This window comes from Barbatula barbatula, assembly GCF_947034865.1.
Source record: "Barbatula barbatula genome assembly, chromosome: 18".
Taxonomy (NCBI): Eukaryota; Metazoa; Chordata; class Actinopteri; order Cypriniformes; family Nemacheilidae; genus Barbatula; species Barbatula barbatula.
Window position 1 is genome coordinate 742,950 of NC_136781.1, and position 72,089 is coordinate 815,038.

Sequence of the window (72,089 nt, forward strand, 5' to 3'; positions counted from 1 at the left end):
CCGCGTCGTGTCGCTAGTTCTTGTTACCCGCGTCGTGTCGCTAGTTCTTGTTACCCGCGTCGTGTCGCTAGTTCTTGTTACCCGCGTCGTGTCGCTAGTTCTTGTTGCTGCGTCGTGTCGCTAGTTCTTGTTACTGCGTCGTGTCGCTAGTTCTTGTTACTGCGTCGTGTCGCTAGTTCTTGTTACTGCGTCGTGTCGCTAGTTCTTGTTACTGCGTCGTGTCGCTAGTTCTTGTTACTGCGTCGTGTCCTCTTTGTAACTATTGTTTATCTTGTCCTGTTTTACTCCCTCGTGGGTTTTTGTTTTGTTTATTCAAATCTTATTGTTACCCAGTCATCCCCGTGTCTGCCTGCACTTGGGTTCTCCCTCTAACACACTTGTGACACTGTTTGATAAAAGTTAATTCTATAGTTGAATACAATACAATAGTTGTTAGTGTTGAATATTATACAGGTTAAACATATAATTACACTTGCTTAAACAAGCTACATTATACAGGCATTGTCCTTTCAAAACAATATTAACGTCTATAGGACGGTTCTGACTTACAGGATTCTGGATGGACTGTTGGGTTTCTAGGAGAACTTTATTCACATAAAAAGATGCAATTCCACAAACATCTGCATGACAAGAGGAACAGAGAATTAAGCTGTAACAGTGCTAACAATATGATTTTTAGCAGTTACACAAATAAAATACAATTCAACTGTTTAAAGGGGTCATATGGTGCGAATACGTGTTTTCTGTGTCTTTGGTGTGTTATAAGTTGCCCATGCATGTATTAGACACGTAAAAACTGCATTTTTTAACCTTAAACCGTGTATACACATTGAATTACATTTAAAACAAATAGATATGCTATATATATGTTTTAGCCGTGTCAAATGACCCCTTTAAAAGCAACAAAATCTCGAGCCTCTGCACAAGAAAATCTACACAGTCTACACATTTAGTGGACTCACTATTGTGAATCGGATTAACAACGGTTCACCATCGAATCTTTTCTCAGAGTAGTTATTATTATTTGTTGGTATTGTTTCTCAGTGGCATTGGACTTTAGGTTATAATATAATGAGGTCTCTGAAGATCAGACGCTGGCGTGAACGTTTTGCACATCATATCAAGGACACGGACAGAAAACAAAGGCCTACATGTATAACAAGACCAAAAGCACTATAATAAAACATCCTAGATGGGTGCCTTGTGTCCTTTCATACACATGGCCTTTGAAAATATAATACAGGATTCAATATATGGTTGACATCAAGTAATTGTACATGCAATTCTTTGTTGTATATTTGCAGAGCTAAGTAAGGATGGCTTTCTGGTTTCTTGTGTAGTGTGGCCCCTTCACCCTTCAGGCTACACCGAGTATTACACCCAACACACTTCAATAACATTACGTGAAACATCCAAACTACACATGTCCTCTAAACAGACCAGAAGCTAATCCAACACTAAAGTGTGTGGTTGTGCACACAAAATCTAACTTTCCACTGTTCATCTTTCCTTAGATACTATTCCTGTACTGTAGCAGTTATAGTAGATATTGTGCAACACTATTTTTAAGCAGTGAGAAACAAAATGGTGTAATAAAAGGCTTTCAAACAATATGCTGTCCTGGAAACATAAATGGCCATTTTTCTAAGCTATAATACAAATGTTATTTCAAGAAGGATGATGATGCTGAATGTGTCTTGAGCCAAAGACTGCAATGAATGACCGAATGCAATGACTGGACAAACATCTAATGGTCTGCACAGAAAACTACAAATAAAAGGCAATTTAAAATATTGATCAAACTAAAATTAAAATATAATAACTCTGAACTGGACCTGTCTTTGTGGATCAGCGGTGGAACTGTATAAATGTTGTATTAAATGTTACGGCACAATTCAATGTATACCCTCATGCATTCAATAAACTTGAAATTCTTGTAGAAAAATGTAGGTTATGTCAGCTTATTTTTGGTAAAAAAACAACATTTGCCTTGAAACACTATAATTACACAACAGGATCTCCAGCACACGCTGGTGTGCTAAAGGTAGTCCGGGAAAAACATGTTGTTTATGTGAGTCTTGAAGAGCCGAGAAACAGAAAATGCACAGAAAGAGTCCCTCCTGTGTTTTCATTTGGCTGTAATGTAAAGCACTCTGACCTGGCATAGTCATAAAAGCTCAGAGCTTTCTAAATAAACACCGGTAGACAGGATGTGAATTTCCTCAAACGTAAAATAAAACTACAGCAGTCAAGATGTGGTTATAACGTACGTTTGCACGAGTTCTGTTCATGCAGCAAATGTCATGCCACAGTACTCAGATAATATAAAGGCATTCTTCACCCATATCAAATGTTTCTGATAGATACATGAATCACATTGTCCCCACACACATGCAGTCTCACGGCTCCCAAACAGCAATCTCCTGGTGTTCTTGTGTTTTACTATGTGACTTGTAAAGCCTCTTGCTTGACTACATTTCTTTAAACGTCCCTATAATTATTTTACTGGTCTACACACACACGCATGTTTAAAGTTGAGTCTGGGAATACTTGCCTTTGCCAATGCATTCATACATTATGAGGAATGGCTAGATTAGAATATTACTCTTGAGAATAATGGAAATTAGAGTTGAAACGATTATTAAATAATCATCTCATCACAATGACTTGATCTGCACTCACCGTTACGTTTAAATGACATTCCTTCCTCATTCCAGTTGTATCTGACACTCTATAGGGAATTTTACTAGTTATTTAAGGAATTTTCACATTTCTTAATGTATCTATATTTAATTCATTGAATAAATCAATTGTAATTAATCGTTACAATTGTCACAGACTTTAAACAGAAAATATGAATCGCCATAATTGGAATTATTTAATAGATAATCATTATCGTGACAGCCCTAATGGATTAAAAATAAGGTAATGTGATTTTTTTAATGCTGCAACCCTCCCAAAACATTACGGGTCGTTTGACTGTTTTGTAGTAGAAAGTGACCTTGACATGTTTCTGAGATTTTGTGAGTCCACCTTTAAAAACAAACCAGAAGACTCAACTGTGCCAGTTTAGCACATTTATTTCATTACTTCATTCTTTCTCGATACATTTCAAATATTAATTATTCAATTGTTAATTATGTATCTTGCATTGTGGTCGTCTATTAGAAATTATGATTACTATATTTTTTTGTTTCCTTTTTAACACCATGACTGTATTCATGGCGAGAGAAAGGTTTAGTTTAGTTAGTAAGTAGCTAAGAGACATGAAATGAATTGTCTGCTGTATAACTGGACCATTTCAATTCTCACAGCTTAACTTGAAACCAGGATGTGATTAACAGATCACAGCCGATATCAACAAGCTCACATGAAGTAAACTGATACTCATACAAAACTGATGCCTTGATGCAAAGCTTCCAGAGAACCCCCGGAGTTACCTGGAACATATCATCCTGTGAGGGACCAGTTTACCCAGTTTTTACAATGAAGTGGCAATGAGGAATGTTAATGGTGGGTCATGAATGAGGTGGGTGAAACTGGTAACAGTATATAAACACAAACATCACAGACTGTGTACAGCTTTGACTCGCCCCGAGCCACATCCGTACAGCTCCACAAGACGACGCAAGGTATTATCACCATCACATCAATCCTCATTTCTGTCTGCTCTTTGCACTTACATGTACATGCTTTTTATTTACAGCTTACAGTCAAGCGGCCATGGCAGGTGGGTCAACTCTCTTTATTCATTATTTATACGTTTATCGTAAAAAAACTAGTACCTCAATATAACGGTCCATTTGAATATACAGCCACGGAAAGAATTAAATGATTGTATTGTCATTCCAGTCCAGTGTTTGTTAAATTTCTATATAATCAAACCTCAGGAGTGACAAAGTTATTCGACAGGAAATGTGAAAGACCGACAGCATGACAAGACATCTAAAAATCATTTGAGAGAAATATTGTTAGTAGTGAAGCACACACCTGTAAATAGTAAATTCAGAAAACCTGTTATGAATGTTGAAATGGTCTCTTATTTTTCCTGGCTGTATATATAACTCTTTGGAGATCACTGTATTGTCTTAAATTATTTATAAGTATGTTTAGGTCAAATGATCATCGTTCTGTGAACCACTGGCAGCATTCCTCCCAAATGACAAATACAAATATGATTTTTATTTGAGCAAAGAAAACAAGTTCATATTTATTTTGAACAATACAATACTTATATCTGACGGAGAAATCTGTTTTATCACTGCTTTCATGCATCTAGCCATGTTCTCAGCGTCACATTGCTGCTTTATGTGACTACATCATTCCTACTTTTGTGATACATCATGCTGGTTTGTGATTCTCGATAGATGAAAGCTTAAAGAAGGAGTTTCTGAAAACCCACAACGAGTACAGAAGAAAACATCAAGCCCCAGATCTGACACTGAGCGATACGCTGTGTGCTTCTGCTCAACTGTGGGCAGATCATATATTCAGTAAGAAGCGCATGGAACACAGTAAAACAGACAATGGAGAAAACATATATTATGCTTTCAGCTCAGGATCAAAGAAGCTGACAGGTAAAATATACATAAATATATAGAATTATAATATATTTATATACACACACATTCTGTAAACTTTTATAACATTTTTAGTGTTGTGTTTTAGGTAAAGAGCCTGTAGACAGCTGGTATAGCGAGATCAAAGATTACGATTTTGAAAAATCTGGAAATCAACCCAAGACAGGTTTGCGTTATCAAGTTCCCTTTCTTTACTTTATTTCCTTGGCTATGAGCAATTCAACCGAAGCCAGAATGTAATGAATTCAGAGATCACACATTGTGCATATAATTGATATCATTTGCAGGACACTTTACCCAAGTTGTGTGGAAATCAACTAAAGAAATCGGAGTAGGATTGGCTACTGATGGACACACAGTTTATGTTGTTGGTCAGTACAGTCCTGCTGGAAACATAACCAACCCCGGATACTATGAGGAAAATGTCCGATGTGCATCTGAATAACACTTGTTCTCTTTTCATTGCATTCACATCTGCTTACATGCAAACATGAAGATATAATACATTGTGAAATCACGCGTTTTACACGCTAATCTTTAAATTAGGATCTGTATCAAGATTACATGTGTATGCGTGTAGTGTGCTAGGCTTTAATGGACTAGTTTGATGCACTTATGTATTTTGTTGTTATAATTGCTTCCAATGTTTCCTCATCTGTAAGTCGCTTTGGATAAAAGCGTCTGCTAAATGACTAAATGTATGTATTTATGCATGTATGATCTAGTTAAAATGATAAACATTAAAACATGACATAAGAATAATCACTCACATTTATTTCTGTTCCGTATTCATCATTGAAATCACGAGCAAGAATGTCCATTGCAGAATGCAGAAAATATATAATAGAAAGAAAAATGCTAAAAGGATATTGTTTAAAAGTACGTCACTGGTGTAGAAGTGAATAACAAAATGTTAAGGGAGTGTTTTCACAAAAAGGAGATAATTTTAGCAATTCTACTCTTACAGCTAGAGCAAAAGAGGGCTAATAGAAATGTAAAGGTCATATATATATATATATATATACATATCGTGTTAACAAAAGGGGTGGAGCCATAACCCTTAACCTATAAGAACATAATTCAGGTCAGCGGTCACTCAATCAGCCCCTCCTAGCGGTTACACGCAGTACTGCACTTTCATAAGAACTCAACTGTTGTACCTTTTGTAGAATTATTCCTCCATTAAACACCACACCAACAAATGTAATGACTTAATAAATAAGTTTAGCACAAACAAAAACATTAAGAGGATGAGTTATTTTTCAGTAAGACTGCAGTATTGAACTGTTTACACGGGCATACTGAGAGAACGACACATACCCGTCTCCATCAATCTTTAAACACATCCTCTCTGCGATTCTTAAATCGCACACTTCAATTCTTCAATCGCACACACTCCCTCTGCTTCAACTGCGACCTGACTGAACTTCGGCTTTTCAACAATTAAATTTTGGCAGCCATCGCGCTTTCGGCAACACGGAGCGCAGCGAGGACCGTTCGGCCTATGATATCGCGAGAGCGATTTGTAATGCGACATTTTCGACTTTCTCTCGCGGTACTTGAGCGTCACAGAGCGTCGGTCTGCGCAGCGTGTGCTATAGCACTGTTCCATGCGTGATCACTAGAGGGAGACAGAGAGCTGTAGTCTGTTTTGTGAACTGCTTAAGCAACAAGTACATTTAATCAGAACTCTGAATAAACCATTAATGAAGAAAAACAGATGCCCAACATATATGTTTACTATCTATATCTATATCTATACTACTACAGTGTGCATATTTTAGCCAGGCCTATAGAATGTTTAAGAAACTGAATTTAAAACATATTGCACCAAGGTAAAGAACCATGAAAGGTATATGTTAGGGTTAAGCCTGCTCATTTTGCCCTGGATAGAAAACAATCTGCTTAATTAATTTCATTATATGTTTATGTTTTCTATAAAACGAGGATAGTACAGTCAATGAATGACTTTCTGTAGGTTAAACTTAAGTGTAATTTGCAGTTGTAATAACACCTGTTACGTAGGTTTTGTTTTGCATATAACAAATGTTAAGTTTCACTTCAAGGGTTTTCCAAATAACACAAATATCTAAATGTGTCTCTATAATGATTTGTCCGGACGAGTACACTGGTATTTAAGCTATTTTGCGTATGACTAGGACTGGTGTAACCGGTGTTTCTGGAGAAACACATCTGCATTGGCATTTGGACGAAACTGTGTTTGTCAGAGTCACAGTACAATCAACAGGTTCAGAATTAAAAACATAGATGTTACGCTCTACTTACAGTCATTGTGTTGACTTCATATATACGGAGGTCACGGAAGTTAAGGGTTCCAGAACATAATGAGATCTCAATGAGACAAGAATCACACAGATTTACAGCAGCTAGACTTAAATACGCTGACCTTAATACATTTCATCAAGTCACTTGCATTTCATATTACTTTGGTTTAATCAATTTCTACTTTGTTTTATAGGTCAGTTTAATATCATTTAAGTTCAAGCGATATGAACCAGTTTGATTTCACTTAAACATTATAGGCTATAGCAGCTCTTGAAGCAACGTTTTGAAGTTGAATGTAAAACAACAGACAGCGTAAATATAGGCACACATTTGAAAGATGCTTTGAGATCAAACACCCGTATTTCTGCTCATCTTGAAATCAGCCAGGAGTGTAATATCTGATCTCAAGTCTGATGGTTTATCTAAACAAAAAGTCATAAGGGCTGTTTGTCATAACAATGTTGAGTCGGTGTTGTGTGATGGAGATACATCAGTACATTTTTGTTCACAGTTTGTTTACTGGTTATTTATTAAAAATACCATGAAATGACTACTCTTCATATTTGTCTAAATATTTGTATATCATAATTTAAATGATGTAAAGAACAATCTTTACCTAAGCTAAGGAATACAATGATTGTAGGAAGGGATGGATGGTGTTAATGTGTCAACAGCGTTAGCTTGCTAGGAATGTGGCTTCTTGCACAATAACTCAGGCAAACAAACCTCTTCTCTACATAAACATGTCTAATAAAGGGGTAACTTTAAAGAATGCACGGGATACAAAATGTTCAAAGAGTTGTGCAAACGTGTGTGCTCGGACCCCATATTTTTGTGCATGAGGTGGGAGGGATCAACAGGGCCCAAAATGACAGACATGGACGGTGTGTCATTATTTTTCAGCAGTAAAGAATCACATTTGTCACGCTACACAGAATATCTTCACAGTCAGGACATAACTCAAATAGTACAACAGAATCCACAAAACTATTAGAGAAATGATGTAAAAATGTCACACTTCTGCTCCTGTGACAAGATGCTTAAACTGGCAAGATCCGGAGCGCTTGAGACGGACACACGTTACAAAAGTACGGAAAGACTCTCTCTGTGAACACGTGCTTGAATGTATAGATGTGAGTGTGAGTGAGAAGATTAAAGAAGGACAATTCTCCGCTGTCCCAGTTCAGCTTGACTCTGATTCGCTGGATTTTCTGTTTGACGGTGAGGGGCGTCAGAAACTCCCCTGAATCTCCCTGACCGTATTTACCGTTGTGATTAGCCAAGCGCCATAAACCGGAACTGGGCGGACGGTGTCTCGTCTTGATGGCAGATTCTGAGATTATTCCTAAGGCCCAGCTCCTGTTGTCCCCAACGTCAACGTCCCAGCAATGTGTCCCAGAGCTGAAGCCTTCAGAACCCAGGACGCTTGTGTACCGGTCATATGTTTCGGGGGAACCCTGCGTCTGCTGACTCCACTGACCAAACATCACATCGGTTAAGCAGTCAGAGAGATGAAGACACGGATGAGCGGTGTTAGGGTCGAGGATAACAGGAGCTGTACATGACAGAGACCAACTTATCGATTAAACATACTTGAGTGGCATTGTTGGACACAAATGAAAAACAAATATTATAAAATAGTTTCTGTCATGCTAGATTCATATTAACATAAGACCTTTGCTTGCTGAATTTACTGATATGTTTTGAGCTTATACACAAGTAAAACTTTACATTTAAGAATGTTTAATAGACTTCAATAGACGATACACAATCTTACAAGCAAATATTATTCAAGCTCGTACCATAAATATACATCCCATATGCATATTTGCTTAATAGCACTATGAACATACAAGTTCGGTTCCAAATCTTTATACAATGATCAAATTGTTCTGTTCTCTGCTTTTTGTCCTGTTGCTTCTTTGCAACGATTAAAACTGTGATAATTAACTGAATTAAACTGAATACGTACTGTATTGAGTGATTTTTGTCATCTTCTGCATTACTCTGAACTTCAGATTTCCCAGATGCTTTGCCACATCAATCACTCCGTCCGGCACCTCCTGGAGACAAGGACTCGAGGACGGAATACTGTAAGAACATCCACAGTGAGACATTTGACATCATCACACCTAAAACGAATCAAACAAACAAGAAGCATCTCACTTACCTTTCACATGGTTGTCTGTAGTTCTTACATCCGCAGATTTTCATGGAAATAAACACAAAGTCATGGTTGAATTGTTATGTGGTTTTATGGATCAGGCATTTCAATATTTGCAAATTCTGTATTGTTAGAATCAAATGACGATTCACAAAATGCCGAGTAAAAACGCTTAAGCTACGGATCATTTGGTGACAGAAAGAAGTCGTACAGTCATTGGCATCTTCTTCAACTGATTCTCAAATTTGCGTGATTTTTTTGGCAAAACACATAAACACAAAATAATTCACTCTGATTTGAAGGCATTCTGCATACAGTAAGTGGTCTCACCAGCAGAAATGAGATGTTTTGGGTCTTCAACTCATCTTTGATGGTTTGGATTCTTTCCAGGAGAGATGTGAGGTCACTGTTAATCTTTCTTATCTGATCGTCTAATATCTTCATCTTCTGTTCTTCCTCCTCCTTTAGAGCATCTCTCCTCATCGCCTCTTCGTCTCTTAAAAACCGGCGAAGTTGCTCGAATTCCTCCTTAATGTGTGCTTCTGTTTTCTCGGCTTGACTCTGTTACAGAGAGCTCAAATTTAAAATCTCCTCATCTCTGTAAAAATATGTTAAAATCCCAACGTATTTAAATGATTGTTTTACCTTTATGTGTTTTGCTTTTTGATTGCAGATGAATTTCTGCGATTTCAAGAGTTTAAACGTCTCTTGCAGAGACTTCAGGTTTGTTTTAAGATCCTCCTGAAGAGACAGGTCAAATGATACGGTTACTGAAGGTTGTGTAATCTAAAAGACGTCACAAAGTGAATTTGAAACCCATGAAAACAAAATCTACCTTGAGAGTCTCTGCGGTCTCCTTCACAGGTCTACACGTGTGTCTGATGTGGAGATCATCAATCAAACACACGGCGCACACAAGACGCCTGTCCTCCTGACAGAAGAGCTCCAGTTTCTCTCCATGGAGACTGCAGAATAACACCTGAGCGTCTTCTGACACCTGCTTCTCTTTCTCCTGTAAGACGACCTCGCACAGGTTCTTCAGAGCTCGATTGCATGGAGGATGCTCCATACAGAAATCCGTCCGGCACAAGGGACATATCGGTGAGCTGCTGTGCCCCCAGTACTGCTCCAGACAGGCCCAACAAAAGCTGTGAGAACACAGAAGAAGAACAGGATCTCTGAAGATCTCACGGCAGACGGGACACTGCAGGTGCTCTTCCAAAGCTCGAGTCTCCATGTGTTCGACAGGAATACGTCTGCTCAAGAGTTGAAGAGAAGTGCCCTTTCTGCTTTCTGACGGAGAGGTTCAAATACAGTTAGGTGGTGATGTCACTTGCCTCAAAACAAGTTATGCCAGTGCAGAGAAATTCTAAAGAAGCGCACGTCTCTGTGTATCTCGTGTGTTATATTTATACTGTATGCTTGGATTTTTGCAAATTTCCTTTGAATGGTCAGATTCCAAAGTATGCTATCTGTTTCCTCTGCCTACTTCAGCTTCTTTGGAAAAAAGAGATTGAATTCCAAAGAGCTGAAAGTGAAACAATGCATCTTTATCGGTGAGCAGGTCAGTGTTATTCAGAACATGAGTATTGCTTTCAGGTTGACTTTGAAAATCTATTAGATTCGTCAATTACAGCCCTTGTGAAAATTTTATTGGTTTTATCTGTAGTAAAATCAAAGTAGCCACAAATTTACAGCTGCTTCACCATGGTATTCGTAGTTTAACTGGGGTATTATACATAGTAACAAATCTGCCATAAAAAAGGTTTAACTAAACTCTTTCTATAATAGAACCATTGTTACTTTTCCTAAAGGAACCTTTCAGACATTTAGAAATGTTTAAAGATTACAGAAGTCACTGAAGCTTATAGTTATTTTCTGTTATTCCCTGAAGGGAAACAGATATTTTATTAAGTAACATCTGAAATGCAATCCATCTACTCCATGACACAAGTGATGAATCAGGCAAAACGTTCATATGGAAATAAATCTCTAGAAGGCAGATCAATTGAGCATAGTCAAATCTACTCCGGCAACTCATATGTGGGATACAAACAGATTCAGTTTTGGTTAAAAATATTTGATAATGCAAAAAAAAGATAAATGTCAAAACTTTATTTTAATGTGTGTACTTACCGGCAGACACTATGTTTTATAATATACACTTGTTTCTGGGATTGAACCCATGTCATTGATGTTGCTAACGCCATTCTTTAACCACTGAGCTTCAGGAAGAAAACATCATTCATGTAGTAAAACGTCATTCACGTAGTAAAATGAAATGATATGTGTTTAAGTCAATATGTGGCAATCTTGATAAATACTGCAATGATATCACAATGTGACAGATTTGATGTAAATGTCTTGTCCACTAGATGGAGCCACGTCACTAAATTCAACTGTGACTTGTGTTTTTATTGTCTTAAGTTCAATATTGTGAACAGTGTGAAATAAGGGGAGGGTCTCTTGATGTGATGACATTGATCTCCAGGGATGATAATGACACCAGAGCAAACAGGAAGCACTGATGAACACGTGTGTCACTCTTATGATGCCGTAGTGCCCAGAGGCTGAGCTCTATACCTGCGTGTTCTTTAAAACCTAGCAACCACATAGAATACCCTAGCAACCACATATTTCATGAAATCTGGTTTCATCAGATCTGGGATACAATTGAAATAATTGATTCAAAAACTAAAGCATTTTCTTGAGAGTTATATAAATAGTTTAACCTCTTCAATTGTTTATGACATTCTTAAGAATTTTTTTTGTGAGCTCACTCATCAGAAGTGATAAACATGCGAGAGAGAGACAGAGAGAGAGAGAGAGAGAGAGAGACAGACAGAGAGAGAGAGAGAGACAGAGAGAGAGAGAGAGAGAGAGAGAGAGAGAGAGAGAGAGAGAGAGAGAGAGAGAGAGAGAGAGAGAGAGAGAGAGAGAGAGAGAGAGAGAGAGAGAGAGAGAGAGCTAAAGGCATAAAACATAGAGCTGAAGTACTAGACTAGAGTAGTAGAATATAATAATGAAAACTGTAAAACAATTATTTCTAACTTAACGTTACTAACACATTCTGTTTAAAGATATACATTTTTTTGTCCAAATTTGTCCTAATAGGTTTTCCGTCTAAACTCAAACTCATCCCACACTTTCTCTCCTTCAAATTCTACCATATTGTCTATGCTAATCCATTCATTTCTTTCCTCCATAATTACTATAATTTTGCTAGGTCATGCTCCAAACATCCCATAATTGCGGTATGAGGGTAAAGTGCCAGCGTCTGGTCCCAGCGAGCGTGCCAGAAATCATATGTGATGGACAACAGAGCTGTGAAGTGAAAATGAAAGAGAGAAACCGACGCTTGTGACTGGTCTGGACGCTTGTGTATATATAATATATTTATATTTATAACATATATATATATATATTTATACAGGATATACTGTATATAATTCCACGTTTGATTTTATGTTGACTTTAACCACAGATTAATCATATCTTTCCTGTATCTCAGTGGTAAGAGCATTGTGTTAACAACACCAAGTTGTGTGTTGCATCTCAGGGTATTGCAGATATCTATGTATAAATGTATAGAATAATGCAATGTAAGTTCCTTTGGATAAAAGCGTCTGCCAAATGCCTAAATGTAAATGTAGGGATAGTCCATGCTAGTATTGTATCTTTCTTTTTGATTGAATGTATCTACAATAATCTTACGGATAACTAGATTTATTTTAATAACTAATGACTGAAACACAATCAAATTATTGATCAATCTTTGAAAACCTGGCAAGAAATGTCATATTGTATCCTAAATTCTAAAGTAAGAAACAGGAATACAATTTAGCATGAAGAAAATGTGGCCAAGATCACTATATTCAGGTCAACAATGTCATCTAAAAATGTAAATTGTGTTTTTGTAAACTGAATTATGCAGTATATTAAAAAAATATGAAATATATAATATTTAAAGAAAAAAAAATATTTTTATTATATAAAATATGTATTGTTTCATTTATCTTGTACTGCCTTTACCTTACACTGAAGTAAATGAGACCTAAAATAAATATAATTTATTTTAATAATTAAATGTATTACAATGTAGAGCTCCACTATCCTCTTGTTTAGACTTCAGGATGCCCTGAACATGAATCATATTTTCATAAAAAATTAAACACACCTAAAGAAATAAAAAGAAGACAAACAACAGCGTTATCTTCTCTCGGGTTATTATTCTAGCAAAAGATGCACTCCATCAATAAAAGACAGGCTAAATATACATGCAAGGGTGATTGTTTTGAATTTACAGCGGTAATAAAGAGCAGAATGAGGTGCATTACATACGCTGAAGGAACAGGGAGTCCGGCCCGTTTCAGGAGGAATTGATGAGATGAAAATCTTGGATTCATTGGTGCTGTTTGAGGAGGTCACACAGGTCTGGAGTTTGAATCTGCAGAAAGCTCGGCCAACCATCCCACTGAGCTGATAACTAAACTGACCGCAGGCCGTCGGATTTCAAACCCACCTGCGAAACAAACACACATGTGAATCTACAGCTGTGTGCTGCAAGACTGAAGGAGATTTATGACACCAACTGGATGAACCGTAAAAAGGCAGCTAATTTCATCCCATATTGCTTTTTAAAATGCCATTTGTCGCATCAAATTTACAGTAAACATAAAACAACCTTTTTAATGACGTTTGTAATGTCACACATATTTTTTTATAAATCAGGATAGTCGATCATTGCATTGAGAAAAGCGAGTGTTTGATGTCTAAATAAACATAGACCCGAATGTCAATCGGCAGTGGACTGTGAAGAACATCTTCTGTTTAGAAAGACTACTTAATAAAAATAGTTTGCGAATAAAATTCATGCTAGAATGCATCAAGCTTTGTGTTTCCTAAAAAAGCTCATAAAAATATAACATGAAGTGATGATATAACAACTGAGGATCTCAGATGCAGTCAAAGCATAAAGACATTCATTTACTCTGCAGATTTGATTCAAAAACTATTTCTAATTCTACGTTTAATGATCTTGAAATGGATGGAAATCAAACTGATTATATTGATAATGTCCTCACAGATGTTACACAAACACATTAAACATTTGTCAGTGAAATCTGGAACTAAAACTCTTGACCACATGAATATATTCTCTGAATTTAAAAAAGTGTCAGCAATGCTAAAACAATCAAAACCTGTATCCAAGTGATTTTGACTACTTTACCTGATCACAGCACGATTCAGAGATTACAGAATAATACAGAATCACACAATTAACTAATTCATTTCAATGTTTCATTAGTTCTCTCTCTCTCTCTCTCTCTCTCTCTCTCTCTCTCTCTCTCTCTCTCTCTCTCTGTGTGTGTGTCAGCAGGTGAACAATTAAACAAATGAAATAAAGTCAGGACTTGTGCACCTGTCGAAACCAGAAGACTTTAGCACACTAACCTGTGACTTCTCTTAGTAAAGAATATGAAAGATTAAATGACAGCATTGTTATAACGAAATATATATTTATACACATGTGTGTGTGTGTGTGTTGCTTGAAAATATTTCATATTTGAATGAAGAAAACACAAATATGAATTGCCACATTTTTATTTGAGATAAATTAGAAATACTTTTTCAAGCATGTTATGGGATGTTGTTTTGATTGTTGAATAATTCTAAAATTTTTCTATCTGTACATTTCAACGTCTTGAAAACGACTTTTGCAAGTCTCTTCTTTAATGACGTCCTTTCATGTGCTTTGTCTCACTCTACAATATTAAATTAAACACATTTAAAGAGTATGAAACGGGACTAACCTTGATACATCTTTGATTTTTAAGACTCTCATGTGGGCTCTCTGTAATTCTCTCACACACACACCGGCTGATCAATGCATGATGGAGTTAATTGTAATCGGTCTGAAATGCCACTATGACCGATAATGATGAGGAAACTGTGGGAAGGTTGAGGTCTGTCCACGACCCTCCATGAGAAACTCTCTGTCCTTCCATGACTTCATTAAAGATTGACAGCCAGGAGTCAGATGAACAGAGAAACATCCCCTAATCTCGATGACTCTAGATACAAACGCTCAGTGCACAGACAAAAATGTGTGTCTGACAGAAACATGCAAGCATTACACATTCACGATGGACTGTATCTATTTGAAATCTCCTCATGCACAGTACTTGTATTTTTGCTTTATATTACACTGTGATGTGTCTCTTGTTTCCTGTGCTAATAGTTCATTCATGCAAGTATAATGGAGGTCACTTCATCTGAAGGGTTTGAAAGGAAACGTTCATCTCTAAATCAGTTTTTTACCCCATGACGTTAAACATGTTTTAAGACCTCCCGGCGTCTTCGGAACACAAATATTATATATTAGACATTTCCTTTTAAGTCTCAAGTCTACTTTATTTATAGAGCCATTTTCACTACAAAGTAGACCAAAGGACTACAACCACAACGACATAAGAATATATCATATGGACGGCTTTAACAACGTACAGCAACACCTTGTACTGAATCCGATATTTAAACGGAAGTCAATACAGCTTTTCCAAGACTGGAGTAATAACCGCAAAGTTACACAAATAATTACAAAGATTAAAACATTGCCATGATATTCCAAGTACTGAAACACATTTAAACCATCAAGAATCAGCAACTAAAAATGATCAAGTAATGGTAAAACTGCTGCGACATAAAATATTTGTGGAGTCAGAAAAGCAGTATATCAAACATGTGGTTGATTTCTGGAAAAGCTGATGATAATAGAACGTCAATCTCTCTTTCTCTTACTACACTTAGTGTTCCAGTTTCTCCTCCATTCCCAAAATAACCACCGGAGAAATCTGTCAAAGCACCCCTACATTTTTCTCCATGGCTTGGACAGACAGGAAAAAGACAAAAGAAAGAGAGAGATAATGGGGTGGAGGTTAGGTTATTAGAATAAGAAGCTATACGCAATACAGTCTCAGTCTGCTGAAAGCAAAACATTTGAGATGAAGAAGAATGGCTTTATCAAATATCAGTTGCTTTCACGTTCACTTTTAGCAAAATCATTTTCGATAAAACCATTTGCAAATTGCTTAAATGTAAATGTAAACGACAGATAACATTGATCCTCCAGATTACAGTTGCAATAAAAGAAAGTAATGTGATGTCATATAGCGGATGTTATGTTGTGCTTTCGGGAGGTGTCTTCCTGTCCTTTGAATGATTAAAGAAGTAGGGAGAACATTTGGAGATACACCCGCCTCCTGTCAGAGGTGCTGTTTATCCAGTGAGCTGAAATGACAAATGAGAAAAGCAAACACAGGAACAGCAGGTCCAGGCCACCATTGTTTTATATCATGACCTGCAGAACTGAACATCTTAATCTTCATTCACTTTTAATGATTTGTAAACGTTGCATTTAAGGTACAGTTCCACAACCATCAAATCATCACTTAATAAGAGTTTCTCAAGAGTTCAACATTGCATTTAGCACAAAGCGTGTATTTTTTTATTTAGCAGAAACCTTTCACAACTCTCGAAATCTAAATCTTTTGAGTTAGCTAAAGCATGTCATACAATTTACAGCATAAAAGAGCGTTAAACCAAACAGGTTTTGCTTTAAGACCCAGATTTAACATTTGGACATCACGCGAAGACCCGGCATTACCCTGAAAGTGTGCAAGTGAAACAAAGTGCGTGAGAATGTCATTATAAAAGGTTTGGTAAACAATGATGTACAATACGTTCTCTCTCTCTCTCATTCGTCATCTTGCTCAAATTCTGTTTATGGCATTTTACCAAACAAACGTCATGAAGCCAGAAGCCATGATGCCACGTCTCTTTCACACCCTGAAATTGGTCGGACACAAATGCACCCTGCAATCAGTCGTCCCCCTCAACTAACCCTGTCGAATAATGACGCGCTGACGTGAACAGATCCACCTCTCTGCTTCATCGCTCCAACCTCTGAAAATCTTTCAAAGCACATTTGTTCTATGAGGCCAGTGAGCACATATTTTCTTAACATTTGATGGATTGGAAGTCACTGAAGCCGTTGATTTAGCAGAGGAATTTGAGGAATTCTCAAAAAACATGGGAAGAAAATATATAAAACATATCATAAACATCGACATCAATACTCAAATAAAATACACATTATTAAAGTAAACTATAAGCTATGAAAGAGTACAGATGAGCATCACTTGACTTAGGAAGTGCACTGGACTTTATTGTTACTTAACACTGCGAACTGCTTTCATCATCAAAAACGGTCTATTGTGCTCACAACCAAGATCGTTTTCTATTTTGGGCGTAAAACATCTAAGCCCAGCAGAACTGTGGCCTGATTTAAGACTATTCGATATTTAGATTTAAAACAACCCAAAACATAGAAGAATTCATTTGGGATTCTAAAATCACAGCTGGGTCATAAAAAACATTTCTTCATAAAGTGTTTCAACAAAAGTGTGGAAATATGCATTCAAACACTTACAAGATGTGATGTTTAGTAGCCCCAAAAACACGAAAGATTTACTTGAAATCATCTGTCTAATGTGTGTGTTTGTGTGTGTGTCTGGATAGGGGCTGGACTCCAGCATGAGGTCACGTGATTAGTTCGAGCTCAAGCGCGCACGTCGCATTATTCAGTTCAGTGTGGAGCGCGTACGCGGAGAGCCGCGAGTGCTTCTCTAAAGTGCGTCTAACAAAACACAGAGATCTACACTGGATTACAACTTTTTCTGAAGACGTCAGTATATAAAGAATCAAAACTGTCTGTAATAAAAACATCCTTGTGGCAACGATGGACAGCTCTTATCTTGCAAACATGAGTGCGCATCACCAAAACACATTGGCAGCTCAAGGGTTCCTTGCATCCTCGTTTGAGTGCATTTGTGAATCTAGCTAAAGTAACGTGTGCATTTCTTACCAGGACGATGGGGAGTCGGTGTTCATTCTTGAAACGTTAAATTGGCTGACAGGAGGCATGGACCCAGCATGGATGTAACTCGGACCAATGCAACGGAGCAACATGCCAACATCACCAGTAGCCCCAAACCGTGGCCACACACGCAGACGGCCGCTGCGCTCATCATACTCGTGGTGTCCGTAATTATATTGGTCACCATTGTTGGAAATGTTCTGGTCATCGTGGCGGTCCTGACCAGCCGTGCGCTCCGTGCGCCACAGAACCTGTTCCTCGTGTCGCTCGCGTGCGCGGACATCCTCGTGGCAACGCTAGTGATCCCGTTTTCCCTCGCCAACGAGATCATGGGATTTTGGTACTTTGGCAGCACCTGGTGCGCGTTTTACCTGGCTCTGGACGTCCTGTTCTGCACGTCGTCTATCGTTCACCTGTGCGCCATTAGTTTGGATAGGTACTGGTCCGTCACCAAGGCGGTGAGTTACAACTTGAAGAGAACCCCAAAGCGCATCAAATCTATGATCGCGGTGGTGTGGGTGATATCAGCCGTCATCTCCTTCCCGCCTCTCATCATGACCAAACACGACGAGACGGAATGTTTGCTTAACGACGAGACCTGGTACATCCTCTCCTCGTGCCTGGTGTCGTTTTTCGCGCCTGGCTTCATCATGATCATTGTGTACTGTAAAATCTACCGGGTCGCCAAACAGCGCTCGTCCACCGTATTCGTAGCTAAAAACGGCTTGGAGAGACAGGCTTCCCAGTCCGAGACGTGCTTCGTACGAAAGGATAAGTTCGAGAAGGAAAGTCCGAGTAGTGACAGCTCCGAAAGCAACCAGAGGCAGGAGGAACTGGATGATATTGATTTAGAGGAGAGCGCGTGCGACAACAAGCCCAAAAGCTCGCGTTTCTCCAAGCGCAGGAGAGTGGACGGCGCGCACTGCTGCCCTAAGCGGCCCTGCCGGGTCTCGTGGGTTTCCCAGGAGCAGAGCGACAGACAGCTTACGGGGGTCTCGAAAACCAAAGTAGCCCAGATGCGAGAGAAACGATTCACGTTCGTGCTGGCTGTGGTGATGGGGATCTTTGTCCTCTGCTGGTTTCCCTTTTTCTTTACATATAGTCTCCAGGCCATCTGCGGGGAGAGCTGCGTGACACCCGACGGCCTTTTTAAGCTCTTCTTTTGGATTGGTTATTGTAACAGTTCAGTGAATCCCATCATTTACACCATATTTAACAGAGACTTCCGAAAAGCTTTTAAGAAAATCATCTGCTCGACTGGGAAACGCACATGAGAGAGAGAGCACATCAAAGCCTCAACAAGTATTTGGACACTTTAGATTGCATTATATATCAAAGTTCTTTATTTCTTTTTAAGCAATAAATGTAATTAGAAAGTTTCATTTATGTTTTTAATTACTTTTGCTTCTCAAATACGTTAAGATTTAGCTTGTCCCAGTGACAAACTTCATCATTTTAAACTAGGAAAATCAATCATAAAGAAAACTATTTTAAAAGTTACTGTACTTGGTTACTGAGTATGGAATTTCCCTTCTATTTCACTCCAGAATTTTAAAAATACAAATTCATCTCCATCATTTCTGACACGTAATACTGATAAATACAAACACAGTCCGTGGTGAAGTGAAAGGTGAAGAACAAAGAGTGATGCGTTTGACTACTATTGGTTATTTCAAACACCTTTGTTTCGTTCATTTCTTTGCTATATTTCTTAAAAATGTGTTGCTAAAGTGTACACATACTTTAGGGCCGTTGTATTTCTGATGTAGATATTGTTTGTAAATATTCAATGAGGATTATTTGTATATGTACATGTTATTTCAGTATTGTCACTCTCTGTGAATATTACATGTATAAAATATATAAATGTTGCCTTAATCTCTCATTCTGGGGATGTAATGCTGATGGTGTTTACTCAATGAAAGTATATGTTTTTTGACTCATTGGTAAAAGATTGGAAAGTGTGAACTTCTGCTCAGGATGAAAGAAGATTGTTGTGTTTGAATGCTGATGTTGTATGAAAACACACAGGCCTATAATAAATCTGTGGGCTGACGAATGTTTTTAAGGGCTTTTCGTGGCCTGTTCATGGCACTGAAGGGTGTCCTGACCTCCCCAAAATCCTATTTTCCATTAGTCAAATGAAAATCCATGATTTGAGAAACCTAAGTGAGCTGAACTCTGAATGTAAGTGATATTCGTGTATCTGAAACGAATTAAGCAATCATTAGTTCAGTCTGTGTCTAAAGGAAGGAAACGATGTTATCTCTGGTCTACAAGTGAGAAACCGTATCATTCGGAAACACTAAACTTACATCAAGATATCACAGAAGTTTCCTGGTGTGATCCGTCATGTTTTTATCCTAAATCTAAAAGTTGCCAGGAGGTTCTGGCCGATCCAATGTCCACTCCATACACTATCACCATTTAGCATTTAACAATGCATTGTGTCTAGACAAATTGTAAACTGACTGCACGAAACAAAAAGATATACTTCCTTCACATTATTCATTCTTCTGGATGACAAATGTAAAATTGATAATGATTAACCAACATGTGTGAGCGCGTGTCAGGCATCCTCTCAACGGCACATATTACTACAGCTTTGTTGTTGTAAGTCTACATTGCAATGAATTAAAGTTCACTCTTAAAATTCTGACTTCTACAATATTTCACATTTGTTATTCCATGTCTTAAAAGTGTGGCACGATTTGTTAAATGCGTTCCAGACCGACATCAGTCGAATATTTCCAGTGACAAAATATACAGTTGATATTGAAGTTGAATTGACCAATTCATGTGCTTCATTTGAGGCTCAACTTCAAGAATCAAATGGAGGTGTGAAATTGTTAACAAATTTGGATTTTTGAGTACATTCGATGAGAAATGTTTGAGTTGATATTGAGATCTTGAATAATATTGAAGTTTGATTGCAAGCGAGACAAATCTGAGCTCAGTTTCACACATTGACGTCTAAAAGAGAGATATTAAAGGGATCTGTGTTTTTTATTTCTTTTGGGATGAATTCATTTTAAAAGAAAGAGATGGAAGTAAGTTCTGAGGTATGCATCACGATTTGCATCTGAACTGAATTTCTCTGGGACATGTGTGCGGTATAAACCCACCTGTATTCCGTATGTGTGTGACAGATCCAGCAGCCCCATGATGCTATTCTAAAACAAACAAGAAAAGTTTCCTGTAGGTGGACGAGATGGCAAATCTTCATCTCCAGTGCAAGCAGACGCGAGCACAGTCACTTCTGTCACAGCTCCCAGGAGCTTCATAAATTACATTTGCTCAGAATAAGTGAATTTCAATAAATCTGTCCACAACGTGACACCTTTCACTCCAACATCAAATAACACAATGAATCTGAATGAAAAAAAATAGGATGAAAATGTTCTCAATGCTGGAGACATGTTGTTGAGAGATTCCTCACGGCATTACTGGGTTAAAGAAAGTCACACAGAATATTATGATTTCACTGGATTCCCATGATCAGTAAATCCCAAACAGAAAGCCCAGCACGGTGTGCGACAGGCCCTGATGGAGAACGGAGGTCAGAGGTCGGGAGAGAGGCTATGATGAGAGTCTATTGTCTGAGACCTGGCACTGGGGACAGAATATACGCTCTATTTTTATCTGGTGTGGAATTTGTTCATACTGTGGACGGGTTTGGCTGACATCCAGATGCATTGGGCTGCAAATCCCACACTGCATGAGAAAAACAGGACCTCAGGATGCCTTTAGTTTCCTAAGGATTCTGTGATCTGATGGTCACTTTAAAAGAGTCTGACATCATTTCCTGTTCCAGCACACCTCCGCCTCGGTGACAATGCTGTTGAGATGATAATATTTACAGATTATAAGAAATTAAAAGAGAAGTTCACCCAAAAATTAATTACTTTCATTCTCAATGTTGTTCCACAGCTTGATACAAAAACAAAAAATGTTTTTCTGATCTGTTGAACTCCAATAACAAAAAAATCCAAGACAAAACCTAAACAAGAGATTTCTATTTGTAAACATTGATTGACGCATTAGCTGTGAAATCTTACAGCATTTATTCATCTTTGTTAATGTAAGTCCTTGCACAGCGTTCAAAGTAAATCTCAATCTCAAAACGAGAGCAAATGGAAACGTTTCATGTGTCTCAGATGTTTCTTCAGAGAAAAAGAGTCTCTGTCATTGGCGTTTCAGAAGAGATGTCAAACTGAGCTCAGATTTGTCAAGTCTGCGATCAAAAGTCAATATTGTTGAAGGTCTCAATATGAACTTAAACATTTCTTTACACAAATCCAGATGATTTGCCTATTTACTCGCATATGATTCTCTTATAAGTAGTTTCCGGAGAAACACCTGAGACTAAGTTGAGACTGAAACACAACTGAGAACTCTTTCAAATCTCCTGAGAAATGTAAGAGCAACTAAACAGCATTATTATTTTTGGGTTAAGACAAATGATCAATTGTTATTTGATCTAAGCGCAAAAAGTAAGAACGTATTATGCTCCAAATCACACCATGAAGACAAATTGATGCACAACAGTTTCATCTTTATCAGGCACATTATCGCTGGATGTAAGAACACATACACATGACAGAAGAACATGCGAGAGTCAGGAGAGATATATTCAAACACACACACACCAGACGTCATTCCCCCTAATGAAGTCCTCTCATGCAATCTGTTTTCGCGTCATGCTAGCGCTTCGCTTTCGCTATTACCAGACCGACACTAGCGTTAAGCTCCCCGGCCAGATCTTCATTCCCATCCCAATCATCTTTCTCATCAGCTGCTTCATTGCTTTGAGAAGAGACACAACGCTTTCAATTAGCTTTCGTGATTTGGCTTTGTTCTCTTATACGGGCAGCGCTCATCCGCCGCATGTTCGCATTGTTAGAGTCTCATGGGCTTCTTCTCAATCTCCCCCAAAACATTGAGTTCTTGGCCTCTTCCATCTTGATTTATTTCACTTTCTCAAGAGCCTGGGTCTAATGAGTCGTTCTCAAATTGGCTGTAAACAAAGAGGGAAAATGCTGAGGAAATGAGAAGCGGTTACGTTGACCCCTGACCTCACTGGCTGAGTAATAATGAGAGATCCAGACGCAGGAGGAATACAACGAAACAATTCAAGACAGGAATAGGTGGGAGGAAACACTGTTACAAAAATGAAGGAAAGGGAGTGTGTGTGCTTCTGCTCGGACAAAACAACAACAATAAAAATGCTGAAGAGGAATGCTTTTAGAATTTAGACGACAAATATAACAACAGGACATGTGGAGTATAGACGGTTTCAAAGTGACAACATTAACAGACTTGACTGCGCACGCGCGTGTCTGATGAAACAGTCTATAAAATGACAAACCCATGAGTCTGTGCGCTCACTAAATGTGTCAAAAACTGATTTTCAAAAAATATACATAATCCAGACATTGTGTGTGAACTGAAAACCTCAAGAGTTCCAACATTTCTCAAAAATTATTGAGAAATTCATAACACACCCCCACGTTTATGACAAACAGAAAGGTTTTGTTGACAGATGGATCACGACAACTCGTCGTTCACTGTTGTCTGGTTAGTTTTTCCAGCCACACAAGAATTCGTAACTACTTTATTTAAATTTGTATAAGGAGAGTTGTAGAAAAACATACGATGAGTTCTGATGACGCACAGAGCCGAACTTGTACAGCACGAGAGATACGTACAGATCTCCAGCGAAAATATGATGTTCAGAACAGCACAAAACCATCCTGACATATAACACAACATTCAAAACAAAGATCAAATGAAACGTAAAGAGTATTCTAAAATCCTACAGACAACCATTTTTACAAATACAATTTTCAAAAATATTCAATTTTATTTATATAGCGCTTTTCAAAATGTGCATTGTTCCGAAGCAGATTTACAGGAGAAAATAAGAAACCGAAAAACACAAAAAAGGTCAAACGCAGTACCTGGTGTTTATATAACAAGTTAAATTATTCTAGTAAATAATATCTACTGTCAGGAGTCTCCCGCTGGTTTATTTAGCATATTTTGCATTAAGTGAATGCTCTGCTGAAAACATGTGTCTTTAATCTAGATTTAAATTGGCCGAGTCAGGAATATCATGCACTCGTTTGATAAATGTCATGTTTTATAGGCTATCATTTTCTTTTTTCTGTACTGTTTTTGTCGTGAACGTGGAGGGTGGGCGTGGTGGAAGAACCCAAGCGCAGGCAGACACGGATGAAGGGGTTAACAGATATACTTTAATTATAAATAACAAGAACAAACACCCACGATGGGGGGAAAACTCTAACTAGACAAAATACAAAAACAGAAAATAAATCCTTCCCACAATCTTTCCTGTCAAGTTATTAAAAGCATTGTAGAAATAAACTTGAATTGAATGTTATTGACATTAACTGGAGATGATGAGGTGATTTAATCACACCAATATCCGGCGAGAGATATGATTGCATAACCCTGGCAGATAAAACATTAAACAGACATAAAAAGTCAAAGCAAAGGTTGTGTTTGATTCTCAGATGAACACACATACAGATCTCTTGAATGAAGTCACTTTGGATATAAGAGCATGTGTAACGCTATGTGTTTTACCTTCATGTCTCTGAATATACTGCAAGTCCATCACTGACATATCCAAGTCTGTCAACTGGAGGCTCCGTTCACGGCCCGGTTCTCATATTCTACAATATACACAATAAAAACCCAAGTATAAATACAATAATAATAATAATACTTAATTCTTCTAATTCACATTTCCAGTTTCTGGATATTTAAATGATTCTTAAAATATGAAGTCAAGATATAAAACATAGACCACTTTGGTTCTCAGTCCTTCTCAGTTTCTAAAATTCAATGGTGTTGGGATCTCACTGTGCTCTTTTCACTGTGAAATAGAATGAAGAATCACTGTCTCATCTATTATTTCATACTTGGAGACAAGGCTGAACCTGTGTTTGTATTTGTTATGTGTTTGTCTATGCACGTGTACAGTAAATCTCTGCTTTATGAGTGAGGAGAGCAGAAATGTCCACAGTGAAGCAAAGCGATGAGTGAGCAGGACAAAAATAAACAAACAAACAGAATAAAAATGCATCTTGCGTACGTCTTGGCATGTGTGCGAGAGAATGCTGCTACGTTTAATACTTTTGAATAAAGTTATAACACCGTAAACTTTCTGTGAGATGCCCAAAACAGAGGGAGATATGCCAGCACTACAAAAATAAAGACACAGGCACACACAAAGTTAAATGCACATTCATCAAGTGTTTTGTGTATTTATAAAGACCGCAGGAATTGTTTTTATCATTACCAATCTCTCTGATCGTGTGCTTTTCTGTCTTCAAAGGAAAACACGTGGCTAGCATTAAAAATATGTCTCTTCAATGAACGGTTTCCATATAATACTGGAGTTTCAGTAAGAAAGCATTTATGTAAATAAAAACACTGTAAAAAGTTTGTCTGTATTTAAAAGGAGTGGACATCAACAGTATTTCAGAAGTGAATGATCAAATTTTTATTCCAGAACATTTGATAAATGATTTGTAAGACTATAAATGATCAAAAGTTTCCTGAATTGAAGAACCACCTTCAGACGTGGCACTGCTTATCTTAAAAACGTATGCTCAAACTTAACAAATGAAGAAAATAAACATTAAGGGACGGTTTGCCAGACAGGGATTAGGTTAAACCAGGACTAGGCTTTAGTTCAAATAAACTGATGCAAACACACCGATGTGCATCTTGAGACAAAACAAGGGCCCTGGTTTATTTTCAGATGCGAGTCTTACATTTATTTTAGTCTAGGACTAGCTTAGACCCCGTACGGGAAACCAACCCTTCGAGTTGGACATGCGACATCTGTTTAGCATCATGAGCAAAAGAGATATGTTGTCATTGTCTCTCAGGAGTGTATGAATGAAGAGAACGGGCCTGTATTTGATCATGGTTTATTGCTGCTGGTCCACCGGTGGAGCCGGACAGCTGTTTTAAAACAAGAGCGCAAGTGAAGCGTTAACATAGTTATTATTCTCACTACTCATCTGGGGTTCAACTTGAATTCTGATGTGAACAGAAGATTCCCGCTGTTACGTCAGATTGCTTACTCCAGGAAACAAAGTCTTTTTTAAGGATTATGTTACAGTAAACACGACTCTCCCTGCAGACGACAAACAGAAGCTGATGGACAAATAATTGCTCAACGTGAGACGATAGAAAGTTGTTATGAACTGTTTTCTAAACCAACACACCTGTGTATCATTGCTGTCGTCGAGGATACACATAGATACAGAAAATTATCTCTTTGATATCTCCATTATTTCCTCATGGGCATCAATTAAATTAAATCAAGAGCAAATTGAAAGTTTTGCTTGGGTCTCATCTGTGTCTCGGATTTTTCTTAGAAGAAAAAGTAAAAAATGTCAGAAATGTGTCTGTCATGAGTTTGAGAAGAGACGTCAACAATGTGTCAAACTGAGATCAGATTTGTCAAGTCTGCAATCAAAACTCAATATTATTGAAGGTCTCAATATGAAATCGAACATTGCTCATCAAATTTCAATGCATACTCTTTAGATGTTAGACGTTAGCTTAAATGAAATCTAATAAATACCTGGTTGGATTTAATGTGTAATGGAATGACATTTCCACACCATTTTTTTAGCGCCAGTGTATATTAGCATCCTTGTAATTGTTCACACAGCTTTAAAATCCGTCTGCTGTGACTGTCAGTAACTATAATTATCCTATGTGGGCAAAACTATGTGATATCCTTAAATATAACCCGACTGATGCTGCCAAAGCAGAGATTATTCAAGCTCAGGGTGTAAAGCTGCTGGTGATATAACACACTGGAGGTCTGAGGGTTTGGGTAGATTTATGTAAAGGGGATTTATACAAACCTTCAGCGGGATTCAGACCGGATCAAAGAATTCTGAAGAAATCCTCAAGCTGGGCTTTAGTGGAGGAAGATCCTTGCCAGAACAGAAAGTTCACAATCTCTCACATCTCAGGTCTGAACATTCACAAAGAAAAAGAACAATTTTAAAGATAAGTGTTATATTTAAGTCTAAAAATGAAAACGTTGTCACCCTTCATTCACCCTCGTGTCATTCTATCCCCGGATTCTTATCTTTTCTTGCGTGAAGCACAAAATAAGCAAATGTCTGAGCTTCTGTTTATATGCCGAGGTGTATTGTGATGTACTGCTGACATCCAAGTGGGCAAAAGGGCACCAGAACTAAAGAGATTTAAGATCTGAGAGGATTCAAATGTTAACCTTTCTGCATATACAAATCAACGGTTTGACTTCAGACGTGTTGGGATATAGAGATTGAGTCATGTTTTATTTATGCTTTATATAATACAATGATTCCTTAATGGTGCTTTACTACCATATTAAATATAAGATGAAAAAATGTTTAGGTGCCTTAATAGATTTTATGAAAAGAAATTATTAAAACATACTAAATAGAACTATGTTCCTTTTAACAAAGAAATTGTGTTAAAATAACGTAAATAAATAAAATCTAAAAATGTTGGTTCTTAAAATTTGATTGTTTTGTCATTTTAATTGAACAAATTATTAAGTAAATCCAACTTAATTTTATTATGTTAAACCTATTTAATGAAGTTTACTTAAGCCTACATAAATCATTTTTGTAGTTATAACTACCTTGGCTTTGTGTGTGTGTGTGTGTGAGAGAGAGAGAGAGAGAGAGAGAGAGAGAGAGAGAGAGAGAGAGAGAGAGAGAGAGAGAGAGAGAGAGAGAGAGATTCTTGGAGCCACAAGATAGTTCCAGGAAGCTATGTTATCCCTTTAAATTATTTATTTCTTAAATGTTTTTATTCATTAAATTACTTACGCATTTAAATGTGTTAAAAGTTCATCAAAATTGGTCTGTTTTACTTTATTCAGGTTAGTAAGGTTTTCCTTAATGAAAGCAGCACATTTTACTTAAAAAATATTCATGCAAATTGTTTGGAAGATGTTATTAGGTTAATTGTACAAGTAATTTTTTTCAGAATGATTTTTCCAACAACAGCCATTCTGAGCACAGTTTCACAACATCAACTATTTATCCAATGGTGGAAACCCACAACGAAATGACTTTTGGGGATAAAGCTTCATTAAATGCATTACTTTGGCTATGCTGAAGATATTTCTCAGATGTTGTGACATCATAATTATGACATAACAAATGGTGTGTAAACTATATACATGTCAATTTCTTCATTTATTAAATGAAGTGACATTAGCGAGAACTTATTCTGGAACGTTTTTCTTACAAGCCATTCTTAAGAATAGTACACAAATCTGCTTCCAAGTGGGTGTTAAAAAAAGTTTGAAGGATTTCAAGTGAGCAGAAAAAAATCTGTTTCCATGATTCCTCTACTTTAAGTTCTCTGGCCACAAGGGAAAAACATGCATGAAATGCTGTCAATTAAACAAACAAATATCTGCTGACGATTACGTCTTAAAAGTGATGAATCTTAGCAGCCCGACTCTCGACAGAAAATCTCTCATCCTCTCTCTCTCTCTCTCTCTCTCTCTCTCTCTCTCTCTCTCTATTAACATCTCTGTGTCGGCCCCATCACTTATACCAGCCCGTCTGTTTGCTTTACATCCAAACCTGATTGATCACATTGGTATTTTAGTCTTAATTCACCTCTCTTGCATCTCGATGGGATGTCTGGCTATAATCAGATTGGTAATGAATCACCCAAGGGGCCAAATTAACACTTTCTCCAGTGGGACTATTGGGTAAGAAATGTAATTGTACACGTTTTTAATTGTAGGAATTCATCACCCGATTCAAAACAAATCACATAAAATGTATTTGACATTTTGAGCTCGATTCTTGATCCTGATTTTAATTTATGTCGCTTGCTCTGTCAACATTTCACAAGGGCAGACAGATGTTACCGCTACATGAAATACAGATTTTGTTGTTGTTTTGGTTACCTTTAAAACTCAGAGGAAAAATACAAATATGGGAGGAGAATAGACTTCTGTCCTGAGACGGCATTGAAACAATCGTCTGTACGTCTGCAGATGAATCAGAGGAATAATATCTTGTTAACAATAAAAAGACAAAGCAAATGTTTTTAATGATAATGGTTTATTATGCCTGAAGGATGATATCCATAGCCAATTCATTGTTAATTTGCCAGTTAAAGACGTAAGCCTTTTAATGAGTTAGTAAAGAGTAAACAGGATGAAATAAGTAAACGGGCCAGAATGAATTTTCATTTTTCTATAAATACTTTATCTTCAGCGACAGTAAACATTTACATTTATGCATTTGGCAGATGCTTTTATCCAAAGTGACTTACATTGCATTTTCCTTCACATTTGTTTCTAAGTATGTGTAATCCCCTGGGGATCGAGCCCATGACCTTGGCATTGTTAGCGCCATGACTTTACCACTGAGATTGAGAACATATACACACGTGAAGAACAATGCTTTTACACTGAGAAAAACAAGACATGAAAATAAATAAACTTCAGTTTCATGTTTTTCCTTTCAATTGTGTATTTCTGCCCAAGAGACACGTAAGAGTGCACACAGTGGGGTGCAGAAGTCCAGACTGAAAACCTTACAATTTATATTTAAACCTAAAAATAAATACAAAAGATTTTGGACAAATGAGGCAAGTACACTGCTGCAGGGATAACAAGGTTTAAAGTCTTTAGACATACCAGAAAGTCATCTTCATGCCATTGATTCGCTCAGTGTTTTAATAATATGATTTGGAAAGTGAAATCCTACAGTGAATAGTTTTCATTAGCGATGTCAGATCAAAGAGAGAGAGAGAGAGAGAGAGAGAGAGAGAGAGAGAGAGAGAGAGAGAGAGAGAGAGAGAGAGAGAGAGAGAGAGAGAGAGAGACACAGAGAGAGAGAGACAGAGAGAGAGACAGAGAGAGAGACAGAGAGAGACAGAGAGAGAGAGAGAGAGAGAGAGAGAGAGAGAGAGAGAGAGAGAGAGACAGAGAGACAGAGAGAGACAGAGAGAGGTTAAGGGAAGTCACCTATCGTATTAAAATCTGAAAATGTGACACACTCACGCACACAAAACAAATTCAGTGAGGATTGCTTACCGAGCACAAGTCTTGATGATAATCTGAATATCATCAGATTCGATGGACATTAATAATGCAACATTTAAGCAACGCTTGTCTGGGTCATGATAACAGTTTGGCACAACGCTGTCAGAGCGTTTCACGCCGTCATGTCTTGTATCTCGCTTTCATGTGAAAGACTCCAGGCGGCCAGATTTACAATACATCAAGCACATTGACCTGACAGAAATAGGAAATATAGCACAGTCTTCTGTGAAACGGATTACATGCATTCAATCTTTCTTTCTTTCTTTCTTTCAGTAAACTGCATGTTAAAAATACAGTGCAGGTGTGTTCTTTTTCATATTCTGAATAGATGTCATTTATGAATTTCAAAAACAAACTGCAGTGATGGAAAAAGATCACAATGTGCTGGTCTGCTCCAAGCTGTCCTTCGCTTGTTGTTTATATGTTGGTTCAGACTGAATGAAATGAGCTCCAGATGTTGAGATGAACACATAGCGCTCAAACTCTAAATATGGCTGGAAACAAGTGTCCTGTTATTAAGGTAGGACAGCCCCAGCCAGCCTTCCATCATCTTTCCCTCCAGGACTAATTCAAAGAAAACTTGAATTCAACACAAGCCAAACAGAACAGAACATTCCTATTCAGAGAGATGTCAGGAACGTCATAGATGAGCTTCAAAGCGATGGATGGGATTCCTCCCGCTCTATGATGACAGTGTGTTGGATTTGTTTAGATGTCATAAACCCGGATCAATGATACCTGCGTCCTGAAATCACCACGTTCTGTTGTTCTTTCAAACACGCTGATTAGAGACAGAATTATTGATCCGTGTTGGGATTACACATGTTAGCAAATGTTTAAACACAGCCTGTAGTCTTTAAAAGAGGTACACACTGTTTTCTGTGACCATAAACAGCTCTAATCTGGCAGAAAATAAAAGTGTTTATCTGTGTTTATTAGTGTGGTGAGGAATTTCAACAAACCCAATGCCAAGAATTCATCTTAAGAACATCACTCGTCCTGTTCGCTTGGGTGGTGGAGAATAAATTCATCATCTAATCAGGGCTGACTGTCCAGGAGACTTGAGCTGCAAATAATGTAAAATTACTGCTTAAAAACGCTACAAAAGCTCTCAAATGAATGGATTTATTGTTTTCGTCACACAAGAAGACTTTATATAAAATGAACATTAAACTGTACACTTAATATTTTGTTTGCTGCTTTACATTAAAAAGGTTTAATCAAACTGGCTTTACATGTCATTTCCAATTTATTTTATAAATCTTGACTAGAGATAAATTGCTGTTTCGCTACTAAATTATTTTAATGGAGTAAAATATTCATGTAAAATAAGTAAAGTGAAATGAAAATGTTTGTCTAATTTATCTTTGGGGAACCAAAAGTGATTTTTCGATGCTATGAAGAACCTTTAGCAGGTTAGAGTATTTTACATTTACATTTAGTCATTTAGCAGACGCTTTTATCCAAAGCGATTTACAAATTCAGGAAGCAATAAGCGATATAATTCATCATTTTAAGTATACTTGACTAGTAGTCAAGTGTGTTTACTCATTTATTTAAGGAAACTATCACTTTTTTCCACACACCCACTTGTACGTAAAATACTCCTACAAGTGGATTTTTGAATTGATAGTACACTTGCAAGTACACTAGTACATTGTTATCAGTATACTTACTACACAGAGTAGCCTACACTTAAAATGTTTATTTAAAGAGTTCTTAATAGAATGAACTTCAAGTATAGTATATTTTTGTAAGGGGTAGCAGCCACACTGAAGAAATAGGACATAAATGAAAACTATTTTCACCTGGTGAATAAATAAACAAGTAAAATCTACAGACTGGAATATGACAGAGCTGATTTAGCATGGACCAGTATGCAACCAGCAAGCAGAACACCTTAGCGGCATAGCAACATATCGACTCGCATCCTTATAACTGTTATATACTCCCAAGTTAAAGTGAGACGGTTGTGTTAATCACACCACAGTCAGACCAAACATTACTCTAATGGCTCTTGTGTCCGAGGATGCCCAACACTGTGACGCTGTTGGAGATGCGGACGATAGTCAGGTGCTCTTAAGACACACAAAGCAGAGCTGTGACTTTAAATCATGCGGTGTGTCTGCAATGCAAACGTAAGCCTGCAGGTACACCTGCCAAAACGAATCCATCAACATTTCACAAACGTTCCGTTTTGTATCTTTTCTCATTATTCCTAAACGCATTATAATGGTCAGCGTGTTCATCCGCCGGCGTATAGACAGAGTGTGCATGTGAAGAGGCTTCATGATCACAGCCACGAGGTGATCAATCTAATCCGTGAGTTTCTCACTCCAGACTGATTTTGTAAATAAGCAAATGTTCAACAACACACCAATGCATTAAAATACAGAGGAAAGCGAGAGAATCTTCTCTGGGATATTTTCAGAAAGAGGGTTCAGATTTACCTGAACACCCACTCATGTTATTGCTCAGATGTTGTTCATTTGAGAGAATTTGTTCTCAGAAGGATTTTATTTCAATGTTTGAAGCTCATAAATAATTTGACCAGATATGTTTCTCTGACTATCGATAACAGACTTTTGTATTTCTAAGCACAGCTTCTCTGAAACTCTATAAGAGACAAATGCGGTCGTTGGGGTCTTTTATTAGAGAAACAAGCGAAGCAAAGTCTTCATTTGTTCTCCATTTCATTTCAGAGCTGTCCGAAGCAGACATCAGGTTATCTGTTAATTTACAGTATTAAAGTCTGCAAAACTGAAATATAAAATCCAACATTTCTGATCGCATTCTTTCCAAAACAAATGATATGAGCTTTATGAGGCCATATTCTTACTGTAAGTATAATTCTGTTTCTTCTTAAAGGAACATATAACACAAAGCTCATACTTGCATCAGACAGAAATGAGAACAACATTATTAAATCTCCTAAACAAAGAAAGAGCGATAAAGTGTCCGTGTGGGAATGACCTTCGTGTGTCCTCTTGATCAGTGAAAGGTCAATCAAAGGTCAGATGCAGGTTTAGTTTAAGCACCTTGTCTATGTGCTGTTTGACAGAAGTAACCTTCTCTCTTTTCACTCGGAGTGATCGATCCAGCTATAAAACACTCCCGTTTGGCTAGACACGCTCAGCATGTCGAGCTGAAAGTGTCTAACACAAAGATTTTCATTAGCGTTCATCTCCAAAATGAGTTCTGCTGGAAAGGACAGAAAGATGAATTCATGTGTGGACTGAATGAATGAATCCAGAGCGATTGCTGTCTCTTGTGAAGGTCTGAACTTCAATTAAAAAGAGTCAGTCGTGCTGTGAATGGGCTTCAGAGATGAAACGGATTACAGAAAGAAAGTCTGACGCTTGCGCTTTAAATTACGCAAATTATTCAAACTGAAAGACAGTATAAGAGACCATTTAAACATGGCGTGAAAAACTATACCATATGAGACTTCATTTAGTGCCCTGTGGTCGGCATAATACCTGTAATTGTTTACTTTACCTGGAATTGTTTACTTACCTGTGGATGTTACCTGTACTTGTTTACTTACCCGTGGATTTTTCCTTTAGCTGTTAACGTTACCTGCAGTTTCTACTGACCCGTGGATGTTTCCTGTAGTTGTTTACTTACCCGTGGATGTTACCTGTAGCTGTTAGGATACCTGTGGATGTTACCTATAGTTTACTTTACCTGTAGTTGTTTACTTACCTGTGGATGTTACCTGTAGTTGTTTACTTACCTGTGGAAGTTACCTGTAGTTGTTTACTTACCTGTGGATGTTACATGTAGTTGTTTACTTACCCGTGGATGTTACCTGTAGTTGTTTACTTACCCGTGGATGTTACCTGTAGTTGTTTACTTACCCGTGGATGTTACCTGTAGTTGTTTACTTACCCGTGGAAGTTACCTGTAGTTGTTCACTTACCTGTGGAAGTTACCTGTAGTTGTTCACTTACCCGTGGATGTTACCTGTAGTTGTTTACTTACCTGTGGAAGTTACCTGTAGTTGTTTACTTACCTGTGGAAGTTACCTGTAGTTGTTCACTTACCCGTGGATGTTACCTGTAGTTGTTTACTTACCCGTGGAAGTTACCTGTAGTTGTTTACCTACCCGTGGATGTTACCTGTAGTTGTTTACTTACCTGTGGAAGTTACCTGTAGTTGTTTACTTACCCGTGGATGTTACATGTAGTTGTTTACTTAACTGTGAACGTTACCTGTAGTTGTTTATTCACCTGTGGATGTTTTGATTGAGATTTGATTGAGGCTAATTTGATCAAATATAATTTAAAACCATTCAAGCTCTTAGACACCCGTGGGAAGGCAATTAGCATAGGTCCTGTTTGATGTTAAATAGCTTTTCACTGCCATACAACTGCATTTTCATCACTATATCCTGAAGTATGCAGGCAGGCATATTAAGACCAAGTCTTATTCCATCTCTCTCGCTCTCCATCTCTTTCTTAAATTAACACTATAATTATGATGATACTAAAGTTTTTCTTTAACTGATCAACAGTAAAATATCTGTTTCCAATCCATCCTCCTGCTGCTGCTGGTCTCCTTGGATACAGATGTAAAATAAACATCCTTTAAGAGTGTCCATTAACTCCAAATGCAAATCAGCTCTCTTGTTATCCTTTCATAAATGTTTGAATCCAGCAAATGCAGTCGTTTGACATCAACACCCTAGATATGCCCGCTCTATTAATGGCTCTTAAAATACTTGTGATGAACGGTAAAAACTTAATCTAGAGAAGCATGTGTTCAGAACCTGACAGTCGTTTCATGAAACATAAGTCAGATATAAAAACAACTACTAAAACAACATTGACAGAGCTGAATGGCTTTTTAAAGATTGCTATGTGGTTTCTTGTGTGATGTTGGTATTGTTCTGTCAACATTAAGTACAAGTACATGCCAAATATACTTTCAGTGTAAGTCAAATATAAGTGTCATTTTTTCCTGAGAATTACATCAAATCTAGACTGAAAGTCAACTTTTTTATAAATAAACCATACGCTTGAATACAATTATTTTTGTACGGGCTGTGCAGGGATTGTTGGATGAAATCTTTTGGCTTGTATTTGTACACCGAAGTTTGTTCTAGTCAGGACGGCAGACAGAAATATTTAGAGATAACTTTAAAATAACACTGGATGAAGTCCAGCGAGAAGAGAATAGCAGATGACCTTGGGTTTTACACAATCTGCTAGACAACATGAAATGTTATATTTGCTTCCTTTAAAGGGCGTTTCAATGCTTCGCCTTCAAGCAATATTCGAAAGAACATACAGTTCTTATCCGTCACCTCACTGCTAAAGTTTCAAGTTTGGGCTTTCGTTTAGTTTTTTTACCGTAAAGGGCTGATTGATTTTCTTATATGAATATGGGGAAGGTTACAGAACATTTACATTTAGTCATTTAGCAGACGCTTTTATCCAAAGCGACTTACAGATGAGGAAACATTGGAAGCAATTATAACAACATAGGCAACAAAATACATAAGTGCATCAAACTAGTCCATTAAAGCCTAGTACAGTATACAAAGCTAAGAATAGAGAGGTTAGTATTTTTGATTATTATTATTTTTTAATAAGAAGAAAGAAAGGGAAAATAATTATGTTCAAATCAATCCGCGGCATGTTGACGGAAGAGATGTGTTTTTATGCGTTTTTTAAAGATGGCAACCGAGTCTGCTGTTCTTGTGGCAGCTGGTAGATCATTCCACCAATGTGGAACAGATCCAGAGAAGGTACGGGAGAGTGACTTTTTTCCTTTTTGGGATGGTACCACTAGTCGTTGTTCCTTTGCAGACCGCAGTGATCTGGCAGGAACATAGATCTGCATTAGCGAGTGGAGATACGATGGTGCAGATCCGGTGTTGGTCTTGTAGGCCAGGAGCAAAGCTTTGAACTTTATGCGGGCGGCAACAGGGAGCCAGTGTAAGCCAGAGTTATCAAGGTCAACTATTTGATAAAAACACTTAAGGTACGAGTTGTTTCTCATTGACAGGTTTTCAGCAGACTCTTAAATATAATGCTGCTTAAAAGGTTCTTCACAGTGATGCAATAGATAGAAAGAATCATCTTTTTCTTGCTTGTTTATCATCTGAAGAACCTTTATTCACCACAAAGGACCTTTTGTGAAACAGGAGGGTTTTTCAGATGTTAAAGGTTCTTTGTGGAGCCAAAGGGTTCTTCTATGGCATCAAATAACCTCTGAAGCACATTTTCTAAGAGTGTATCACCCCAAAAGTTTAGAACAAAATTATTGTATACATATAGAGTATAGACTGACATGATATAATGACATGAGGATGAGAAACCACCTAGCAACCACATCCTAGCAACCCCATAGCAACCATAAATATCACTTGTAGCAGTGAGTTTTGCCAACCACACAGATTTTATTTAGCTCATGTCATTTAAATTCTACAGTTTTCAGCAATATTTTACACATAGAAACGCTCCAGCACTTTGATGAGTTGCTCTCGGGGTCAGTTTTCTACAGAAACACACGCACACATTCACTCACTCACATCCTTTCCAGAAGTAAACACTGAGCAAACATTATGCATATCTTTAAATGTCTTGCTTTCAAAACACTTTTAGATTTCATCAGCACGTCTTCAGTCGGCGACCAGGGACGCGTGCATCATTTATAGGGTTTGATAAAGACCATCACACTTTAAACTGGAGGCATGCGCGGCCTAGAGAGTTTGCGATGCAAGAAAAGCGCATGCACGTCCTGGGAAGAGAATGTTTAGAGACACTTACACCTCTCTCAGCTGCTTCATCTCAATATCTCAATCATTTCAAGAGCCCCGGGGAAAGCCTTAGAAGCGCTCTTACATAAAATGGCTGAATACAGACGCCTTCCACATTCTCTGTGCTTCTCTTAAATGCTAAATTCTCATCACCCATTTTTCTGTTTTGCCGGTGCCTTAAGGGATTTTTTTTCTGAAGCTACAAGCTGTGTCTAAATTCACTCACTTGTTCGCTCATTCACTATTCCCTGCGAATGCTTAATAGTCCACTATATGGGGAAGAAGTGAATGAAATCGAGTGAACAATTTTGGACACTGACGTATTATATCCTGCATCTGACAGTCCTGTCGCAGACATTCGTCAAAACGCTTATATTTCACCTGTGTGGCTTTATGGATTGTTTTGTAAAATGTTAAAGTCACGTCTATTGTATTAGTTTATAATAAAGATACAAAAACGAATGTTTGTCATGTTCATTTACTATTACATTTATTACGTTTATTAAAATGACTTATATTCAAAATGAAACACTAGTGTATATAACATTGATTGAATCTGTTCATTCCCAAAAAGTAAAAAATAATTGCCAACAAGAACAAACACAAGTGTATAAATGTACATTCGTGGCATTAACGGTCACTCTCCTCCAGCTGATTCTAATCAGGCGATCGTGTTGTATCATGGGAAATAATGAGTGAGCGAGTGTACACTCAAAATCAGAATGCATTCTGGGTAAACAGTAGTGAACGAATGTAGGGAACTATATAGGAGATATTCACCCACGTCATGTCATTGCAAACGCGTATGCTTTTCAGGCAGAAATCCATATGGCAGGTGTGATATAGTCTTCTGAAGATGATCAGTAGCTTTAAATGACGACCAGAAGCTCTTAAATCTGCATTTGATTAAAAAAAAGATCAAGATCAGAGTGACCGTTCAGACAGGTTTGGAATAAATAATGAAGATTTGTGTTGTGGGGAACCATTTCCAAAGGCATTCTTGCCTTCATTTTTAAAATATTTTACGAATACTGAAATATGGGAGAGAGAGAGAGAATCAGCTGACATTTGTGTCTGACTTAGATTCGTGATCCCTCCTGGAATTAGCATTTCTAAGGAATTTCCAAGCATGCAACCTCAGTCTGCCCGTTCACTGTAAACCTGTCACGGGTGTGTAGAGATGATTTTACAGGCCTCGGTGAAGTTTAGAATTGACTTCACTATACAGCTATTAAAATCAGATCACTGTATTCAACATTTATTTACATTTCTGCCTCCGAGACACAGATGAGTTTCCTTTTGCTCTCCATCTACTCGCATCGATTCCTAGGAGAAACAATTGAGATATTAGAGAGTCGAACATCACAATGCAAATGTCATGTCTGTGACGTCACTAGTTATGAAAAGAATATGGATAAATGATTCAAATAAATGACTAAACATCTGACAATTCCCAGCGCTGAGACCCAATCGACTGTTAATCTGGAGAGTCGCCCCGGCCCCAGGCCAAGCTTCATTTGTTTCAGTCAAACCATGAACAATTATGTGCTGGAATGTGTGTGTGTGTGTGTGTGCGTTTCATTGGAAATCACAGCAAGTACTCACAATGGTAATGAATAACAAACCTTTTTAAGCTCATGCCAAAAGCAAAAATGAAGTTATCGATTACAGCGGATTGTTTATATGTTGTGTGTGTGCCAGAAAGAGAAACAATGAGAGGACTAGTGATCGAGACAAATCTGGAAGTTATTGTTCTGTACAAGAGTCCATACACTTACAGTACTACGATATTGCCATGTTTGGTCATGGAACAACAGTAAAACCACAGCTTTTCCACACTATTGCGATGACAATTATTCTATGAATAACTCCAGATATCAACAAAATATGATGACATCACTTTGATGACATCACTGTATCATGGTTCCGTGCAGTAATTGTTTTTTGTCCTAAACAGGTAAATAGCAATTTGTCAGAAATTATGTTTAAACACTTTAATTTCTTATCTTTAAAAATAAATATTCTGCAAAGGAAACGTTTGTTTGTTTACAAATGTCGGCAAAGAATATCATGCATCATATCATGAATGGTTATTATTTATGTAATGCATAAGTGTTTCTGACACAATTTTTTATGCATCATTCTTTCTAATAATGCGACTATATGTGGCAGAGACTAATTATACAGAACAACAGAATCACCTACAGTAACAATAAGTTTTCATTCGCAGACACTTGACTACAGGATCTTACACATGATAAATCGTGTCACTGTCTCATTTGCATAAAATCATGAGACATGATCAGAATAAATCTTTTCCATGCGAAATCTGAGTTTCAATAATCTGCAACAAGAAAAAAGATGAAACTTCAGTGTTTTATAGTACATTTGTACTACATCTGGTGAGGATACAGCTTTACAAATGATAACGTCTGACTTCTGTTCCCTTTTAAAGTCTCTTTAAAGTAAATTGACACTTTTACCATTTAAAATTAAACAACATGAGGAATACAAGTAGGTGAGATAACTACATTTTCCTTGGAGGAAGACAAAGAGGTTACACTTAATTTTTTTATTACCCTTTGAGACCTTCAGTTTTATGGTTCGGTTAGGGTTAGACGAATTAATGTTAATAGACAAAATGCTCTATTATTTGTAAATTGCTTTGGATAAAAGTGTCTGCTAAATCATTAAATGTAATGCAGGATGTGACATGTAAATTCACAGTTGCAAAATAACATATAATGGGTAGAACGTGTTAGCAGGTATCAAAGACTAACTATTACAATGTCCTTAAAATGACATTTCATGCTGTGTGTGAATGTTAAACCGAAAGTGAATGAATGTCAAAGTCATTGTCTTGGAAAAAAAGGAGTCGACTCTAAAACACGCGAACGAGTCGTCTGTCGTTCTAATTTCAGTTCCGGGTCAGATGTGTGTCACTCAGTGTAAAGCCCGCCTTCGTTCCATTTGCGACGCTGCAGCGGTAAACCAATCACAACAGACTAGATCATCTGACCAATCAGATCAGAGTAGACTGACAGAAAGGGGAATAAGACGGATTAATCGCCAGAAGAATCATTTGAGAGTCAGTCAAGAAGAAAGGTCGGTCACACTTCAGTATAGTGGGAAATTCTCGCTATTAACAAACCATTAACTACAAGTTTTCCCCAATAAACTCTTAATGTGTTGCTTATTAATAGATAGTAAGGTAGTTGTTAGGTTTAGGTATTGGGTAGGATGAGGAATGTAGGGTATGGACATGCAGAATTTATAAGTACTAATAAACAGCCGATATGCCAATAATAGGGATGCTAATAACAACTATAGTTAATAATGAGAATATCCCCGTACTACTGAAGTGTGACCGAAAGACATTATTAGAAAATGAACGTGTTTTTACACCGTGTATGTACATAAACTTGTTGTTGGACACTTCATAAACCAAAGTAGGACCATAGAAATCCATAAATATTTACTCTTTAAGCTGGCAAAAAGTGCCAGAATTACCAGACTTTTTTAAAATAAATTTCTTTGAAAGTGCCAAAGGTGAATAAATAAAGTAAGATAAATGAAACAAATATTATGTTATTAAAGAAACACGAACGCAGACATGTGCTTCTTTAACTCATGGATGAGGGGCTGCTAAGTCACACACACAACGGTACAAAATAAAGTGTAAATAAGTATCTATGTAAGAATCTCTGAGCTCAACCGCACGTTCTTACCCAGTGTGTGTCATCAGAACCCTCAGCACGAGTGTGTCAGAGAAAGTGAGATGACCACAGGACACAAATAAAACCATTACACCTGCGTTACTTCTTTCAATCTACTGCACAAGATGTTGATGTTGATGGGGATGACAGAGAAGTGAAGATAACATTTCTAAAGCAAATATCTTTTGACTTTGTGGTATCGCTTCAGATTCCGGCCCGCAATGCACCGCATGTTTAAACTGGATTTACAGCGTAATTGTAACAATAATGAACCTCTACATGTGTAGATAAAGGGGAACAATATGCACAGTTTGGGGAATAAAGGGGTAAAATATATATTTATGAGGGAACCGTATGACATGAACCTTAAGAGATTGCTAGAAAATGTAATTATTGCCTGAATGAAACCGAATGTCACATACAAACATGAATGACAAGAATGTTTGGTCACATAAAAAACACAAAAACATTGTAGCTTTTATGTCTTTAAAGGTTTTGTGCACAGCTGTAAATGACTGAAGATTCATCTTGAACAAGCATTCAAAAGAGCATAAATGTGTGTGTATGTATATATATATTCTCAGTCGGTTTGTTGGCATGAATTCTCTTTCTGTTTAGATGCATTGGATGGGAACTAATGCAAACTTAACTGAGTCACTCCATGCAGAAGCCAGACCTCAACCAGAATAAGACAAACCAGACAAATCTCCAAAGAGGTCTCAGGGGACGGTTTCAGTAAGCTTGAGACTCACTTCAAAAACCAGAAAAGCTAAAGATGGTTTCTGGAAGCAGATAATGAGAGTGAAGCAAGATTCTGTGAAGTGGAAAAATCTTTGGGTTTGGGGAAAATAAACCTCATGTTGGTATGGAGCTGAAATGTTTGCACTGTCTGGACCATTTACAGCGGCTGAATAAAAACTGTTGTGTGTGTTTAGCGATGGTGTAAATGAGGCTGAAATGACAGGGGTACACATTCATCCGTGACCCCCTGTCACGACATCCACAGAGCCAGACGCACACAACAGACCTCTACATGCTGCACACGCACTTAAAACACAGAATTACAACAAGACCGCGGATAATAACAAAAGAAAAAGAGATATCTACGTAAAAGAAACATACATGACGTCATATCACATAGGTCTTTATATAAGATAACTTATTTCAAACAATGCACATCAATTTAGATTTTAGACTTTAAAGAGCAGTTCACCTCAAAATAAAAATAGTACGAATAAAAATGACTATGGAAAGTGAATGGGGCAAATTTTGAGGTGAAATACTCCCTTAGGGGAAAGCGCTTCTTAAAAATAAACTTAATCTTAAAGTGGACTACTCCTTTAAGGGTTAGCGCTTATTTAAAATCACATTTTGAAGTGAACTACACCATTAAGAAAGTAAAATCACAGATGGGATCTCCTGGATATCTCAATTGTTTCTGCTAGACATCAGTGAGATTAAATGGAGAGCAAATGGAAACTTGCTTTTGTCTCATCTGTGTCTCCTAAGAAAGAGTCAGACGTGTCAGAAATGTCTTTGTCATTAGATGTCAATCATGTGTCAAACTGAGCTCAGATTTGTCAAGTCAAAATTATTGAAGACCTCAATATAAACTCAAACATCATATTTACACAAATCCAAAATATTTGACATCTACAATCTGAACATTGGTATCTTTTTGATAACCCAATGGTTCAGATGCAGACATCGCAGTGATTTTTCTCTCATTCATCAAAAAAGACCATTTGCAATGCAGATTAGCCATTTAAACAACATAAAGAAAAATGACCATGAAGCTTGAATCGACTGATCCGAATGTGTGCAGAATTCCTGGAGTGAATATTAAACAAGGTGGTTTACTCCCCGGATGAAACTCACACACGTTCTCACTCACATACGACATATGGTCCTTCAGTGAAATATTCCGTTCACGTTCACGTTGCGATCAATACACGGCTGTGCGACGTGTTTCTCCAGGTGATGGTTTGGACTTGCCGTATGGAAAGTTAATTTTATTTACGGTCATTCAGTCGACTGCTGGTACGCGCACACGTGTGGGGAATCACATTTATTACAATGAGTGATGGTGTGCAGCTGGAGAAGAAAGTGAAGCTTTAGTTAAAACCCCACATGGGCCTTTCTTCATTTTTCTTTTAAATATTCTCAATGTTGGACTACACCAAAAGCTGGGAAGCTAATGAACGGCTGAATGCCAGACTTGACTGAATGGTTCTTTGTGGAACCAAAAATGGTTATTTTATGGCATGGCTGTGATCAACCTTTAAGCACCTTTATTTTTGAGAGAAGCATTTTTGATTCCACAAAGAACCATTCAGTCAAAGGTTCTTCAAAGAAGCATCTCTTTCTTACTATTTGATCATCTGAAGAACCTTATTTGAAACAGAAAGGTTCTTCAGATGTTAAAGGTTCACTATGGAACCAAAAGGTTCTTCTAAGGCTTTGGAGAACCATTTAAGCACCTTTATTTTTATGATCCTGGAAAAACTGGATCTTTTAACTGGAAAAACAGAAATGTAATGTAAAATTATTTTTTTTAATAGTTTTCCCCATTTTTGTTGTGAATGTGTTGTCTTGTTATGTAATTTTATAGTTTTTGACCGTATTTAAAAAAGAAATGGTAATAATATATGTGTGTAATATGTCAAATATCTCAAACTCAATATATTGAAAGATAACGTTCAACATGATGGCTTATTAAACAAAACTCTTCACCTTTATGAACACAAGTAGCACTCAACGTCAACAACACACAAATAATGCCAAAAAATGCCTCTCGCAAATAAAAACAAGGCCAAATTGAAAACTTTTTTTCTCAACAGGTTTTGAAGGTAAAATCATTTTGAGCTCAACTGTGCATTCGCTTTATTTCTAAAGCTTTGCACTCGCAGGTGTTGAACTTTGCAGCAAAAACATGCGTTACATTCATTACTCATTATATTATACTGTATGTGTGCTATGGGAGATTAAAATATAAACTAGTGTTTATACTGGCAGAAGTTACATGAAGCAACATTTTCAATCCAATTTCAACAGTGACTGAATAACAACATGTCACTGTATCGCACTAATTTAATACGGTGCGGTGATGCAACCAAACAATTATAATATTCATGTGTACCAGTCAAAAGTTTGAAAACACTTGAAACAACACTTGTTTATGTTATTAGAATAATAGTAAACTCATTAGAGTCGAACATTTGTATCTGTGGGAAAGATGTTTTGAGCATCTAAAATCAATTAAATATGTTATGTATTTACATCTTCCAAAAACATTTGAATCTTTTCTAAACTTTTGACTAGTTTGAATTGAAGAATTGGCATTGACAACATAAAACTAAATAAGATGTACATTAGCATTACTAACTGAGAAAAAGTCTGAACGCTTCTTTGTGGAAGCAAGAAATGGTTCTTCTTTGGCATCGCTGTGAAGAACCTTTAAAGCAGCTTTATTTTAAGAGGTGTATCATAAATGTACTATACATGATAATAGCATGTATTCAAGGTATATACATATATATTTTGTTGTTTTTTCTTCGTTTCTACTGTAAAGTTGTGAAAAGGGCTATAAGGATTGAAGTGAATATGTATTATTTCTGTGCCATTTAAGTGAATGTGTTCTTTTTCAGGTAGCAACTGTAAACACATGTTTCAGGTCTTATTTGTGAAATGTAGGAACATGAGAATCAGAGTTTTCAGTAAGTGTATTAGTATTCACCGCGCTCTTCTGCTGGATCCTACGCTCGTGTCAGCTCCAGATAACGCTTATATATTTCTTCAGCCGTGTTTCTTATGCATTCAGCAGGAAGTTGTTTTTCATTTACGGCTTGAGAGTTTTATCAGCAGAAGAGATGCGGCGAGCAGGACTTTATCTCAGATCATTCTGTGAATACACCATAAGATGTTCGAGACTCGTCCTTGGAAGCGTGATCCACGAAATAAAGCAAGGGTTGTGGCTTTTATATGAACTTACAATGTAAAGTCCGTTCAAAGTGTGTCACTTTATAGCCACGTACTACTCCAATGAATGCAGAATACATCCTCAGTTTATCTGCGCTCAACCAGCATTTGGTTGAAATAATCTCTTAAATATCTCAACGACCTTAATAAAGCTCACATGGATCTGAATTTTGCTGTCATTTCCCATTGAAAATATGTTTGAGTTGGATAATGTCACAGAGACTTTACAAAGAACTGCGGAAAAGGTCAATGGTTTTCTTTTTTCGAGCATATAGCAGGTTTACCAGCCATCAGACTGAAAGATTGTATTTAACATTACACAGTCCATATTGGTAAATGATTCTGTGACTCACTTCTGTGTTAACAGATATAAGCAGCGTATAAACGTCTGTTTGAATGTTTAACTACCTGGTCCTGTGTTCTTCCCAACTTGAACAGAGTTCAGATCTTGAACATTCTGTAGCTTTATATCGATTGTTTTCAATGAGAAACGACATTACGGCAGAAATACAGAACATTACTTTTAATACTACAGAACAGACAAATAATTGGTGTAATGTTTGTCGTTTTGATTAGAAATCATCAGTTAAATGGTATTTAACACCTGTCCATGTACCTTTTTTTTACTGAACTCAAGCAGCTGTTGAAATGACACGGCTCCTAGAATCAAAAACACTCCTGAAAATACAGGATCACTGTAAAAAATGACATTTTCTGTCTGTTGGATTAACAGAAATTTACCGTAAAATAATATTTTTCCTGTAAAATGACAGGATAGAAGGATATGTATACTGTATTTGAAAATAGTTTTCCCAGTTTTTCTTCATTTCCTGTAATTGTAAAGTTTCAGTAAACAGTAAAAAATAAAGTCTTGTTTGAGGAAATCTTCTCGCAGCCGGGGGCGTCAGAAATAAACAGTAAATATTGTGTTTTCACTGTAAAAGAACCATTGTAAAGTATTTTTCTCGAATTTCACGTATTTGTATCATATTTTAAAAATACATAAAAAATCTGTCAAAGTATGTTTTTTTACAGTAAGGCTGACATTTTAATGGCAGATCACAACATTATGTCCCATCCCTAAACAATAGAAACAAGAAGGATAGCTAACAAACTTCAATCTCATTTTTATCATGTACCTCTTTGGAGTGAGAAACTGATTCTCTCAGAGTCATGTTTCTTAACAAGCTTCATTTTGTAATTCAGTCCAGACCCCATCAGAAGAATCCAGACTGCTGTCTCTCTCTCTCCCTTTCTATTTACTGTAGATACGCACAAGCTCCACCCGACATCGACACGATACAGAAAACACAAGGCTACACCACGCAGCACCTGTCTGCGATCTGCATTATTGTCTGTCAGAATGGGAAGGATTGTGTTTGTGTGTCTCTCTTCTGAAACATCATCTGAACCATCTACAGTTCATTAGTGAGCTTTTGCGCAGCACCTCTCCAGGTGCTGTTTACATTCCAACACTGCAAAGTTCAGACTAGAATATTAAAAGCACAATGAATATTGCAGTTCAGAATGCTTACCTTTCACCATGCCATCACTTGGAAAAATGACAACTTATGGAAGCAATTAAATTAAACTTTGATATTTGATGACACATTTTGTATATTTTTCTGCAAATGTCCATCCGGTCTCGTATTGTAATTAAGCATGAAAACTTCGATGCAATAAAAAAGTCTGTTTCTTGTTTTTAACATGTTTAATGATAAACCCAAGGAATGCTGGGATAGCCTCAAATTATGGTGTTTGTGCCATACAGACGCAGTCTGTCAATGCACGCGATCTTTCAAACCGCTGAATCAGTACATAGTGTAGTTTGGCTCATTAAAATCATTCTAAAGGATGAAAAGACAATCGATCAAAATATTTATAACCCGCCTAGACTTCACACAGACGCAGAGAGCCGGAGCTTCAGCGCCACGTGAAATAAAATATTGCCATGAATAAAATCTGATTGATTTGCTGAATAAGTGCATTTAGAGTTTGAATAAGCACCTCATTCCAAAACACAGTGAGCTGCCATACTTATATTATAATTATATACCAGACGATTTCAAATGTTCCCTGTATAGGCAGCTACTCCGTGCTCATCATAACAACAACTAATGCAAAGCACACAAGAGACTCAATTCATTACAGATGAGCACCTTAACCTGAAGACGTTATAATAAACATGCAAATACATACTATACCAAAAACTTGCAAGGTGGTCCATTTGAAATTAGACTCCAGAATTCAGAATGTTAGAAGTGATCTTTAGGCAAACGTATTAACACACTGTAAAAGATGTCAACAATTTCAGCTGTCTTTAAGTTTGATCAAATTAGCTTTATTAGTCAACTGAACTTAAATGATATAAAAAAATACAACTAGATATTTAAAGTTAGTTCAATATCATTAGAGTTTGATTGTCTAATAAATCCAATCCAGCTTTATGAGTCAAAGTAGCCAAATACATTCATTTGTCAAGGATAATCACAAAAAAGTTATTTTCATTGTGATCCTTGATATAATGCACAACTTCACTACTTACTTTGGTGACGTGTTACCTTGGTTAAATACAATAATACCAATTCACCCAACATCCTAATACACATACATCTATAGACATGTGTACATCATTCCAATAACCAACTTTTGGACCAAAATCAACTGCAGTTAAAATGAAGCTTATTTATCGTTAACTTATAAATGTAGTTAAGCTGTTTAACTTTAGTTTTTTTACATTGCAGTATTTCTTTCTTTATTGGCCATTTGCTCACGTTTCACATACTTATGCATTGCACTAAAAATATGTTCTGTGTTTCTTATGGGAAAGTAGATAGCCCGGCACTGGGTCAAAAAGGGGCGAAACCAAAAGCGGGGTTAAATTGACCCACTAAATGGTTTACACTGTAAAGAAAAGTGGTTAATATCGGCCGTCAAAGTGTGCTGCATCATGGGAAATGGTATATGTGCTTTAAGCCGGGTGCTTTAAGGATACTCGTATCAATACACTATGATTTTAAGACACATTCATTCTAATGTCAAATACTATTTAGCATGGACAGTAGTTGAATTGGATTTTCTGTGAAGTTCATTTTCTTACAGAGATTCATGTAATGCTGCCTTAGAATGAAGGGATTTGGTTAGACTCTTTATATCTTTAGCAGTGTGCCAGTGACGCTGCCTACATGAGAATCTATGTTTGGAACAGAGATCAGTAAACTTTAGTTGCACTAAAGCTCACGGTGGTTTATACTGTATTTTAGATAAATCTACTGTTGTTTTATAATGGTGTGCTGTTGCACCTTTCTAAACCTCGAAGTTTAAACACCCTCGGCTCTATTTCCTCAGGCAGGGACAGAGCCGGGTTATCATACCCTTGTTCTGCCTTACGCTTGGGAACGGACAATTCAGGTTTGACATTTAATACGTCTGGAGTCACAACAACCGCATCCAGGTCAGACGCGGCCCTGTTGAGTCGAGCCGGGCTGCAGCACACGGCGGTTGCTCTGGTGATGAGTGTGTCGAGCGGTTTGAGCGAGTGCATCCAATGCGGCAGAAAGTCCCAGCTGCGCAGCGTCTTGGGCAGATGTGCTGGACTGTGGGATTGCATGAGGTTGATCAGGAGGATGAAGGCCATGACCGCGGCAAATGGCGCTCCCACACCAATCATGGCCTGCCAGCCTGCTAGAGAGATGCTAAACACGAGAAAAGGCAGCAGCAGGAAGCACACCAGCAGGTAGAGAACAGCGAACCAGCGGTACTTTGCGGTGCGTTCACCCAATGCTGAAGCCATACGGATGGGCAGTCGAGTGAAAGGAACCGGATACCACAGCAGAATTCCAAAAATATTGAAGTAAAAATGACACAAGGCAATCTGGAGGAGAATTGAGAGGACAAAATCAAACAAGTTGTGCTCGCCAATGGAACACATGCAAAGACTATTCAATATTCCAATATGGCGGAAGACTTATAGCGATCCAGAGAAACAGAGGCTTATGAGGCAAACACTTAAGCCTAAACACAAGCAAAAGTATTAATAAACAAATATATATACAAATATATCAAATAAAAATGATAAAAAACATTGAAATATATCAAATATAAAAAAATATATAAATAAACACATCAACAAATTAAATGATTATTTTTTATGAATCAGATGGAAAAACTGAATTATTGCATCTAATCATGAATTCAGAGAATGTTTTTTGTCTTCTTTGTTGTCTATCAGTACCTGGCACGCAGCTGGAAGCTTCTCTTTGGGGCTGGCGAGAGCTGCGAGAATGGCTGTCGTGGTGGTGCCGATGTTTGAACCCAGGGTCAAAGGGTACGCCCTGTTAAGACTGATCACACCGATACCTGCAGGGGTCATAGGTTACGTTTAGAGAATAATGCATGTTAAAATGCCATCCTTTGCTTCTGTTGTACAGAAACCTACGAGGGGAGTAGGTAAGAACTTTCAACAATAGAATATTTAAAGAACAAAGCATCAACAGTTATTCTGTAAAATGACTTTCATTAATTGACTTAGAAAAATCACAAAAATGATTTTAAGTAATCTGTTTGAATTAGACAAACAAAATCACCGCTAGAAAAAACAAGGGACTTTCAACTAAATGCCTTAAAAGGGATACTTCACCCAAATAGGAAAAGTTCTGTCGTCATTTACTTTCACTTATGTCAGATCTCATCCCCCATTGACTCCCATAGAATTTATTTTCCCTAATACGACAGTAAATGGGGGATGAGATCATACATTTCGTCCTGGGTGTTCAGCAAAACAAAGAAATTCATTCAGATTTGCAACAATCTGAGTGTGAGAAAATGATAATTTTTGGGTAAACTGTCCCTTTAAAAGAGATACAGTTTGTGGAGATTTTAGCAGCATCTATTGGTGAGGTCGTGAATTGCAACCACTCGGAATTTCAAGCAATACGGCAATTGACACAGGACAAAAATGTTGTCACTTTTTCGCTTCTTTGCTGAAGGAGATAAAGTATTTTATGAAACGAGATCTATAGAGCAGTTTGTCCATTTCGGGCTACTGTAGAAACAACATGGTGACTTCCACGTAAGGGGACCTGCAGTGTATGAAGAAAGAAAAAGCTCATTCGAAGATAATAAAACATAACATTTCATTGTGTAACGTCTTTATACACCTCTGAATACAAGGTTATGTATATTATATTGCATTTCTGTTAATGTTGAGCCTCCCAAAAATTACACACTGGTCCTTTAAAATGACAACATGCCCCATTGTATTATTTGATGTTGAGGTTAATGGGCTGTCTGTCCTTCATCCGTGCTGATGGCTCTTTTAATCTTCTTTTTAACAATGAATAATAATGTCAGGAACTCCCCAATTATTACCTTAAATAAACCTTAAATAATAGATGTTAATATCAAAGAGAGAATTCCCATTGGCTGAAAAGTGAATCATTAGCATAATCATGTGTCACTTGATGATTAATAAACCAGACGGGCAGGAAAACATTAATAATGAAATCATTTAAAGGGAAAGCACCATCAGCACCATCGTCTAAACCCACAGGGGTGACATTACGGTTTATATTTAACTAGAACTAACTAACTAAACACTGAAGGCTACTGTACCCGGAGTCATCGATCATATTTTGCTCATTTGTGTATGAAACCAGCAGGGTGTGCACTGAAAATTAAACTTTAATCTGCTGATTGTCACTGTTCATTTATAGCAAAACAAACTGTTAAATCATTAAAATCGGGTTTCGTTATTGTAACCATCAGCTTTTACAGAGAGTACAGATCGAGAAACCAGTTTCACACTTTGAACCTAAAACTCTCAAAATAACCTTGCAAAGCTTTTAGTTTTCAACCGCACAAAGATCTATTTAGCTCTCGTATGCACATCCAACCGTGACGGCCAAATTCCCATGGCAGATTTTATAAAAGCGGTCTGAAATATTATTTCTGTGACATTTTAAAGAAACTTCTCTTTCATTTGCTAAAAAAACATTACTTAAAGGTCTGAGGGTTACGGTTCAGCAATGTGTTTTGCCGACAGACACATTCTGAATGTTTTTTTACCTTTAAATGTAGCATAATGCTCTTCCGGCAGCTGTTGGGGTAATTTGGGATAACATCACCTGTTAGAGACTCACCTATAAGTGGAGTCATAGCAGATGTAAAAACAGAACTGCTCTGGATGATAAAGGTCATGCCTGCTCCCATTAACATCGCCAGATATCCCGACAGCCAGCCGAGAGGATAAGGAAAATCTGAAATAAGGCGAATAGAGTTTTCCATTAAGAGCACATCAGTAACCACAATATCCGGCTGTTTACTCGAGCATTAACACTCAGATACTGAAACATTTACACCTGAAAATAATTATCTTGTATAATGTAAAAAGGATTTTATGCAAAACTTTCTGGGTAAAATGTCATCTAATTGATGACACTGAGCATGTTAACATCTTCGGACGAAAGGTCGGATTCCACAATATGCTCTTTGGAAAGCATGCAGGAATAACACGGATCATCGGGTTTCGCACAACCCCGTGAAGTCCGTGTCAGTGTGACAGCACGCGTTTATTAAAGCAGCAGGCAAATATTAAGCCTAATTCACATTAATTATTCATGAAACTGGCTTTTCAATATCAATTCGACATGATGCTATCACACTTCATTGTTAGTTATTGGCACAAGAATACTCCTGTACAGTATAAATGTGTGTTGTGTACATCCTCAATGTTACCAGTAAACATTACAGTAACTCTTGCACCGTCTGTCCCGCGGCCACTGACCCGTGTTGATGACCCTTTCAATGACCTTCGCAACTTGACCTTTGAGGAGGGCATTCAGGACTTTGACAATCAGCAGCAGACAGGTGCACAGGACCATCAGAGATCCGGCCAATAGAATGAGCCCAACGGTCAGATCCGACAGCCCTGAATCCACAAACAGATGCCTGCCTGCGAAAACCAAAGCAGGGATATTCAGAATCAAATGCAACTGTAAACTCCGTTTACAAACAATATGCACATTTCATCAGATCATTTTCAAATGACAGTAAAACACTATGAATGATACCTGTGTCACAAAAATAAAATCTGTACAATGATAATTGCGACATCATGAGCATTCTGCAAATGTACTACTTTGTTTGTAATTAATGCTCTAATGATATACACATGGCATTTACATGGAATTTGCATGTCTTACTGTAAGCGCTTTGTTTATTCTTTAAAAGTCTTTAAAAAAAAGTTTTTCAAGAGCCAACCACTGAATTATATGAATATTGATGAATATTGTTCTTGTGCTTTCTCGTGAATCTTGTACTGTACAGCAGGGAAAGTCTATTAATATTACTATGAATAAACCAACAGATATTCATAAATAAAACTCTTTATCTTTAAGTCTTGCAGTTACTTTAATATCAGACTAACATTTCTCTGTGTTAATCTGTGTGGTGAAGTTCTGTGAGATCCAGGTGAGATCATTGTCTTTCCCACAATGCAATTCACCAGAGCAGTTCCGGGAAACTGTCAAATTCACTGAAGACTAGAGAGAGAGAGAGAGAGAAGCGAGCGAATGAGCGAGAGAGAGAGAGACAGAGACAGAGATCACTTCTGTAATTTACATTTTTATTTTGCATTTTTATTTATTTTTATTTTTATGTCTCCATTATTTCTCTTCATTTTTTTATTTGTATACACCTTTATAAAGGTTTTTTTTATAAAGCATTTATAAATGTGTTCTTTAATGATTAATAAGTCATTTGAAAATGTATTATGAAGCCGTTATAAATGCATGAATAAAAAGAGCGATTCTACCGAAATACCTGGCAAAGGTTGAGCCATGTTTAACTCATATGTAATAAATGCTTAATAAATGTATTCATTCATCATTTACTTGACTGGAAAGTAGATTCATTATTATCTTGATGTTGTCTGTAATATAGGCTTGGTTTTTTATACCTGCTCACTATTTGCCAGGTATTTCGTTAGAATCCCCTTTTTATTCATGCTTTTATAACTGCTTTATAATGCGTTTGTAAATGACTTATTAATCATTTATGAACACATTTATAAATGCTTTATACCTTAATGTAAAGTGTTACCATATTTCTTTGTGAATCATGAGCATTTTTCTATTGGCACAAACAGACGTCTTTTGGAGAATCTTGTTGGGTTTGTGATGACCAACAGCACATCCCCTTGAGAGATGTTTTACTTTTCTGATAGTGTGTAAATGATGTAAAAACTGCTAATCCAACCACAAGACATTTTACCGACTAAGAAATGTGTGTGTTAGCAAAGTCCGGAGAGAATTTTAGTCAGTCGAACTGAACCCGTCAAGAACACGCTCAGGTCATTCTCCTTAAAACCCAAAGAAAAAAAACGATGGGGTAGACTGAAATATATACAAATATAAATATTTTTCATCGTGGGGTTATTTTATAACATGGTTCAGGTCTGCAGGTAAAATACTATAAACACTTAAGAAATATGAAATGTTCGTCTTACCACAAACAGGCTGGATCTGCACCAGACCTTGACAAGGCTGTGATTCCGTACGCTCTCGTCGCCCAGAGCGATGCCCGTTATTACGGATTTATCCAGCTGGAAGGATGAGACGCCACAGTCAATATAAGACTTTCTGTGTCACCGTAGCTGTGAAATGACAAAAAGCAGCCAGGCACAGAACATATGCAGCATATCTCAGCAGGAACGCTGAAATATACATTAAACACACACACACACACACACACACACACTGACCAACACATACACACACGGTTTCCATCCAAATGAGAACACACTTTTGTTTTTGTTTGCTTTGCTTAAAGCACAGAAAAAGATTTGTATGAGAGATTTTTTGCAACATTTCTTACAGTAAGTTAAATAAAAAGATCAGTGAGATGTGACCTGAGATCTGAAATAAAACCAAACTTTTTCGTACATTCTATACATATTCATTTTTAGCAGACGCTTTATCAAAGGCGTATCACAAATGGGGGAGATTTCAATATCTTTTCACAAAAAAAAGGAGTAATCTCACTAGTTTCAAATAAGATCTTAGTGCCCGGTTTCACAGACAAGGCTTAGGACTGGTCCCAGACTCAAATGAGAGCTTGAGTTAAATGAAAATAAGATGCACTGACATATCTTTTAATAACGAGTAGCCTTTGTTTTGTCTCACGATACACATCAGTAATCTTTTTACATTAGATATTTTCACAAAAGGGACTTCAATATACTCATTTATCTAAGTAGTCCTGGTTTAAGTGAAGCCTCGTCGATGTCGAACCGGGACTAGATTGACCAACATACCGAAGTATGCGTTTAAATGTCAGAGATTTATCATTTCACATTAAATGAAGAGCATTACATTACATTTTGATATTGCCTTAAATCCTTTTGATTTGAAAAGAAACATCAGAGACAAAGATTTATACATGAAAATGAGACATCCGGACAAACTAATGTAGTCTCATGAGCTAGAGATGCACACGCACCTGTATGATGAGTTTGGTGAGGGGTTCTGTGAGGGTCTTCAGAAGCTCAGGTGCTTCTTCTCCACTGTGTAGTTGAAAGTTATTGACTGTGACTCTTGCCAGGTGACTCAACACACCTGACGCCACCTCCAACGGCAGCAGCACCAGGACAGACAGCCAATTAAAACAGTCATGAATCGTTGCCCCCGCAAAGGCCCTGCATGTCAGAGAGAACGTCACACCACAGCAGAAACAAACACAGGAAAAATACATACTGTATACAGCTGACTTGACATTTGATTTCCATTTGGGTTAAAAAAAGATACAATATATAAAAAGAGTGAAAAAATGTTAGTCTTGCAAAATCAGAATTCAGCATAAAACAACATTCACAACTTACATATTGCTGTTGTCCTTCTGGAACCTTGTATCTCCATATTTTGTGATTTTTCTTTTTTGCCATAAATCATCATTTTGTGTCGCACTTTATGTTTGTCACTGGGTTATGCAAATATCTAACCAATAAGAAGAATTAAAAAGTGCTCGTCAACAGTATTGAATCATTTAAGAAGTAGTTTGGACATACAAGGTTTCAGAAGGACGGCGACGATATTTTACTACGACACGCACACTTTTTACTATCCAATCAATTTCCAGGGATAGAGGCGATGTAAGAAAGTCAATTTTCAGTGTGCAGAGTTAAATATCTAGACATTTGTGTGATCAGTTCAGTTGCATGATGGAATGATTTTTGTATGATTTTGATGTAATAGTTCAAACGGTTGGGGTCGGTACCGTTTAAATTCATTTCTCTCTCCTGCTTGCATTAGTGCGACTATAGTGTTGGTCACAGATGTGCCGATGTTGGAGCCCATGATGATGGGGACAGCAGATTTCACTTCCAGCACTACACACACATTATAGAAATGACTATTACTTACACAAACTGAATTATTTATGATTTACCAAATGAGAATATTCAAATAGTTTCAATCCACCAGGTGAAAGTGTCACACCTCAATTTCATATGTCATAAGCCTGTTGCATAAACGACGCAGATTTTGTTCAAATCCCCGAACACAAGCAATGGCAAAAGTGATGAAAACATGCAAACTATCTCCATCTCTCCAGTTCTGATGCTGATAAACAAACATTCTTCTCCTGACCCTTAAATCAAGTCACTTTCAATGCAAGAAACATCAATGGTTTGTTCAGCGTCCGTAATTGCCTGTAATTACGTCTCTTACGCAGACGGAGCGTGCAGCTGGAGCGCAGACGCCGGGTGCATTTTAACAGAAGGCCCACAGTGAACTGCATGAATAAGCAGACACCCACTCCTGAAATCCATTAGATTCAATCCATTTACTCACAGAGAAGCACAGACACATGCAGAGAGCTCAAAACGCCCATTATACATAAACATGTGTCCTTGTGGCTTCATCTGTCTGTAACAAGCTACGATGAAGAATCGTCAAAAAACTTTTCTGTCTTCATAAGAGTTTCAGAAGAGTTCTCAACAATTTCTCAAACTGAGCTCGGATTTGTCGAACGTCAACATTTCTCATTAAATTTACCCAAATCCAGATTATTTTACTTCTGCAATCTACATTAATTTGACACACAAACAATTTGGTCGAACAGAAAATATACACTCTTAAATATAAAGTTGCTCGAAAGGTTCTTCACAGCGATGCCATAGAAGAACCATTTCAGCCAAAGGACCGTATTTTTTTATAATCTAAAGAACCTTTTGTGAACCAAAAAAGTTCTTCTATGTCATCGATCAGAGAGTGTAAAGCTTAAAAGTGAGATTCTGTATTTGAGACGGGACTCTTACATCCGGATGAGACCAAGCTGACCACTATAGATGTGGATGTGCTGGAGCTCTGGACCAGAACCGTCACCAGAATCCCCACCATGAGTCCTGCCACCGGGTTAGAGAGGATGACATTATCCTGGAAAATATCTCCTGCCACTTTACCTGAGAAACACACGAGAACTCTTAATACGGGAGTGATGATCTTAACAGTAAAGCTTGTTCCGCTTTCAGTTCACGCTGCAATGAAAAGACTTCTGTCAGAAACATGTTTACCTTTGCTAACTTGGAAGCAAACCTGAAGTGTAACTTTAAAATCCTGTGCTTTAATGTGCAATTCTCAATTTGTAATACTTTGGTCGGTTAATAATATTACTTAATGTAGTTTTTTATCATTTGTATGAATGAAAAGAGCCGTTTCACAAATCAAGGTTGATGTAGGATATGGAAAGTCATTAGTAATAAGTATTAAATACATTTGTACAGTAATCTACATACATGACTGAATATGTTATTAGTAATATATGTTATCACGTCGGGGTCACTGGTTCTTACTGTTGTAGGCCATGAGACCAGTTTTTGATAGCACGTATGCTTTTTGCTGTTCCAATTGCTTTCATTGTTTACCTCATCTGTCCTCAAGTCGTTTTGGATAAAATCATATGCTTAATGTAAATGTAAATGTAGTTACTAGTAATTATTTACTTTGTGAATTGCCCAACACTGTTCAGTGGTTCTTTGGCATGACTGAGATGCTATATAGCACCGCTGAACCTTTTAATCCCCCGGATGGTCCCAAAGAACCACTTAAGCACCAAAATAAGGGTTTTAAAAAGCACTTAAAGTCAAGCCAAGAACCACTTTTAGTGCTATATAGTACAATTTTTTAAGTGTACATGGAAGAATATTTACCTCCAGCCAGCTGAAAGGCAGAACTCAGGACGTCCAGAGAACACACGAAACCGTAGAGAAGCAGAAGAAGTAGAGGAGTCCTCAGTATGTTCATAAGCAGAGACATTATTCCTCGCCGGTCCTCGCTGCTGTCTGTGTTCACTGTCAGATGAGAACAGATCTCTTCATACCTCAGAGATACTCATACTGGATACATCATCATCACAGACACAGAATGTTCCAGTGTTTATTAACAATGTTTTTAGTTGGAGTGACGCATTTCAGAGGAATGAAAGATGGGCCGAAACATCCTGAACTATTCAGATTTTGACCGGAGAAGTCTCACCTGCCTCACAGTGTTTGGACGACGGACAGTCGGATCTGGTTAGATTTTGCTCACAGTAGCTGTTGACCACGTCTAGAGACGCGCTGCTTTTTTTGAGGTCGTGATCCCCAACGAGTTCAGAGTGAAGGGCTTGAGAAAGTGTTAAAATACTGAGTGAGCATCATCGCATTAAATAACAACGGATCAAAGTGAGCGGCGTCTGTAACCACTGGACTTCCAAAAATCCACGGCGGCATGATGGCCAACCTGCTTTTTGAAACCAACAGTAACAAACTTTATTTTGTAAAAGATCAGGCTTGAATTCAGCATTCGTTCTATAAAATATGTTTAAGTTGGTTTTACACATTTTAAGCACGACTTGTGTTCGTATTGTATGATTTTCTGATCTTACCATTAAAACTGAGAGTTTGTTCAGTCGTGGTGATTCTGATGAGTCGAGAAGACATGGTGATGATTTCAGAGATGTCAACAATGTGTCAAACTGAGCTCAGATTTGTCTCGTCTGAAACCAAAGTCAATAGTTTAGAAGATCTCAAACATTTCTCATCATATTTACTCAAATCCAGATTATTTGACCTCTGTGATCTACATGCGTTTCACTCCTCCGGACTCTTCGAGTTTCAACAGTTACACTCACATTTGATTGTATTTTGATTTCTCCTGAGCAATTATTGGAGAAACATCTCAGACTAGTGAAAACGCAACTGAGAAATCTCATGAACTACATAAGCAACGTGTATAAAGTAAGAATCCACGAGAATACTTATTTCCAGATAAACCATTTTGTTCAACAAATGACTTCCCGTCCTTACAGATCCATTACTGTTAACGTCCTTCATTTCTAACACAATTTAGATCATCGAGATAACTGAAAGCGTGTCAAGACAGTTAAGATGACAACTCTTATGTGTCCCTCACGAACGCCACGCACCTCGGACCGTCTCACATCAGATGCCGTTCAATCGTGGTTTATTTGAATAGCAGATAAATGTGTTTTATATGAAGGTAACACTCGAGCACACCGGCTGTCAGCGACACGCTCTCAAAGGACGATGAACTAATGTGTTTCTGAGAGCAGAAGCTCATGAATGTCAGAGCAGTTAAAGGGAATGACAGATAATGTACTTGTTCTACAGCGTCTGTCGAGGACACAACATGCTCGACGTGACACAGATGCACATCAGACGTCAGCTTAAAACACAGATCCATTCTCACATCCAGGGGTCACATGTAGAAAATAAAAGGTGACAAGAGGTTGTTGAAAAACTGAACTGACGATACTGAATTTTCATTTGTAAGCAACGATGGTTGTATCACCTCGCTTTACACAAAGTGTGAAACTTGAATAACAGATTTAAATGCATAAATGCTCCCAGTCGATTTACTAAACATGACGTATACCTCAAGTTCATTCTGAAAAGTAATATGTCTTTTGAACTATGTTTTAGGTACTACAGTACATATCTGGCACACCTTTAACTTTACAGATGGTTTCAGAGTCAACAACATAAACGCTCATAAACATAACTTCTGCTAGACCACACTTTACACCTAAGGTGCTTCAATAGGTCCTTCGATGCCATAGAAGAACCTTTAACAGCTCAAGAAGCTTTCGGTTTAAAAGAAAAGTGCTTTGTGTCGAGAAAAGGTAAAAAGAGATGTTTTTTGAAAAGAGCCTTCGGCTGAATGGTTTTCTTATGGAAGCAAAAATGGTTCTTATTTGGCAGTGGTTCTTACACTGGGGCCCCGTGATGGATCTGAGGATTTCTTCAATTTGATGCAATCAAACATCAGTAAAATAACCCAATTTACACAAATAATTCCAGTATTGTATACCTGAATATGTTTTTGGTTTCATTCAAATTCTAAGTTAAATATTAGAAGTGTTTATTTGGGGGGCCGCAAAACGATGCACCCTACACAAAGTGGGTCTTACCACGAAAAAGTTTGAGGACCGCTGTTCTATGGCATCGCTGTGAAGAACCTTTAGCACCCTTATTTAAGAGTGCACTTCAAAGAACCTATAACTGATGAGTAGTTTTGATTTAATTTAATACAATTAAATATTAATATAAATGAATATGAATATAAATGATCAAATTAACTGTTATATTATAATCAAACACAGAGGGGAAGTTAACCCCCCCAAAAAAAGTGATTTAATGAATACTGCAAGTGTTAAGTAAACTTTGGGTTTACGGCTTCATCTGTTCAGAGATGTACTGTATTTAAAAAGTAGACTGAAAGTATGATTTTATTTTTATGCTATAGCACACGAGTACACTTAATTTTTTATTTTCTTTGGCAAATGAATCTGCCGTGAAATACGACAAGATGGCAGAAAACCATCCAAACATTTTGTGTAAATCGTTTGTTCAGCTTTTGTATCTTACAAATAAACCTCAGAGTTTAAGATCTGAATCTGCAGCAAACCGTCTGTCAGAAATGAGTTTATTTACAGACGCTTCAGTTCAATACTTCTATTGTACAGAAACTCATATGCAGTCCACTAGTTAAAGGGATACAGAAGTTCACCCCAAAATAAAGCTGTTTATCAATTACTCACCCGCATGTCAAACCATAAAGTGGAACGTTCACTGAGAATCACTTGACGCGTTTACTGAATGCGTTCTTTATTGTGCTCATTAAAACAAAGAGAGAACTGACTCCATCTCTTCATCATCACCGGCTGTCCACATGAGACCTCGAGTCAAAGATGTGGGTAAAGCATCACATCGGTCACAACACTGATCTCAAACCAGCAATGAAAGATTCTCGAGAATACAGCGAGCACACAATGCATTCAGATAAACTTTAACCACAGTTAACATGCATGTATGTCTCCGCATCTCTTAAAGGAATCTTCAAACAAACCATTGACCTTTTCTCAGAAAACAAAACTTTAGGGATTTGATTTAAAGTTTAGCTCATTGGATCTCAACCTTTTTGACTCAAAGGCCCCTCGGTCTCAACAAAATAAAATATTTGAGAGCTTGTTTTTTTCTTCAAGTATTATCTTGATTTCTACCGGTTTTGTCTGATTTGACGTCTTGAGTGAACACATCACATATTTACGAGTACTACTAACATTTGATAACTTTGAATGTTTTTGTTTTTGAACACTGACAATAATATAATAAAAAAGTACATATAAATATATGCGTATATATTATCTGTTTTTTTTTCATTTGTTAAATGTGATTTGACATTTGCTTTGTCTGAATAATGGACACATGGTTTGCAAGCAGTGAAACTGGGAATATTGATAAATCAATGTAAAGGTCATGTGAAAGCATCTTACCCGTGTTTCTGTCTGGATGTGATGTGATGATTCGCTGCGGTCGATGAGGTTCTGAAGTGACAGGTACATGGTAAAGGAGGTTTATATGGGAATGATCTTCTCTGACTCATTAACCAGAACATCATCATAGATTATTGACAGTCAAAAACATCAAAGGGCCAAACACAGAGTCACTGATGCGCACAAACTGACAGGGATGCAAATATTAACACTTTCACATCAACAGCAAACCCATTACTCTAAAGAATCTTTAATAAACATATGACATTTTCTGTTTTAATACCCATCATACAGGTTTTCCTCTTTTATTGCAAAACATGACACCTTGTGGTGAGAAGTTATATTACATGTTTTCTATTTACACACACAGCTTTATATCTGCAGGCTCGTATTAATTAAAACGTTCAGATATTTTCTTTGAGTAAAATAACAACTGAATATTTCCACAAAACTCTGGAAAGTAAACTATACATGTACACCAAAGTGCTCGTCTATCAATATTGCGTTTTGTTGTGCTTGTGCTTTTACTACTTTAAGAAGTTCTCTCCTATACTTTAGCGTCGTACTTTATTTTATAATTTAGTCTAAGATTTAGTTTGACATTTTTTTAATTTACATGTCGAAAATTCAATCGAACCATGAATCTAGTCCATTCTATAAGAATGTCTTCAAAAGTGCAGTATTGTGTACCACATCAAACCCCTTGATAATGTAGTTTTCTAATATTGCATCGTCCCACGGATTCTCCTCCGTTTGGCCATCTGCCAAGTGAAAACGAAGACTGATGATTTAGGATAATAAGTGCGCACCTTGGTGTTAATAATTGTTGAGTGTGTGCCGTGTCAGCAGTGACGAACGGCCCAATGCACCCGTTCACCTTTTCATTTACAGTCACATTTTAATCTGACTGCATCTGGTCAACAGTTTAAATGAGGTCAACGTGTGACACACAAACACATTCTTGTATTGTTTGGTGAATACGAAGGGCCGTTCACAGCTCATTTTACAGTCACGTTGGTTTTTTTGCCCAGTAACAGCGAGCTCTTGAACTGGGATGATAACTGAACACCAGAAGAGAAACATGGGGAAACTGTCAAACCTTCCACTGTTTGTGTGCGTCTGACCTGCTGCTCTGTGCTTCCTTCTGAAGAATCTTAAAGGTACTAAATGAACAGCATCTTTGTTCTTTACAGTCCTCTGTGCTTTCCAAACATGCAAGAAACCCACATACACGTTCATAGTGAAAGCAGAATGTTTATACACAGAATTTCATGTACAGTTATTCAGCAGACAGAAACCACAACACGGTTTCTCATGTACAACATCTACAACACACAGGTGTGTTAGCGCACTCATGGATTTACCATTCTGAATGTGTGTGTGCTGATATAGTGTTCGCTAACACAGAAGCATACAGGTGTCAAGTGTACCATACTAACCTAATGTAGTGTTTGTGCGCGTGTGCGTGCGTGCGTGCGCGTGTAAAACACAGTAAATACACAGCATCACTTCAGTTCTTCTGTGGAAGATGCTGGAGTCACATCCTCCTCTGGTCCCTCCTGGTGAAAACACACACACACACAACCATGAAATTCTGATGTCAAATCTAGTTTTTCCCAACAGATTGCTATCTGACGCCAAGAGCTTCTTATCTTTTCCAGAGTTTGAGAGATCGATGCCTTTGTGTCACCTCGGCTTGATAATTGCAATTCTATTTATATTGGAGTAAGTCAATCTAATATTTTTTGACTGGCACCCGGACGTTTGATGGTATCACCCCTGTATTGTTCTCTTTGCAGATCGGAGTTAAAAACATGTCTGATCTCGTAGGCATATCATTTCTCCTAGATATTTTGAGGCCTCTTCATTCACTGGTGTTTGATTTATTCTTTATTGCATATATTTACTTTTTATGCTAATTTTTGAACAATAGTGTATAGCACAGGGGTCAACTGTTGTTTTTATATTCGATTTGATGAAAGAAACAAATCCATCTTTCCAGTGTTTGACAATATATTGCATTTATATTCATTTGCGGAAATGACAGAAAAGCATTGTCTCTTCGCGCAGTCTTTTATAAATTTGCAGATATTTGATGATTCAAAAGGTTTGAAGACACTCGCCTTGACTTTCTCAAGCTCGGACCCTCCAGGCAGTGATTTCTGGGGTATATGAAAGGCCTGAGACAGACAGATATTAACTCGCTGGGATAAATCGTGTTACTAATTTGTTGATGTTTCTGCAGGGACAAGTCAAACCTTTTTAGCCTGCTGGACTTCCTCTGTGGACTTTGACCTGCACTTCACCGGCTGTCTCTGAGGAGAGGTGGACTGCAAACACACACGCACCAAAGGAAATTACACATAACAGACCATTCTTTTCTGTATAGCCAAAATACGTTATATTCACCTTCTGATCCATGATTTATTCTGTGCTTGAGACGGTGAGAGAAAGCTCAATCTGATAAACCCAGAGAGAAGAGATCAAACAAGGACATCAAACACAGCTCAAGCATGTAATGTCCTACTGTACCCACTAGAGATCGCTACAAAACATAGAAAACAGGGATATTAACATGTTGTGTAACATTTCATGTCGGGATTTTTCCCCATGTCACCAGTAGCCGTGTAATAAGCAGGATAATGTACAAGCGGTCGGCTGTTATCGTGAAATAATCTCCTGGGGTGTGAAACAAGACCCGTGTCATGTACGGACCTGATCACGCTGTCAAGGCTTATTTCTGCGATAACAACCGGTTGTCTGTACATGACCTCTTACATAAGTACCATTAAGCAATGTGAATGTATAGAGAACTCGTGTTATTGTCAAATTCTTTCTTTTATTTGACAGTAAGTGTTGCTTTGCAGAATAACCCGACAAATGGCTTTTACGTGTGTCTTAAAAACATGCCAGTTACAGCATTAAACTACACACAAGATGGCGCCGGTGAGCATCCACAGAATCATTTCCGGTCGTATAACACTATCAAGTTGTTTTGGATTAACGAAGTGCGCAGAAATGTAAAGAGGATCCGTCATATCGCTGACACATTTCTTCTTTTTACCTAAAAACCCCTTTACTTGCTGGCCAAAAATGCTCCTTTTCCCATACAGTGTTACACGACCGGAAATTACTCCGGCGTCCCAATAGCCCACCGGCGCCATTTTGTGCAACTAGGGAATCTCTTTCATTCCAAGCGAACTGAATTAAAAAGATTAAAACAGACCTTAACAGCTCTGTGTGGCATATACACTGGCCTGTGAATGACAACAAATGCTTTTTTGCATAAACTGTTACTTCCGTTGATGTGGTTTAATGCATCATGAAACAACAGGCAAGTTTGGTAAATCCCAAAAATAATCTACATTTATCTGTAAACATGGCTAGTGTATGTCACAGCTGAAATCTGACAACTAGACGATGATCAAAACAATGTAGCATGTAATATTTACACATAAAAGAACTCTGACGGGTTAAAATGACTGATGACATCACTGCAGCTCGATGCTGGCGTTACACCCGACTGCACCATCTATAAATAAATATTACAGTACAGCTACGAAAATCCCCATTACAGTAAAGCACTCATGAAAGTAAACCGAGTCACTTTAAGAAAGTTCATAATTTTGTTAAAGCACTTATATCTGTAATGTGCTTATGGGGCGGTTTTTGAAGAAGATCTAATGCTTTATTCACAGTCATCTCACTCTCGCATTATTGCACATGCAAGAGAAACAAGAGTGATGTCATCATTTACATCCAGCGTAAGACATTCGTGTTTATGTTCACACATTTTCAGTTTGACGTGCAATAAAATGATTGTTATAATACTATGAACTACTGAGGCTGCGTTATCTTTTTGGTGGATACAACAATGGTTATAGTTCATTTTAAATAGACTTTAACCTCCACATTATAACATTAACATCCCAAGAGATTAGTGTTACGATGGCTTCAGTTGCTTTTTATGTCTAGTGTCACATCTGAAGGCTCTGTGGGAAACACTTCCAAACGATTCATCCACACCATTGAATCACCAACACTCAAGACGACGTTTGTGAGGCGACCGGTCGAGCTGCAGGTCTGCCCTCGCTGAGAGGTCATCATGGTCACTGACCACTCATCTCAACATACACAATCTGCCAGAACAAAACTACCAAAGTGTGCTACTGATTGTTAATGCCCAAAGCTTGCCAAAACTTAACGCGTCACCATTGATCACTGCGATGACACTACGAAATTATTGCTTCTGTGATGTTTTGAGCCTTTTGCCATTTAGTTGTAGATATGTTCAGGGAGGTTTAAAGGCTCAAGAGAGTTCTGCCTCAAGTCTGAACTTCCCGAGTTTTTAGTTCAGTAAATACTGTGTGATGATTTTTAGCCATTTGAAGATTTATGAAAAAGATAAAACCCTATTAGTGTCAATGAAAGAGTGATATAATGAATGAGCAATAAAACTATTGTCACACAAGTACTGAAAAAACGTAGCTCTGTATACTGTGGTAGGCTGTATGAGACGTTTCTTAATGCACGTATACTTTTTGTTGTCCTTATGGGTCTGATAAATGACTAAATGTAAATAATGTACGATTACAGCAGTACAGTTGTAGAAACGTAATACACCTTTGAAAACTACAAAACTTGCTTAAATGCTCCATTTTAAGAAAGCAAACACTCAAGTTAAGCTCCAAGTGCCCGTCATCATATCTGTCAGTCCAATCAACATGATAAAATCAAACGGCCTGAGCATCAGTGCATTCTTGTACTTTGACACAGATGAGAGAAAATGGTTTCTTAGAAATTCAATGCAACCGTTTCGAAACTCACACACGCATGCACACGTCTTTTATCTCCCTGGGGACAGGCCACAGGCGCAATGGTTTTTATACCGAACAAACATTGCATTGCATCCCCTACCCCTTAACAATATTTTTAGAAAATGTAAAAATGCTTTGATCTTTAGGTTTTGTACAATTTAAAAGCTTTTTTTGCCAATGGGGACCACAATTTTAGTCCCTACAGTGACACGAGTCACGAGACACAGACACACACGCACGCACATGTCTAATATGAGTTCCAGTGATGTCAATCATATTCTCACGCTGTGAAGCTATTCTCTGTACTGCCCAGTGAGTCAGACCTGCAGTACATATTTAATACCAGCCTTATTGTTTGAAATAAATCCCAGAGACACAATCAGAGGTCAAAACATACCCACACTACACATTTAAATTCTGACTATCACAGACCTTTGATTCTCTAGAATTCACACAAACATTCAGTTCTGCTTGAATTCTGTTCTCGCTTCAGTGAGTCTGAAAACCTAAGCACACACGTCACATCACACGCAGAGACGTGCACATTTAATAACATGCTAAAATCTGTTTTACATAACGAAATACAAAAATGCTCATTCAGGAAAATATCAGACATGGCAATACTAGCGAAAAACATGTTTATCTTAAAGAGGCAATGGAGAGAATGAATGATGCTTACCCACTCTCTCACGCTCGGAGGTGTGCAGCCTTTCCGGTGTCTTTCTACATCCACCCCTCTCTCTCTTTCTCTCTCTCTCACTCTCTCTCAAAACATCTCACCGTCCATTCATATTTTCACAGACAAGCACACGAGCACCCACACGGATGCAATGCTTCGAGGAGATCAGGGGTTTTTAAACCCTGCAGCATTAAAAAAATGAATGTATGGATGAAGACTTGCATGTAATGTATGAATGAACAGGCCCAATGCTGCTTTTAAGAGGAATGTTAAAAATAAGAGAGGAAATGACACGCACATACTCGAGAATACATAGAGAGAGAGAGCGAGGGGGGAGAGACAGCGACAGAGAGAGAGAGACAGACATTTACTCACCCTTGTGTCTTTCCAAACTGGTATGATCTCTCTTCCTCTATGGGTCACTAAAGACGTTTTGCATAATATTCATGTGGCTCTTGTTCTTAACAATAATGATGATGCACCACCATGCTTTATGAATGCCAAAATATTACCCTGATTCAATAAAATGTGCTATTATCCATCTCTGCACACCTCATCTCACATAGGTCAAGACGTGTCATGCTCAGACAGGAGGGTTGGGACATTAGGAAATGCTCATTTCAGAGCGAACTCGCATAAAAACAGGCGAGACTGATCCATGAGATTTCATATCAGACTGTATTGCCATACGACGTGAAAAGAGATAAACCACACCGTGCCATGTCCCACACCACCTCACGCGTTTTTTAATCACACCAAATTCATAGTGAACATAAAACATTCGATATAAAGTCATGCTAACGTGATTCAGATAGAAAGAGCACGCTTGATATGGCACACAATACATTCTGATATAAAAATAAATACAGATAGATTTTGGCAGATAAGTCTCTACATGTAGTTTGACCTATTGAAAAAATAATAATAATAAAGGGAATTCATCATAATCTTGCATCGCTGGCACACACACACAGTGCAGTAATTGTAAAGTTCCTCCGTTTATAAGATGCTTAAAGAGTTCTTCAGATCTCAAACAACACAATGTTCATCTTGTGATGCGTCTGACAGCTGCAGGAACTGCGGTAACTCCAGCTGTTCTTTAGTGAGTAAACCTCGCTGGTCCTCCACCCGACTGCACTGGGCACGAGACAACAGCTCGACAAGACCTGAGACATGAAGAAAAAAATTAGTAATGCTTTGTTCTCAAACTACATACATCGACCCTTTAAATGTTATTTAATGTGCATCTTGTTTTTTATTTATTTATAAAGATTAAGTTATCAAATTGTAGGTATATCCCCCAGGCCTTAACATAGTATTACTCAAAAATAAATTGTTTTTTTTTTCAAAACAATCCGATTGCACTTTCTGATTTTGACTCTAAAGTGATGGGTGTGAAATTACAAGCACGTCACAAGTGAAGAGTTAAATCTAGTCTAGGCGAGACGTTATTACCGTCCATCTCCTGGTTTTTTCTGGTTCTAGAATTCGCTCTGGATGTTGGTGAACCATCTCGAGTCTCCAAACCAACTGCAGTAAAATACAAACAAACATACACGTCACTGATGAGGAATGAGATCATTTGATAGAGAGACATTTCTATTTCATGTCACTTAACACCTCCCCCATACTCCTGTTTTTAAGGTTTGGTGTAATGATGCGTTCCCCTCAGTTCTGTCGTTTGAGACGGACGAGACACAGCCACACAACAAGTCTTAATGGTGTTTAAAATCCTGTGCTGAACCCTGAGGTGGGGATTTCATTTGTGGCTGACAAAAGATACTCTGACAACCAAGATCAACAACATTAACACATACTGACACGAGGAGAGAGAGAGAGATAGAAAAGGAAAGAGAGAGATGATCAAATGGCTCCGGTCGGAGACACTTCACTTCTACTTTAGATGCATAGAATCAGCAATACAAATTGGATTTACAGTCCAACAACCACAGTAAAAAAATTAAGAGACCATTGGAAAATAATTTTCAGTTTTTGATGTTTGTAGGTAAAATTATCCATTTTTGTTTGATTCTGCAGAAGCGAAAACTGGAGAAACGAGTGAAAATAACAGAACAATTGTCCTGTATGTTTTTAAAACTCAAATTCTGTACAGAAAACAAGTCAAGAATTACATTTTAAACAACACAACGGCAATATTTGTCTTTTAGGAAAAATTCAAGTTACTTTTTTATGTGATAATCTGGATTTCTATCACTCCTGAGATTTGATTTTGTTGAAATTCAACAGACACTTTACTGGAATGACCACAATACATCTTGATTCAACAATAAACAATAACTCAATTAATGAACATTTTAAATAGTCGCTCTATTTTTTCCACGGCTGTACGTGTGCCGTTTTTAAAATATTTGGAGTGAAGTTCTCAAAATCATTCAATCACTACAATCTTAGAGAAAAGCAGTAAATGTTAAATGCATTGATGCACCTTTAACTCGGTCCAAACACACAGTTTTGCTGGCCAGACGGTACACATTGGTGCTCATGCTTAAAGGTTCGTCTGAGCCGCTCTGAAATATGAGAAAAAGGAAGTATTTTAAAAGAAAAAAATGTCTCTGAAAATACATTTGATTGAAATCAGTAATACTTCATTGAACAATATTTGAACGAAAAATAAGAAAAATACTGCGGCCTGAAGAGACTTCTATACACAGCCACTAGATGACACATCTTTGTCCTTCATACAGCGTTGGTCCGCACTAATGCGCATGTAATAAAGGTATTTGCAAATGCTGCATGTTGGGGTTTTAGTTCATTTAAATGAATGCATTCAGTAGAGACTTCAATGCGTTTAAATGAGACAGTGACTAGATCGGCCAGTTGCATAGTTTCAAGCAATTAAATTGCGAAATGGCCTATTTTAGTCTCAGTATAGGGATAATGTTAAAGCATATAATATAGACGTCTCACAAAACGCTGTTCAGTTCCCCACTTCATTAAAAATGACACCACCAAAACAGCTGTGCTTGACGACTATTTTTCAGAGACTCTTGATACATAAAGAAAACTCACGAATTATGTTCTGAATGAAGCGGTCGCTGTGCATTTATAACAAGCGTGTGCATGACGTAGAGAGTGTAGAAAGGATCCTGTTGGCCGGCTGTGTGATGACCACATCACCAAACCCCGCAATCCCGTCACCAATTAAAATGAATTTAATTTATTCAGGGATGTGATTTTTCTGTTTTTTTTTGAACAGCGTAAATTTTTAATGTCTCTTTTTCTATTTAAATTTACAGACGGACAACTACAATCTGTGTGTTGGGTTGTGTGTAACAGACATTGGTGATGAACTGCATGTACACACCATTGTGACCTGTACATCTTGAGGCTGCAGCTGATGCTTCTGCAGGACGGCAGAAATCACGTCCCCCAAACTCTTACTCGACTTTGTGACGATTCCTAACTTCCTTCCAGAAAACAAAACCTCCAGCCTGAGCACAAACAATGAAACTAGTGAATAAGGCTCATACATCAGCCAAACACTTTTGCTTTAAATTGAATAACATCCATAGGTTTATATAAAGTGTGTGTGTGTGTGTGTGTGTGTGTGTGTGTGTGTGTGTGTGTGTGTGTGTGTGTGTGTGTGTGTGCGCGCACATGTGTTTGTTTACTCACACAAAAGTAACTTTGAGTTGCAAATTGAGCTGTTGATCTCCAAACACAGAACTGTCTTGATCTAGAGCGAGAGGCTGTTCATAACCAAACACACAATCTGTTATTTTCATAAGTATCAGTTCTTCAAAAGACATTTTTGCAGTGTGTACCGTCTGTATGCAATTGTCTGTAAACAATCATGTTTTTTTTCATGACAAAACTAACATTTTATTTAATGAGCATGTTTTTTTACATTTCGACAGCAGCCAATTAGAGCACAGAATAGATGGTATAGATGCTTAAAAAGCATCACAGGGTGAGATCTCGAGAAGCCGCTTGAGAAAGCGACAAGAAAACATTCCTGCAATGAACATGATCAAATACAAGATGTTTTTTTAGTTTCCGTTGCTTTATTTTATAATTGTGAATTGGAGAATATGAACACGTACGCGAGTGTCCAAAAACTTTTGGCCGGTAGTGTAGATTATGACGTCTTTGCACTTGTTTTGCAACTCTTGGCCACAGCGCTACAGTGACAAAGATCTTTCTCACGCTAGAGCATTTAAATACTTGTCTTTTACATGCACAAAGCATTCTGACCTTGTCTTTGCCGTGAAGGTAGATGTAGACGTCTGTCAGAGGGAATCCTCTCTTTTCACACAGACTGCTCAGCACGTCTCGGAGAGTCACACCCGGTTTGGCCGGGGCGAGGCTGGCCGTACCGTCCGGCAGATAAACGCAGCAGTACTTATCAGCTGCAGAACTCAAAGTCTCTGGATCAGAGATGGACACACTGCAGCGGCCATTCTGAAAGAGACGGAACAGAGCGTTCATGCATTATCACATCATGTATAGAGATAAGACAAGAATTATTAAAAGACAATTTTTTAAAGACATGCACCTCAGTTCGGCCGAATTCAGAGAGTAGCTCAAGACTGCCATTGGACTTCATGGAGATCTGAGACTCTTTACGCGACACAGTAACTTTCTGGTATGACCCGTCTGCTGCAAAATGAGATAAATGACATGAGAAACTAGAGCTGCTAGATATGAAAGAAAATATGGATATGTTGGGTTGTTTCAACCCATGGTTGGGTCAAATATAAACATTTTATGGGTTTATCTACACCAAATGTTGGGTTCATACCTTTTTGACTTGAGAAAAAAAAACTATTACGTAACAATAAAAAAAGAGAAAAGTATTATCAAATAAATAAATCGTTTAGTGAATGCAAAACACTGCAATATGCATATTAAAATATTTGTAATAAAAATGTATATATTATTCTGCAGCTCTATTTATTTATTTGTTTTATATGCCATATCAGCACAAAAGGCCATTTATGCCAAACTTATTCATGATACAAAACTTTACATGCAAAGGTAATTTAATACAATAACTAAACTTAAAACAATGTTTTAAAAATGATATGTTTAAAAAATGATGATTTAAAAGCATTATATTATATATGTCTGTGAGAATATCAGCAAAATGACTGTAAACACAAAGCTTGAGACTTTGAGTGGTGAGAAACCGAAACGTTGAACAACTGTAAGCCACGAACATGAAACATGCATCTTCACTTTTGAGTCTGAAAAATGATCTTTATCTGCACGACACAAACACAAAAAACAGATGCTGAGTCAGACAGTACCTCCCCATGATCCTCTGTTCTCTAACCTCTTCTTCCTGTTGCTTTTGCTGTCTGATAACATGGCTTTTATCTCGACGCTCTGTTTCCAAACACACATGGTAATAATGTCTGACATTAATATGTCAGTTTTAAACATCTCAAGACCGCAGGAACGCAGAAACAGGTCATGATGTTTTGGTGACGAGTATATTTTCACACGATGGACTCGAAACACAAAGAGTGTCAAAAGCCTTTATCGTGATCTTTTACAATATCGGTTTTTAATAAAGAACCTTAAACACAGGAGCGAATGCTCAGATACTGCAGGTGTGTTGGAAATATCATCACCGGTTTTAAAAGATAAATCGATATAAATTGAGTTTTCAGAACATTACTGATACCTTTCTGTAACTGGGGGGTGTCGAGCTATTTCTGGACGCTTTACTCCTTGTTTCTGGAGTTCCGATGTTGGGCAGAGGATGACCCTCCACACAGGCCAACATACAGTTTTGATAGAGCTGAGAGCGCACGAAACGAGTATAACTGTCCATCTTCATCAGCTTAAAGATCTGCAGACAAAAAGCGTGACATCATTTTGAGTCATTCGGGTGGGTCGGACTGAGCTGGTCTCAAATGTTCAACTGCAACACAAACGAAACTGCAATCCGTTTATCTGAGCTGATACTCTTCTACGGGTTTATCGCTTCTGGCCGACCCATCACTATTTCAGATAACCGATCACAAACACATCACACGCTGCGGGTGTGCGTACCTGTTGCTGGGCTTTATCGAACATGTCGGGTGTTGGAGTCTCCAGGGAACCTTCCTCCGTCTGGGCGGTATCATCGATGTTAACCGCATGCAGAGAGCTTTCCGACAGAAAAGTGTCATAGATGGAGCGCGCCTCTTTCTTCAGCTGGACGAAAACAACGGCATTCAAATGAACCTCAGAAATCCAATT

General features: G+C 37.6%; 5 protein-coding genes across 7 annotated transcripts in view; 2 read left to right on the forward strand and 3 right to left on the reverse strand.

Moving 5' to 3' along the window:
• The first annotated feature begins 3,343 nt into the window (after window positions 1-3,343).
• On the forward strand, window positions 3,344-5,350 carry LOC306907430 (Golgi-associated plant pathogenesis-related protein 1). The gene is made up of 5 exons (XM_079479492.1): window positions 3,344-3,632; window positions 3,707-3,730; window positions 4,368-4,577; window positions 4,669-4,746; window positions 4,868-5,350. The coding sequence occupies exons 2-5, from the start codon at window positions 3,724-3,726 to the stop codon at window positions 5,023-5,025; spliced, it is 453 nt and encodes a 150-aa protein (XP_079335618.1). The 5' UTR covers window positions 3,344-3,632; window positions 3,707-3,723; the 3' UTR covers window positions 5,026-5,350.
• Window positions 5,351-6,960: 1,610 nt separating this feature from the next.
• Window positions 6,961-10,308, reverse strand: trim35-27 (tripartite motif containing 35-27). Its single transcript, XM_079479350.1, has 6 exons — window positions 9,866-10,308; window positions 9,676-9,771; window positions 9,361-9,591; window positions 9,037-9,059; window positions 8,839-8,957; window positions 6,961-8,421 (listed from the first exon to the last, which is right to left on the reverse strand). Exons 1-6 carry the CDS (start codon window positions 10,265-10,267, stop codon window positions 7,907-7,909), a joined length of 1,386 nt encoding a protein of 461 aa, XP_079335476.1. The 5' UTR covers window positions 10,268-10,308; the 3' UTR covers window positions 6,961-7,906.
• Window positions 10,309-17,680: 7,372 nt separating this feature from the next.
• adra2da (adrenergic, alpha-2D-, receptor a) lies at window positions 17,681-20,611 on the forward strand. Its single transcript, XM_079480628.1, has one exon. It carries the CDS (start codon window positions 18,025-18,027, stop codon window positions 19,240-19,242), a length of 1,218 nt encoding a protein of 405 aa, XP_079336754.1. The 5' UTR covers window positions 17,681-18,024; the 3' UTR covers window positions 19,243-20,611.
• A 27,221-nt stretch (window positions 20,612-47,832) lies between these two features.
• Window positions 47,833-56,876, reverse strand: slc34a1a (solute carrier family 34 member 1a; the record flags this gene model as incomplete). Its single annotated transcript, XM_079479414.1, has 10 exons — window positions 56,758-56,876; window positions 55,867-56,010; window positions 54,825-54,936; window positions 54,051-54,246; window positions 53,059-53,154; window positions 51,979-52,093; window positions 51,337-51,504; window positions 50,693-50,809; window positions 48,787-48,911; window positions 47,833-48,426 (listed from the first exon to the last, which is right to left on the reverse strand). Exons 1-10 carry the CDS (start codon window positions 56,861-56,863, stop codon window positions 47,833-47,835), a joined length of 1,773 nt encoding a protein of 590 aa, XP_079335540.1. The 5' UTR covers window positions 56,864-56,876.
• Window positions 56,877-66,598: 9,722 nt separating this feature from the next.
• rgs14a (regulator of G protein signaling 14a) overlaps window positions 66,599-72,089 on the reverse strand; it is a 9,806-nt gene continuing 4,315 nt past the window's right edge. For 2 of the 3 annotated variants that reach the window (XM_079479918.1, XM_079479920.1), the window contains exons 5-14: window positions 71,901-72,044; window positions 71,530-71,697; window positions 71,150-71,228; window positions 70,396-70,499; window positions 70,095-70,301; window positions 69,516-69,589; window positions 69,205-69,331; window positions 68,326-68,407; window positions 67,335-67,409; window positions 66,599-67,045 (exon numbers count right to left, since the gene is read on the reverse strand). In XM_079479918.1, coding sequence (XP_079336044.1) covers window positions 66,909-67,045; window positions 67,335-67,409; window positions 68,326-68,407; window positions 69,205-69,331; window positions 69,516-69,589; window positions 70,095-70,301; window positions 70,396-70,499; window positions 71,150-71,228; window positions 71,530-71,697; window positions 71,901-72,044 — 1,197 coding nt within the window. In that variant the 3' untranslated portion in view covers window positions 66,599-66,908. The remainder of the gene's footprint in view (window positions 67,046-67,334; window positions 67,410-68,325; window positions 68,408-69,204; window positions 69,332-69,515; window positions 69,590-70,094; window positions 70,302-70,395; window positions 70,500-71,149; window positions 71,229-71,529; window positions 71,698-71,900; window positions 72,045-72,089) is intronic. The other variant, XM_079479919.1, reaches the window with a different exon arrangement.

Bases quoted from the DNA above. Each gene is read 5' to 3' on its own strand.
- adra2da (XM_079480628.1), top strand. From the start codon at position 18,025: ATGGATGTAACTCGGACCAATGCAACGGAGCAACATGCCAACATCACC.
- trim35-27 (XM_079479350.1), bottom strand. From the start codon at position 10,267: ATGGAGACTCGAGCTTTGGAAGAGCACCTGCAGTGTCCCGTCTGCCGT. The intron at 9,772-9,865 runs GTAGATTTTGTT...CTGTCTCTTCAG, and splicing joins AGACCGCAGAGACTCTCAAG to GAGGATCTTAAAACAAACCT. The intron at 9,060-9,360 runs GTGAGACCACTT...TGCGGATGTAAG, and splicing joins AAAACATCTCATTTCTGCTG to AACTACAGACAACCATGTGA.
- LOC306907430 (XM_079479492.1), top strand. The intron at 4,578-4,668 runs GTAAAATATACA...GTTGTGTTTTAG, and splicing joins AGGATCAAAGAAGCTGACAG to GTAAAGAGCCTGTAGACAGC. The intron at 4,747-4,867 runs GTTTGCGTTATC...TATCATTTGCAG, and splicing joins TGGAAATCAACCCAAGACAG to GACACTTTACCCAAGTTGTG.